Source organism: Phoenix dactylifera, unplaced genomic scaffold (assembly GCF_009389715.1).
Source record: "Phoenix dactylifera cultivar Barhee BC4 unplaced genomic scaffold, palm_55x_up_171113_PBpolish2nd_filt_p 000589F, whole genome shotgun sequence".
NCBI classification, from domain to species: domain Eukaryota; kingdom Viridiplantae; phylum Streptophyta; class Magnoliopsida; order Arecales; family Arecaceae; genus Phoenix; species Phoenix dactylifera.
This window is the reverse complement of record NW_024067988.1, coordinates 183,537-248,936: the sequence shown is the minus strand read 5'-3', so window position 1 is coordinate 248,936 and position 65,400 is coordinate 183,537. Positions and strand designations below refer to the sequence as shown.

General features: G+C 36.1%; 1 protein-coding gene across 3 annotated transcripts; it reads left to right on the top strand.

Moving 5' to 3' along the window:
- Nucleotides 1–21,512: 21,512 nt before the first annotated feature.
- LOC103707829 (protein FRA10AC1 homolog) lies at nt 21,513–62,167 on the top strand. Of its 3 annotated transcripts, XM_039119649.1 has the most exons (11): nt 21,513–21,715; nt 21,803–21,870; nt 28,532–28,613; nt 30,657–30,740; nt 33,185–33,224; nt 36,182–36,227; nt 43,452–43,510; nt 49,845–49,912; nt 58,765–58,848; nt 58,974–59,041; nt 61,895–62,167. In XM_039119649.1, exons 1-11 carry the CDS (start codon nt 21,660–21,662, stop codon nt 61,975–61,977), a joined length of 738 nt encoding a protein of 245 aa, XP_038975577.1. In that variant the 5' UTR covers nt 21,513–21,659; the 3' UTR covers nt 61,978–62,167. The 3 variants fall into 3 exon arrangements, with proteins under 3 accessions (XP_038975577.1, XP_038975579.1, XP_038975578.1); XM_039119651.1 differs by lacking the exon at nt 33,185–33,224 and having other exon boundaries at nt 21,535–21,715; nt 30,657–30,708; XM_039119650.1 differs by lacking the exon at nt 36,182–36,227 and having other exon boundaries at nt 21,535–21,715; nt 43,457–43,510.
- The last annotated feature ends 3,233 nt before the right edge of the window (nt 62,168–65,400 follow it).

The window sequence follows — 65,400 nt, the reverse complement described above, 5'->3', positions numbered from 1 at the left end:
ATCCTGACAATACTAAACCTCTGTTAGAAGAAGAAACTTGATCAATCAATTGAGACTTAATTCATCAAGTGAACTAAATCAACAATTAAGATCTAGAGTCCAACTCTATGTAGTACACTTTATTTCTACTAGAAAACTCGAATTTAAAATTTAAGACAATCTTAGAGCAAGTAGGAAAGTAGCTAAAATTTGAAATCAAAGTAAGACTTTGAAGCAAAGTAGAAGTTTGAAAAAGATTTCAGATTCCTATTTTATGAATGCATGCATCACAATCAAAGATTTAAAGAAAAAGTAGTAATAATAAGAAAAACTCCAAACCTAAGCAGCTCTGCTACTAAATCTAATGGAATTGGATTTGAAAATGGAGTTGAAGAAAACTTTTTTGGTTTTTTCTCTCTTTTTTTACTTCTTTAAATCTTAAATTGAAAGGAAAAGGAAAGAGCAAGCTTTGAGACCAAATCTGATAAGGAAACTTATAGGATTTCTTATCTCATGCGAGATTAAAGTGCTACAACATAAACTAGAACTAGAAGTAGAAAAATAAACTAGAAACAAACTTAAACTAATAACTAGAACTAAAGGAAGTAAATAAGGCTAATGGATTAAAAAATGGACCTAAGCTAAAGAAACTAGAAGACCTCATATCTTATCTCCCTACTAGATTATCAACCTCACACCTCTAAACTTCATGGGACCATGGCAAAAAAACTCTAGCATCCCACCAAGGCCTTCTTTCAAATCGTGCCTTTGTATTGTTGGGTCTCAAGTAGCCTCTCACCACTCAAGAATTTTAGAAGAATCTTAAGTAAAAATTGAGCAATGCTTCAATGATTGATAAGAATAAATAAAGGGTATTTATGGGTTCTAAGCCCCCTTTATCAAAGAAAACTCAGATGCTTCATGCAACTAGAACAAAACTCAACAATTAGAGTCTTAAAGCATCCAAATTAAGCAATCTCAGTTAAAAAAAATGCTTCTAAAAGAAATATCTTTAATTTCGATAGTGAGATGGCTGTCATCGGAAACTTCAAATGATAATTAGTTAACTGTCTGATAACTTTTGATAGTAAGCAGCCTATCATTAGATCTTTAGGTCTTCATCTTTGGCTCGGGCTCCATTCTAAGAGAATTCAAATAGTGATAAGTGCTCCATCCAATGATTTCAAATGGCATGGATATTCGAATTTGTGTTGGAGTCCATATAATATCCTTCTTGCTAAAAAGCCCTGTTCGTATTGGAAGCCAGGAGAGGACTTTTCTTGAAGAATATTTCTTGGATAGCTAGAAATACTGCGTCTGCTTTGCATCTTATTTTTAAAAAAAACTTTTGGACTCAGTCCACAGGAGCATTAGGCATCAATACGCACTCGATCTCTTTGCAAATGGATTACACTTTTGTCTGCCAACGGTCAAGAAACTTGGTTTAAATTTAGAGATAATTGAACCTTAGAAATGTCAAGATATAATATAATAATCTATCAACTTTTTTAGACAATAAATAATTAGACATATTGTGTATTAATCTAAGATTCCTTAGAGAGAAGAAAGTGTCGTCGGCTTCTTAGTCAAAGTCAATGGATTCTTAGGTTGGTTACCACCTCATGCACTACTCTTTGCAAATTGACATGAGAGGACAGCTTCTTGACCACGTAAAGGGTCCTCATTGGAGGTCGGCCAGGGACAGCCAACCGGAAGTCTTATGCACCGAATTCTAATACTTTAGGCTGGTGGGGACTTGCATGGAAGATGATATCGGGCCCCACGTACTAAGATTCGTGGTACCGAGACGGGGTCGGAAAGGATCAGATGTCGTGCCATGAATAGGATTCCTTCGGTGTATCTCATTTCATAGTGGGTCCCACGTACTTGATTGGGTATGCTTGGCGTCATAGGCCTCGTTCTTGATCGCAAGGAAGTCAAATCATAGTTGCTGTTCCGTGGGGACGGATATGGGTATCGTGTCAGCAGCACAGCTTGGGTACGGTACTGATTAGCTGTTCACAACGTCACAGCAAGTCACGTGAAAGCACTCTCAAGTACTGACAGGAATAAAAGAAAAAAAAAGCTGAGAGAAGTTAACCGCTCCAAAGTATTGCAATTGGCTGGGGATGGGCATTGGTACTTATTTTTTTACATAAGTAATTATTTTTATTTCAAAAGCTGAAAGGAACCAACAGCCTGGGCTTATCGGTCGGCTTGATTCGGATTGAAATACAAAAGAGTTTTTTACAACCATATGTATACATATATTTATAAAATTACTATTTACATCGACATCTTTATACATTATTCTTTTTAATATATATGCCATCATAAATATTTGAAATTGCATATATTGTATTATAAATTTATTATTTTACATGTATATCCTATAAGCTATATATATTTTTTTTTTACAAATATACCATCACAAATTTACCATTAGTATGTATAAATTTTTTAATTATTTTTTGTTGCATGTCTATTTTTATTGAGTTAAAATAAACATGCCCAGCTAGTGGACTAGATCTACTGCCCGACTGGTGGACCAATCTAACTGCGAAGCAACATGCACAATAATAGATGAAAAGAAAAAAAAGCGTGATACACGTGTATTTTTGTATGTTGCTTTATAATTAGTTTGATCCACCAACTTAGCAATGAATCTGGTCCAACTCAAAAATTGTATCAAAAACAAAAGCAAAATAAGCAAGTACAGCCTTCGTCCCAACAAATAGTGCCTACAGCTCAACAAAGACGAGGATAGTGGGGCATCAAGGGGCAAAGTAAAACGATTCTACAAGGGGAAGGAAGAAATTGCCTATAAGAATACTTTTATCCATTTGCGCTTTAACAAGTTTTATGACTTACGGAATAACCTAACCCTCATGCATTCTCCCTAACTTTTAGGTGTCAAATCACCCAACTCTTTCGTTGACTTAAGGCTAGTTCTGGCACAGGCTCCATGGCATCATAGGCGACAAGGCCACAAGCTCATCAGCTGCAAGCGTGCCTTCAAATCCAAGCCCCCATGACTATTGCATCTCATGTCATAAAGCCGCATGGATCATTAGGTGCAAGCATGACCCCAAATCTTGGAGGCCTTAGCACTACATCACGTACTAAAACGGAGACAGTCATAGATGAGTGCTACCGTTCCTCTCGAGCGACCTCCCAAATAGCCTAGTTGTTTCCCACTGGCTTTCTTGCTTCAACCATCTAGGGAGCTAGGGACCGGCATGCCAAAAAAAACTTGTTGACAGGCGAAGAGTGGTGACAAATCCTGTAGCCAGGCTAGGTAGATACACGGACATGCTATTGGCATTGAAGTAGCTAGAAAGGAAAGGAAGATGATTAGTTTTACTATAAAAAAAAAGAAAGATGATTCAAATAGTGTGGGTCCAAATGTTTTGGCGTTAAAGGATCTTCGTTGTGGTCACATCGTCCATTCAAAGGGATGGATAGGGTATAAACAAAGTTACGGTTAAAAAATTCTAAGTTACCACTATCCTAAAGTAGAGCCCTATGGGTAATCTAAGAGCAGAATGAAGGTAAAGTAAATATAATTAAATATGAATTATATTGATTTATATGTCGAAGGGTCTATTTCTCAATATTACAATATGATATTTATAAATAGATCCTCGTAACCGGTAAAATAGGTATCACTACTCATCTTAGATACTTGTCCTTGCCATTATTGTCACATGGCACATTATTGCTATACATGATAGGTAGTGCTACCCCTCCTCTCATGTTATAAGTAGTAAGATGATAGGTGTAACTAACCCACTCTTCCCATATTCATAACCCACTACTTCTCCCATATTATGAATATGGGAAGATAGATGTAATTACCATTCTTGGGTCATAAACCGTTAACTTACGCTCTATTGGGTCTGTACTATATTCATTCAGCTTGTATTCTTTGTGTTTCAACTTGCACCTCTCTTGTTGTATTATCCTTTAGCTCCTAATTGGTCTAGATATGGTGGAAACAATACCCTCCACGTCCCATCAGTCAGAAGGGTGATGAGATATATTTGATACTATATCCATCGGTCTAATTTTGGACTTGGATGTCATTCTTCTTGGCCAATTTGAAGATTATAGAGGTTTTGATAGTCGTGAGACTTAAACTCAAGCAACATGTAGAATCTATGGAGGATCTAGTAGAGATAAAACCCATCACCATATTTGCCTCCTATCCATGAGTATGGTGGATATGGCTGAACAAGTTGCTCCTTGACATATAGATCTAGCATGCATAGTTGCTAAGTGGTGGTATCCACCAGGGTGGTTGCCCTTTAGCCCTTAAGGTAGGGATAAGTTGCACTCTAGGCAGTTTGAACTTTGAACTATTGCCCCCTATCTGTTACCTCAAGAGAATGACTAGTTCTAATGATAAGGCCATGTCTCTGCATTATTCCATTAACATTTCTTTCCGCAATATCTGTATACAGGATAGTCAAAGCCCACCTTGAGCTTGAATTTCGGCATGATATTGACTGAAGCATTGTTGATTGTCTATTCGATTTGAATTGCTCTTATATTCGCATGTAGGACCTCTTCCTTATTGCCTCGGTCTATAGATTCCGAGGGCTCTATGAGATAGTTTTCAGTCACTTCTTGATGATAAATCGAAATTCCAAAATTGGTTTCCTTGAAGACCCCAATATTTTCACTACCATCACACTACCCATTTGAAGGTAAATAGATAGGTTGGATAGAATGTAGCTGGGGCAGCAGTGAAAGAAATCTACATTACCACTACACCTAAGGTAGAGTTCTACTAGTAATCTAAGAGCAGTATCAAGTAAGGGTAAAGCAAAAGTAATTAAAGATAAATTGGATTGATTGATGCATTGAAGGATCTCTTTCTTAATATTACAATCTAGTACTTATAAGTGGATCTTCGTAACTAGTAAGATGGGTACCACTACTTATCTTGGATCTTATCCTTGCCATTATTTGCCATATAGCCTATTATTGCCATACATGATAGGTAGTGCTACCTCTCCTATCACGTTATGAGTAATACAAATATAAGTGTAACTACCCCACTTCTCCCATATTATAAAATATTAGAAAGATGGGTGTAAATGTCATCCTTAGATTCTGCACTACTAAGGCCTCGTCATAGACTGATAACTCTCGCTCTAACGGGTCTATACCACATTCATTTAGTTTACACCCTTGGTGTTTTGACCTGCACCTCTCTCCTTGTATTGGTCTTTAGAGTATAATCAGTATGGATGTCATGTAAATACCAGTGTATAGCGACACAAATATGGTCCGTTGAATATTGAAATTGGTGAAAGATGTGAAATATTTTAATACCTTTAATTAGGAATTGATGTAAAATTTGTGAATGTTTTGGTATTTGTATGGAGGAAATGATGAAAACCCTGATGGCATTGGCGTATGCTTTGATGCATTTTTTGAGATGTGCATTTCGATGCCAAAATTTGAGCCGTTGCAATTTGACGTTTGGGCTTCATTTAGAGTCAATTTTCCTTCTTATAGATTGTCCTTCTTCTGTTAGAACTGTACTGAATTATGTGATCTTTGCCAACGGCTATATGTGCGAGTTGATTTCTATGGCCACTGATCTGAGAGTTTTCAAGCGTGCTTTGAGTTGGTCCTTTGAATGTGATCTACAATTGAAATGTTATCAGATATTTTTATATTGAGAAGGTATTCAATTCTTTACAAGTTGTCCAGAGAAGGGAGAGAGGAACCAACAAGGTTAGCCTTCTTTGATCAATTTCACGGTCAGGCTTTGTTTCCGCGATTACTTTCATTGATGGCACGGTGTTAAATTTTAGCAGGTGCTAGCCAAACATTATTTATGTGAAATCCTGTACTAGTCCTTTGCCAGATATGTACAAAGTAATGTTCCGGTTTGCATATAATATGTATGTAGTTTTAGCGTTCACAATAGGTTCTCAGTATGTATTATGGACAGAAGTTTTATCAAGGTAATGGCCTCTAAGGGACACTCTAGCACTCCAGCTCCACCATAGTGCCATGGCACCTCCTGTGATCACCCAAGCAACCACTAGATACCACATCAGTTAGCTTCTTCTAGCTCTGCAACTCTAGAGCTCAGTCTCAAGCATCCTGTTCCACCGGAGAAGTCGATTAACGAACCTTCTCCTCCTTGCACAGGCCGGAGGGTTTTTCCATGCAAAGTAGCTACGTTCCCTATTAGCCTACATTACTGAATGGAAGAAAAATTGGAGAAGGCAAATTGTGAGGGGACCAACCAACAAAGCTTCGACAAATCTCATACATGGAGCACCAAAGAAGTGCTGGCTAGGTTTCCAGTTGTCCATGAAGTCTGGACTGGAGCTCTTCTTCCATAGTGATATATAAGGATGAGATTGCTTGAGGACATGTTGGAGCTCTAAGTTCATGGCAATCTCGCTTGATTTTCCCCTATCTTCCTCTTTTACAACTCTCCTGATCAGAATGCTACGCTCCCTGGGGTTGTTTCCCCTAACTCTTTCCTTCCCTATGGATCCAAACACTGCAGTTCATAAACCCTTTAAGCCCTATTTGAAGGAGGGCAGAAGACAATCACATGCAACTCATGTGATTTAGTTTATCTTTTTGCCAAAATGGAGATCACATCCTCAATGGAAAACTTAGAACTTTCTTAATTAGTTTTAAAGCTAGTCTCACGCAATGGTCTAGTGAGCTTTTTTACCGAAGCCTGGTTCATGCTCGGTTCATGGAGATGGATGGAAGGATTACTGTGGATCAAAACAATATCTTCGTGGGGCCGGTCCGAAACTTTTTAAAGAAAAGGGGGGCTAAGGGTAACTCGTGAAATATAGAGGGGATGAACCGTATTCTCCCCACTTAATAACTTTGAGTATTTTTTATGATTAGGATGCGTTAGGATTAGCTAACACCAAATTCACTGTTAACAGGTTGTGCATGGGTTTGGTCCTCCAACATGATTGGGTCACCATGGGTTGAATAAAGCCTTAAAATCCATCATCAAATCTTTAGGATAGTGGCACTCATGTATATGCATGGATTGATTAAGGATAGGTTCAGATCGAGTTCGAATTAAGGTTGGGTAACTAATGGCAAGAATGAACAAAAAAAATATAGCACAAGAATGTGGAGGAGATGCCGTATTTAAGATTTATCATATTTTAATTACTTCAGTTGGATTTGTGACATTGCAGGTATATTTTGACCCAATTTTCTCTTCATTCTAAGATATGTGATTGGCAAAAGAAGCACTAATTGAGTTGGAAGGTTGGGTATAGTTCTCTATTAAATTAGTGTGTTAGAAATCTTTATTCTTCCTGGGATTGTAAATGGATTGGACGATTTTAAGAGTTTTTGACTTAATCCAAAATTGAGCTGTCTCGACTTATTGCGATGTCTCCTCCATGTCTGTGATCCCGATCGCATTGGGAGGTCCGAAGTCTGATTCCCTTTCATGCCAATTATTTATTAAATTATCTCAGCCATCTTCTCTTATTTCAGCCTCCATGTGGACGATTACAATCAAATTTGGGGCGGGGGTTGCTAAGCCTAATGTACCTTATTCACTCATTCCTTATCAACTGAAGCTTTAAATATCTGGTAGTAGGAGAAGTATGATATGCATGCATGCATACATACATACTCGAGTGAATTTCTATCTAGATCCAATCAATTGTCTACGTTGGATAATGAGAGTCCTACATCGTTAATCTAAGAGCTATTAGATATGATCTACTATCATTGAACTGCATATATACCAAAAATTATATGATTTGGAGACCTCTAACCTATGCATCAAATGATCAATATATATATATAATTTAATATTATTTAGACTACCCATTGCCGAGAGGCTATGGAGAAAGAACTTGAATTCCTTGAAATAAATAATACCATGATAATTACTATACCTCCAAAAAAACAACCAACTGGTTCCAAATGGATGTATAAGGTCAAACACAAATCAGATGGTACTATGGAGCAATATAAGCCCAGGCTTTTGGCCAAGAGGTTTACATAGCAGCAATGCATCGACTGCCACGAGATTTTTGCCCCAGTTACCAAACTTGCCACGGTTCTTTGCTAATTTGCCATTGTTGTTATTCATGGTTGGGATCTTCATCAATTTGATATTAATAATGCATTCTTATAAGGAGAACTTTGTGAAGAAGTATATATGAAAATTCCACTAGGTTATTCTCGCTAGGAGAAAATCAAGTTTATAAATTGACAAGTCATTTTATAGCCTCAAACAAGCTGACAAAAATTGGTTTCAGAAGTTCTCTCAAGCCTTACTTGATGTTGGCTTTACTCAGTCCTGTACTGATTACTCCCTTTTCTTTCGAATTCAAGGTACATCCCAAGTCTTCATCTTGGTTTTTGTTGATGACATCGTCCTAATTGGTAATAATATTATGGCTATTGATACACTTAAGTCCTATCTTCAGTCCAAATTTTACATTAAGGATTTGGGACCTTAAAATATTTTTTAACCTTTGAGATTGCTTGATCTTCCAAAGGCGTCTATCTTTCCTAACGAAAATATACTTTGGAAATTTTAGAAAATATGGGTCTTTTGGGAGCCAGAACTGTTAAAACTCCTAAGGAGCAATATCTGAAGCTCACAAACTTCGATGGTCAATTGATTGATAATCTTTTTTTATGTTGTTGTCTTGTTAGTTGACTCATCTACCTCATGGTCACTCAGCATGATATTATTTACTTAATCCATATTCTTAGTCAATTTATGCATTAAACCTATAAGCCTCACCTTGATGCTATCCTCTGCTTGCTTTGCTATCTTAAAGGCATCCCTGGCTGGCCAAGGTATTCTTCTTTCTTCCTCTAGTTCTCTTCATCTAATTGCACCATGACTCGGCACTCTACTGCTAGTTCTTGCATTTTTTTTTGGTTCTTTTTCTATTTTTTGGAAGACAAAGAAACAAGTTACTATCTCACACTCCTCTGTGGAAGACAAATATCGTGTCATGGCTACAGTAGCCTATGAGATGCAATGGTTAAAAAACATACTCCATGATCTAGGTGTCAATCATTTTGCACCTATGACATTGTGTTTTGATAATAAAGTTGCTCTTCATATTGCCGCCGATCCCGTATTCTAAGTACACGCACATCGAGTTGGATTTCCATTTCATTTGTGAGCAATTCAGTCTAGCCTACTCCATACGAAGTTTGTTTCTTCAACTCACTAGTTAGCAGATGTTTCCACCAAAGCGTTAAGCAGAGATGCATTCCATTTCATTGTTGGCTAGTTGGATGTTATAAACCTCCACGCGCCAACTTAAGGTTGAGTGATGGAAATCATTTCTTGATTTAATAAAAATTGTTAACCCCATAGTTTCAATGGTTTATTATTTGATTTTGATGATAACAAACAAATAAATTTAGTTCATTATTGTGATTATAGCAAACGAACGAAAATTAGAAATTGAGATTTCTTTTGAAGGCAAATGCTAGAATTCTGAACATGTATTAGTATTTTCAGCATAATTTTTTATTGAAATATAATATTAATACAGTTCTTGATGATTTAGAAAAAAGACTTATTTATCTAAAAATTTTATATTCAATATATTTTCAAATTTAAATGTTAGCTATGAGTAATAGGATCTGCAATCTATCTATCCGTAGCGTAATTCAAGCTGACATATATTTACTCTTTTAGCTGTACCTTTTTAACCAAATGTCCTTTTGAAATGATTTTTATCAGGTTGGAAAGATAACTTAAAGGGCTAATATTAAATATATTTTCAAATTTGAACGTTAGCTATGAGTAATAGCGTCTGAAATCTATCTATAGCTGTAATTCAGGCTGACATATGTTTACTCTTTTAGCTGTAACTTTTCAACCAAATGTCCTTTCAGGATGATTCTTATTAGGTTGGAAAGATAACTTAAAGGGCTACAACTTTGTCTCCAGCCACTAAGTCAAGTTCAGTCTTTTGATTGGTCAAAAAGGTGCTGCAAAGTAAAGAATCAAATCTGATCCGAATCTGCCTATATTAAATGTGTTGAAAAAGGGTTTCCAAGGCTTCAAATTGTTTCAAACGGAAAAATAACTTCACAAGTCTATAAAAGGAGGTTCATACCTCATATTACAGCAAAGAAAAGAAGAGAGTTCTATAGGATTAAAGAGAAATCAAGAGAGTACTGTGCTTCGAAGTAAAAAGTCTTCCTTGTTGAGAAATTGAGTATAGTGCTTTCATTTTTGTTATTTTGATTAAGTATTGTAAGAGAGTTGTTGAGCTCTTGTTAGTTTGAGTGATAAAAAGAGATTGCTTTGGAGAATTGTACTCTAGATAAATAAGAGAGTGTTTGAGGGAGTAGATTAATCAAGGGTTAGCTCGGATATCACCAAATGTAAAGGTTGCTTGCACTCGGAAGATAAGCGATTTGTAAAGCTTTGGATAAGCATAGTAGATTAATCTCAAGAAGAAGTTTTGGGGAGTGTATGTAGGCTCACAAGGAGACCGAACCACTATAAATTGTCGTGTATTATTTTTTTTCCTTCACTCTTTATTTTTCAATGCTTAGTTGCATATTTGTGATTATTATTTGCTATACTTATTGTATCTAGTTTATTTCATTAGATTTAAAAACTTGAGATGATTTGATTTTATTTTCGTAAAATTTTATAAAACCCAATTCATCCTCCCCCCTCTTCGGTTGCCTAGTTGGGCCAACAAAAATCATATCTTGATCCTCTTGGCAATAGATTAGGCAGATAGGGGCAGCTATACAATCCATATGATGGAAATCATTCCTTGATTTCCTCAGCCAACCATGCAACTGGATTTGGCACATATGACCAGCTATATAATCCCATGTGATAGAAATTATTTCTTAATTTTGCCAAGTATGGACATATTTGTAGAGATTTTCTTTATATGGATCATATCATTTCTTTAATGTAGTGATATTGATCTCTTTAATGTAAGGATATTGATCTCATACGAAGTGTATATAAGCATGTCATAATAGCTAATGAATATCAAGCCTTTTGGCTGCAAATTTCTTTCTTAACACTTTGCATGTGCCTTTTTATAAGCTTAATTGTTTAGGCTGCTAGCAAAATTCTTGAAGGCTCTCCAAACCCCTTGTTATTAGCTCCCTTCGAAATTATGCAGTGATATAGGTGCAGTAATAGCAACATCTGTAACATTTGAATGTGTTAACTTGGATAATTTTTCCTTGCCCTCTAATCGTGGGTAACTAAGTTCCGCACTAGTAGGTTGCTGGCCTTCTAGGGTCATGTTTAAGGGCAGGATGAATGGTTGCCTAATGCTAACTGCAGTTGACTACCATGCTAAGGCAGCTTCTCTTTATGTTTGCCATCATTTTTTGTTTTGCAGCAGTCAAGCAGTTCAATTGTTTTTCTTTACATCCTTAATCTAAATAATAATCAAAGTGGGATTAGTGGATGATTTATCATCATTTTGATCATAGTATTTACATCTTTTTTGATGGAAGATCATAGTAGTTACTTCTAAACTAACAAAGGATTAGCATGAAAATTATATGGAGAACTAAACTTTACTAAATGTGAACTAAGTTGCCCTTGCTGTTCAAACAAGAAAAATCTTCTACTTGATAGAATTACAGCTCTTTTTGTTCGGTTCGAGTTGTATCTTTCGCGGGAATGAATGATTTACCTTTTTTTTCGCAATGTCAATCGTCAGATCCCCACAATGACCATTTTGAGATATGTGTAGTAGATGGAAGAAAGAGGTCGGAGTGCTTTGAGAGCTGCGCAAGGTACGAGCTAATGGTGGACATCACGAAAGAAGTTCCATCATTCTTTTGCGCGAAAGATACAACCCAAACCCCTTTGTGTTAATTGGATTGCTACAGAATGCCAGACTCCATGTTGATACTCCTGTTCCAACTGTCAGGAAGAACAGTGCTGTGGGATCATCTTCTTGCCTAGGTTGGTTTATTCTGTCAGGAATTGATAGTGTGGTGGGTCTGGTCTCAAAAAGCTAGCAACTCAACACAAACACAATGATTCACATTGAATTAAAGGGCTACGTACAATTTCTCACGCTTGTGGAACTTTTTTTTAACCTGCGACTCATTGCAATCTCTATCCAATGAAGAGCGGATCGTGATGATTGAAACTTGCACAAGCCATAAGTGTGTACATCACCCACATCTTTGTGCTTCAAAGATCATGGAAGCTAATTAAATTTTAGAATGCGCAGCCCCACATCATCTCTTTTAAAAGCAAAAGAGGAAGAAGACATAAAAAAGGGAGAAGAATATGGAGAAGCTCCACTGTATTCACTGCCAAAAGGGGCTTTGAAAAGTGCCATTAATATTTAATGCTATCTCACCATCAACATTCTTTTCAAAATTTCATAGTCTCACAAAGCAATCCACTTCCATACTGCATATCATATAAGAAGGAAACAAAAAGATACACAACTAAGGCCCAAATAGGGCCCCAAACCAAATCATAACTCTTAAAGAAAAGAACAAAAATGAACAAAAAAAAAGGCCCTACTACTTTGCTGACATTCTCATTTGAAACTCACATTCTCACACCACACCCTAATCACCCACCTCATGAAAGATGGAAGGAAAGAAGGGTGATTCAATATATTCTACGAGCACAACAATCTCAGCCTTGAAGGCTAAAATGAAAAGGAAAATAAAACAAAAGAAGAGAAACACATGACATAGCTAGACCGAGATGCCATGGAGGGCAAATAAGAAGAAGAGCTCTATGTCGGGAGATGTGAAGAATGAGATGGAAGGTCTTTGCGAGGAGCAGTGGAAGGTCATCAGGCGCCGCTTCTTGGGCGCTGGAGGGCAGCGGAGGTGCTCCGGTATTCGGAACCTCCAGGCTTTTGGAGTGGAAAAGCCAGAGGTGGAGACATCATCGCCATTCTTAGCTTCCATTTCCAGCATTGCTGGTTTGGAGGGGCCATCAGCTGTGGACTGGAGCTCTGGGGCTGGTTCTGATGTCGTCTTTCGCCGAACAAGGCAGTGCTTGCAGTTAGTCTTTCTTCTTCCTCGTTTACAAGATGGAGCCATTTGAATGGTGGCAGAAGAGATCAACTTCCTAAAATCCAATAAGATTTCTTGGAACACAATTATTTTGTGTTACTAGGCTATATAATCTAATATGCCACAAAACACACTATGAGCTCTGTCCACAAAAATCTTAGAAGGAGAAACGTTGAGAGCTTAACATTCCTATGCTAAAATTAAAACAAAAACCACCCAAAACCAAAAGAAACAACTAGACAAGCACCCTTATTGACCTCAAAGAAGATGGCAGAAAGAGAGAAATTTTGCTAAGCTACTGCTAGTTTGTGAGCTAGAGAAAACCTTCAAATTTGGTCTTCGGGGAACTTTGGCGAGTCACTAAAACCTCTACCAAATGTGGCCAACCTAACAAGCCCCATTCTGGATTAAAAAGCTGCTATACTTGAGAGTTCACAAGAACTCTCAAAATAGCAAGATTCTTCAAATACTTCCATGATTATGACTCAAGAACTTTCCAACCAAAAAAACAGAGAGATCATGTCTCGAACTTAATAATTTGAGACAAAACCCATTGAACTACTTTGAGACATACCTCTGTGAAGGTTTGGCTAAAAACAGTAGAGCAACAGCAGAAAAAATCACTAAGCACTTGAGATCTCGAAAGGTTGAGCTAAAAAGCCATCCTAAACCCTATATAAACCAGCGCTGTAGTAAGCGATACTTTGAAGTCAAGGTCCCTCTTGGCACTTGAAAACCCTACTTAAAACCCTAGAGAAGCCCGAAACACTAGCAGCATCCAATGTGCTCTCCTGTTATAAACGTACTTGGTGGAGGGAGAGAAGTTAAAAAGTGCAGCAAGAATCCCGCCGCCTAAACTCCGTCTTATCGCTCTCCTACTTGCCCAACTTTATTGCCGCTTGGCCTTGCAAATACCTTGAGCACAATAGATCAACTTTGTTGAGAACTAGCCCTGATCATATTTATTGATTAGGATAGAGGGCCTATTTTGTATTATTTTTATTCGTTTATTTTTATATAAATTGTTTAAAATAAAATTATGGAAAAAAATAAAAGTAAAAAATTTTACTTTTATTATCTTCAAAAATGTAGAACTCGTATTTTTTTGCCACCATCAACAACAACACCCTCTCCGTTGTCACCACCTTCCCTACCACTGTTATTATTGGTACCTTCGCTTCCATCGCTACCACTACCACACTGCTGCAGCCATCACCACCGCTACCATCATCACCACCTCTACCAAATTACCGGCATCCTATTAACACTGTCACCACCACCACCACTTCGACTCAGCCACTTTCATCATACTATCACTACGATTATTATTGCCTCTATTGCACTGTCAATGCCCCTACTACCACTGCTACTGCCACCTTGCAGCCACAATATTGCTATATCACTATTGCCACCAACACTAACACTACTGCGACCTCTATTACGTCCATCACTACTACCACTAAGGATGAAAATCGAATTAGGTTGGATCATATACAAGTCGGGTTAGATACGGGTTTAGTCAGAAAATTTCAAATCTGAACCTAATCTATTATTTAATAGGTTAAAACCTGTCGTGTTTAATAAGCAGGTAATCTAACTTGACTGTTTAACCTATTTAATAAACAAGTCATGTCGGGTTAGGTTAACTGCTATTTAACAAACTAGAATATAGCTAACTATTAATAACTCAATCAGTTTAACATAAATACAAGATCAAGCAACTTGCTGACCCAATTACTTGATCCATTTGTAAACAAAGAAAACATTCAACTTTGATATAGTTCAACCCCCCCCCCCCCCCCCCCCCCCCCCCAAAAAAAAAAAAAAAAAAAAAGTTCATGATAATGACACCATTCATTTCTATAAAAATCGATAGATGTCCATTTTGGGAGCTCCATCATACCAAATCTATAAATTCTGAAAGGGATCAAAGCAGTTCATCAAGATTTGATATAATGCAGGACTAGACTCTTGTGTGTTGATAATCATGACCCTCTACCAAGATTATTTTCATCCATAATTAGAGCTTTTCACTTCATGGAAATGGGACCTTAAATTAGATCATACCAATTCCTTAAAAACACTTTCTTCAAAAAAATCCCACAACTAATTATTTATTATAACTCTACACAATGCCCCTTCCTAGACCATGAAATAAAACCATTTCAAACAAGAGAGAGAAAAAAAATTAAATATAGGAAAAAGAAGATGAGTTGATGAATCAAATAGCAAATAGGAACAACTTCCAAAAACAGGTCGTAATCGTAAATTTTTTTTAAAAAATATTTAAAAAATTTAAAAACTCTGTATACAAATATATACACCAAATACATACATAAGAGAAGTCATATAATAACACATGTCATATATAAAAATAGCAAATATTTATATTGTCAAATATGATTATATTTACATTATCAAATATGATTGAAAGTCCATTACAACTCAATATGATTGAGAAAACATAAAAATATACACACAAAAGTCCTAAAAAAATAGTCTAAGGGCTATCAGGGATCCATGGCAGCAACATCATCATTTCTACGACTGCTGGAAGTATCAGAAATCTATAAGAAAAAGATAGAAACTTTAGAAGTTGAGAATGCAAAAACTATAAAGTATTATAAATTATTATGATCATACAAAAATATACATGATAATTATTTAAAATATTCAAATAGATGTAGTTATTTACCTAAGGAGAGACAAACCTATACAATAAGGATGCAATATAGTCAAGTTGAGCCTTCAAAGATTGTATCTCTGTCTGATGGCTCTACCTCATCTTCTCCATCTATTCTCCAGCCTACAAATCTCTATAGTGCTACTACTATATCTAGCATTCTGGGATAACTCCAACACCAAAACCCCTCACTCGACCATAATACTCTAGTCCCATCAATTCGATGAACACCTGAGCTTCGACGTGACTTGTTTCCCCAAATGATGATGAGTCTATGAGATGCTCTATAATAAGGGATATAGCTCTTTCCTATATTTAAGAAAAAAAGTCACATATTAATGTTTGAAAAAATAAAGCTATAAATCGTTGCACAAATCAATTATCAATACATACGACTATCTCTCTTGACTTCTCCTGGATAAAGCTGCCATCTTAATGGGTATGAGTCATTTTATATAACTCCATCTCACCAGGTCCCCTTCCATGCTCTTCTATCTATAACAAAAAGTATATATTATATGATACATCATTCATGATATATAATATATGATAGAAGATACACAGTTCATGATACACATTATATGATTCATGATGCACATTATATGATACATGATGCATAGTTCAGTATAAAGATTAAAGTTGCAATTTGAAGTAAAAAAGTCAAAGAGTTTTAATAAGACTCATAAGTATCATGATACATGGTACACGATACACGATACATAGTTTCATTAAGAAGCATAAACATTTCAATATAAAACAAAAAGTAATCTTTTTGAGAAGAGTTCTAATATAAGTGTTTTATCGAGGAGTTTGAAATATAACGAAGAGTTTCAAAGAAACATAGCAATTCATCTCTATGCCTTGCATAACTCTTGGAGCCTGATATGTAAGGAACCGTCTGAGATGCTTGTGCAACTCTACCAGTATCGGAATATGTCTGTCAAAAAAAAGTAAACAATGTAATATATTCGATATGTATATTTACAATCTATATTAATAATAAAAAATATAAAGTATTAAGAGAGTAAACACTACCCGTCCTCTCTCGAAAAATCAATAGTGAACAAGCTTCCTCCACTGATGAGGTATACATCAGGAGAATAATTACGAGCAACCTCCTCCTTTGTCATATCCTCTTCTTTGTAGTCTATTTTCAACTTTTTCTTAAATTCTTTCCATTTGCTGTTGAGAGACTTTAGCGCCTAGTCATGGCTTTTTGAAGGGAGCACAAATTTACTCTATACCAAAGTAAAGAATGTTATAAATGTTAAATCAAATTTTGAGGCAATAGAGGTGCATAATATGTAAATTATATTATTGAGTTCACTTCATCCAACTTTGAAGCAAAGGAACTAGACCAAGCTTGCTGGACGTTGAAAATTTGCAATTTAGCATAGGAAAAATATCTTGACGCTCCCAAAATCTTCCCAAAACTTGTTCAAATCATGACTTTTCGAAACCATCAGGGGCAATGTTGATATCTTGGCTCTAAATAAATTGCCTGCCCACATATTTGATACCCAAAAATTGAGTTCACACCAATTCCAGAAGGTGATGTATTGAGAAAATATAGCAGCACCTTTTGATATAACATAAATAGATTAGAAGGGTTGCTGTATAATCTTGACATGTTGGGTATCAGTATACGCAGCTCAAAGGTGAAGAAAGATGTTTACATATGTTGATACGTTGTCAATGGGAGCAGTGTTTGTAGTGTCACTCGTCGTCGCATGGAAGCGAGCTTGATAAACATGCCATAACAAAAATATATGAAAAGAAAAAATTGAATACCAATATATTCATATTCATATATATAATTATTAAATAAAATAAATATAAATAAAAATATTATTTGGATATAAAATTTTTTAACAATATTTGTTTTAAATATAAAATTTGGATACTAAAAATATAGATATAAATATGTATGTAAGTCAGATAATTAAACTTTATGATCATAAAATCAAAGGTAATACTAAGTGAATGATAAATTTAGTTAATAACTTACTAATATGGTTATATATTTTTATTACAAATTTATTAATGTTATAAAAAATTAAAAAGGGTTACAAATACAATCAAATATTTGGATATGAATGAGGTAGTTGTCTATCAATATCCATATCTATTTTTCTTTAATGAATATGAATATAGATACGGATATTAGTTAGATATTCGAATTTCTATGTATATTCGGATAGACTCGGATATAAAACCTTCTAAATAATAAAATTCAGTGTGCTTGCTCTAGTGTTAGATACTCGAATTTCTATGTATACTCGAATTTTTAGAAATAAAATTCAGTGTGCTTGCATAACCTACATCCACTAAATAGTGTTATCATATATATGGAACATGAAACCTTGCTCCAGTTCATCTCCCAACAGTCTAGTACTGGATGTTGAATCTTCTTAATTACACGTAAAGAAAGCAAGTCAAAATCAAATGCAGCCATAATATTTTGAGATAAAGTTTTTTTTTTTTTTTGATTATGATATGGATCTTGGTTGTCTCTTGATATCTTTACGGGATATATGTTCTAATAACGGTACGAATGCAATTTTACAGCAACAACAACAAAAAAAAAAGATTGCCATAGTATATTAGAATTAAAAATTACTTTAAGTAAATAACTATCACAGAATATGAAAAAACTAAACTTGTTTTAAATTCTTGGAGAGGCAATAGTTGGTGGAACATGTTGCCTAAAAGTTGCATGATAGAATTCAAGGCTTGCCTAAAATATCAACTAATAGTTATACTTAAATACTGGAATTGCTCTTGCACACACGATTGCTTGCATTTCTTAATAGAGTGCATGAAAAGGATCAATCGAAACTCTCTAATTGTTTCAGCATACGAAGATCCCAAAATCAAATAGTTTCTCCTCCGAAAAATAACCTTCCCAGTCGGGTGGACATTGATGATGACACATCTAGCTAGTACGATAAAGAAAATATTTCTCCTTAAAGAAATATATTAGTGCTTGAAAAATATGAGTTCTACATGAGACTCTCTTTTGCTACAAGTCTTGTAGCCTTTATGAACCTTTTTCTGTACATAGCACCAGTTGAGATTGAAATTAATAAGCTCTGAGCTAGACTGGGAAGAATAACATGAATCACTTTGTCATCTACTTCATGTACTTCTCACTAGCAACTGATATCCATATTGTCTGTAGGAAACTTTTGCGGGAGGTAGAATTTGGTGAAATTTATTACCATAGAAGATGATATATTTGTGGAAGGAGATGATGCATATAAATAGATTTTCAAGCTTTTGCTTTAATTGTTAGTTTCAAATGGCTTTTTTACCCCCTCAACTTTGGTTGCTATGCTAGTTTTAATAGCTAGTTGTTGATGATTACTTTTTTCAATGGTTAATTACCAACAACTAGTTTTTTTAATGGCCAGTTATAATGACTAGTTATTAATAGTTAGTTACAACAGTTATTTTTTAGTGTCCAATTACCAATAGCTATTTTGATAATGGTTAATTAACAATAATTATTATAATGAATATACTTGAAATTTTCAATTTGTAATAGTTGAATTTGAATATAGAAATCAACATCTTAATTTCAGAAAATTTTAATCTTTAGAATTCCACTCTAGTATATTCAAACAAACCTTTAGAATTTTAATGTTACTTTTAGACTAGTCTAATTGTTTAGATTGGCCACCCCTTAAAATATTTCCATAAGTTGCTCTACGGGCCCAGAATCCGTTTACGGTGAAACCAAAATCCCAAACTCTTTGAGCCACCAATGGTAAAAAGAGTTTGACCAAGCTTGGAAGTTCAGAAGAAAGAACATGTAATAGATAACAAGGTAGTAGGAGTTGGTGAGGTTATCCATCCTACCAAACTCAACAAGCAAAGAACCATGTAGACCAAAGTGGAGGAAAACTATGGTCCACTTACAAATTTGAAATTCCATAAAAATCAAAACACTAATGTATTTTACAAGGAAAATTTTGATGCATCTACAAATTTGAATTTTAATACAACTTGTTCCACTACATATGCATTGCACTTGCAGTTCTCTTATTCGCTCTCAAATACAATGTTTTTTTAAAAAAATTAATCCAAGAAATACATTTATTATATAAATATAAATATCGATTTAGCATAAGAGATAAATAATCTAAGAATAATGTATTTACATTAATTTTTTGTAATAACATACTATACAATGGTCATATGAGTCTTACTTAATTTTATTTTGCAAGTAGATTATAACATTTTATACTAATATATCTGTATTATTACAATAACAGGTCTCTTTTTGAAACCATTACTTACTGTTATAACAAAACTGACGACCATTGTTTGCGAAATTCAATTAAAAACTATGCATGCATGGGAATAAAATAATAATTTTTATGGAACAAAAATGATTATTAAATCTTGGCTCACTCGATATGAGCAAAAAAGATATGGCTCCTATCCAGGTCTACGTGATGCTTTAGCACAAATAAATTTGTCCCATCTATTTTTCTATATTCAATGAATAAATGGTATATCAAGAACATAATATGCTTATTAAATTTTAAAACTACATTATTTTGAAACCATCGAATGTCATAAATATTTGAAAAAGGATTCCGTTAAACTACATTATGTAATAAGAGAACTCGACAAGGGTTATTTTTCAATTTAGCCTAGTGATCTGTAAAAGCAATAAATGGCTAAATAATCTAGATCGTATGGATTAAACAAATTGTATTATTCAAATCTTCGTACCAACTTAGAAAATAAAATATTATATTAAGAATGATATTATCCAAAAGTTTTATCATTATTTATAACTTTTGTATAATCGCTATTTCCAAAAATTAATCAATCCAAAAATCTAGGATGCTAATGGAGAACAAACGATGCTACTTGCTCAAATGACTACTCACCATCTACATAATAATAAAAAAATAAAAATACTTTTTATTTAGACATTATTTTAATATGCTATAATGTAAATGACATTTGCTATTTATTTATCATTTTTGTCAATTAACCGTAAAATGTATTTTCAAATTAATGTATCCTATTCTTTTATCGAAATGAAGACTATTTTATCCTGTTAGTTGAACCTCTTATTTAAATAATATAATAATTAAAATACATTACTAATTTTTATTGATGCAATGTGTAGCAAGGTGCGAGTTGGCCATGTGGATAAAATCAGGAAATTGCTCTAGTAAAACAGAGGGGGAGGCAAATTGATGAAGGCACTTCATGAGGGTCCAAGTAGAGCTGATCATGGGCTGAGTCTTGGGCCTAAACTATTTTTTTTTAGTTGAACTTGGGCTTGGCCTAATTAAAATTTAATATTTTTTACGTTCCAAGCAAAGCCTCCTCGCTGGTCAATATAAAGGCTGCTGATAAGCGAAGGCGGAGGGCCTACACACTAAGTCCAATGCTTCTTGGGGATGGTCGAAGACATGAGAAGCAAACTCCCTTTGATCATCCGCTTTTATATAATATAAGTTTATAGATGGAACTACTAACATATTTCAAAATAGAAAAAAAATTCGGATTAAGCATTGGCACTCGAATTTAGGATTAGGATGTATTGGCTGAGATATCGAAGTATATTGGAGTTTTTTAAAATTTTGCTCATCCTAATTTCAGGGTTTGGAGAATGCAGATCATATCGGTACGTCAGCTTTGAACACTTGATAAAAATGGGCTAGGTTTGCAACTTTCAAAGAACTAGTCTAACAAATAGAACTATGGCCCGGCCCATTTTCATCACGCGATAACTCATCATGGGCTTGCCCACTCGATAACCCCTGTTCACGGCCGCCAAAGGTTGGAAATTCTGAAAAAAAAAGGGGAAAAAGGTGTATAATAAATTAATAACCTATAACCGGAAGGAATCCTTCATCCCGAATTCCCATCCATATAAGCGAGAATTCGAGTTCTAGGGTTCCATAAAGAAGAAGAAGAAGGGGAAGGCTTAATGGCGTCGCTCGGGTCATTGAAGTCCGCAGTCTTTCATAGAGAGGAGAGGAAGATGTAAGTTTGATCCTTCCGATTAAATTCTTTTTCTGTTTCCGATCACTTGTGGGCAGACCGATTAATTCATGGATTTGATCCTTGCAGGCAATACCAATCTCACATTAGAGGGCTCAACGCCTACGACCGGCACAAAAAATTCATGAACGACTATGGTACCTTTTCCACGCAGTTACTTTTTCATCAAAAAACTTGAAATGACAAGACTATTTTAAGAGAACCACCACCACCACCTAAAAGAAATTAAACAGCAATGTTCTTGTAATTGATGCATGACATGGTGATCTTTGTTTTGTCATAAATTAGCTTCAATTATTGATGCTGCTTCTAAGTCTATTCCTTCTTCTATAACACAGCTGAGGGAAAAAAAGAGAATATCTTCTTACATGATTTGGTTAACCATTGATGGGTTTACCGAGAATTTTGTCAGATTTGTGATGAAGTGGAAGAGATTATGTACAGATAGCTCAGCTGGTTGAAACTCCTTTCCTCGGCAAAGAGGTCCTGAGTTCAACATCGGATGGTGGCACCTCACCATGTTTCTAAAAAAGAAAAAAAAGGAAGTAAAGAAACCTTAGCTTTAAATGATTTGAGCTCTTCTCCATTCATATTTTATATTTATTAGTTGTGTCTTAATAAAGGCTGGGCTAGATTCCTTAAGAGGGGGTAATTTTGGAAAGGCTGCATGCTTAGGGCCTACATGGAGTCTATCACTTGACAGTTGACTGGTCATCATGGAGAAGGAAACCCCTTCTTGAGAAGGAAAAAGAGGGCATAGAGGGGCATTCAAAATTCTCTGAATTGGAAGAAAAATGGAGTTGAACTCCAGGGCAGAGATGGACCCCTCGAGTTCATGTTATATATAGAGACTATATTTATATATTTTGGGTTCTGTTGTTTTAGAAATGGGTATTGCAAGTGTATCTTTTCTATGAGAAATAAGAAGGCAGGTAGTGCTTCCAGGTATAAATGGTAGTGCCAAGGCTCTGTAACTAATAGTGACCTTTGTAACATCATACTAGCTGTAGTTATGGTAGTTTTGATATATATCATTATTTTGTCAACATAAACAAAGACTTACAATAAGGGCTGTTATTTATTTGAGCTTGATAACAACCTTATTTGTTGGTTATAAGATCAATTATCTGAAAGCATCTTCTTTCAAAATTTAGTACTAATACTTTAAATAAATTTTCTTAAAAACATATTAATCATTGTTAGCATCCATGTCTTCCTGTTTTATATTGGGTTGGATTTAGAACACTGCCAAAAGTTGAGAAGGCTCCATAAAAAGATTGAGAGTCTTTTACAACTGGCGGTTGGAACTTGTCAATCCTCTAGAAATTGGTGCAAAGTTACTGGCCAACAAAAATTTAGGTGAGAGAGGGCCATGCATGAAACCTATATATCTAGTTGGTGTGTAGGAGAATCTACATTATTGGCCATAGTCATGAAACTGAGGGACTATCCTCCAAAGTTCCCTTCGACATGCCAATAATCTAGACAAAGAGGTAAAATGATCAAATTTAACATAGAGAGCTGAATATATCTCAATGATGCAATAAACCAAAGAGCCAAAAGAAACACATCTACTGCTCTAAATAGATCTACAATGCAACTGTTTGAAAAACCTTTATACCATTTTATCTGCACTTTTTTCGATGCTGTTATGTTGTAATAAGCCATTGTGTTCTGTTAGAGCTGCTAATGATGCCTCTGTTGCAACATGGCAGCAATATGTTAAAAAACAGAATTTAAAGATAATATTTTGCTTATCAACAGTTTGTTATGACATGAAGACTGGTCATGTGTTTTGTCCATAGAGCCATTAACTAAACAAATAGAGCATTATGTTAGTGTAGTATCAGTTATCATATTTTTGGTAGTTTGTGCTAATGTGTGCATTCTTTGATCAAATAGGAACCAAAGATCCATCCGAAGGGACTTCACTAGTTGATAATTCTAAGTTCATTTCTTATTCTTCGTTTCCTTTATGCACATATCAGCTTAGATACTGCCTAGATAAAGGGGATCTTATTGTATTATTTAAGGTGGTTCTCCATCCTTTTGCAGAAACTGCCTATTTCTTGAGAGAAAACCAATAATTTGGGTAAGTGAAGAGGTAGATTATTGTTGTAGTGTGCAGTAAGAAGATTAATACTAAGTGATTTTCAAGCCCTTCTTTTAGCTAGAACATGTGCCCTGCAATTTGAGGCCCCCTTCATGTGGAGGCATGATGAGATTATAACTAAATAAGTTGATGGAAATATGAAAATGAACTCATAAATGGGTAGACTAATGGTAGAATCCTTGACTAGATATAAAGCTAAAACCAGGTTTGTCAAAAATCCCCATAGAGGTGGGTGGGATTTTTTGCTACTTCTCAGAATCAATATAATAAAGATGTTTTACCAATTAAAAGTAAGGTTGCCTTAAAGGTAGATTAATGGTAAAATCCTTGACTAGATAGAAAGCTAAAACCTGGATTGTCAATAACCCCACAGAGTTGGGTGACATTTTGTGTTACTTTTTGGAATCAATATGGCACATATGTTTTATCAATTAAAAGGAAGATTGTTTTAATTTAAGGACTTTATACTTTTAAGGAGGACCTTTTTAATTGAAGCACAGAAGTGATGGTTGAAGGTTAAATAAAAGTCATATTGCTCACTCATTATGTCCTGTTTTGTTTCAAAATCTCTTCCTCTACTCCGAACCCTCACTCAGTTTTTCATGCCCATTCCTATTTAATTAGCTTCCACTAAATCCTATCTGTTATGAGCATATCCCTATAAAAGTTTTGATACAACTTTTATTTGGTGGGCTCCCTTCCTTTATTTGTGGTAGACAGCCAAGCTCTTCTTATTGCAATTCCAAGTTATTTTGGGCATTCACAAATGTATGTCCACATTTAAACCTGCCATGACATAGGTGTTGAATAAGAATTCTCTCCTACATTCTTGCTAAAGACATTGAAACACTCCCCATGGTCAATGCATATCCATAAATGCATTTAGATCATAAAGTTGTCTTTGTCTTCCCTCAAATAATTTTTGTAAACTAGCTGTTTCATGCTCTGGATATCTATTCTTATTCAAGCCGATATATCTCTTGACCCAACCTTTGTCTAGCAGCAAAACTATATCCTTTTTCTTGTCAAATAGTGCCTTTTAATGGCTACATAATTACAATTAAGTGCTTGTCATTTGAAAATCAATCTTTTTTTCTTCCTTTCTAAAGTTAACATATTCAAACTGATGCATACTTACTGCATGGTTCTAGCCAGCTGTTCTGAGTTAGAGAGGTATTCCTCTTAACTGAAGCAACCAGGTGGTGACAAAATTGAACTGAAATTCTATCCCTTTCCTTACACATATCTTTTGAAGCTGTTGATGCCTATACATGAATTCAAAAACTTATACTTGTGATCATTCTATCCCTTACATAAATTTTTGAGGCCATGATTAAGCTAAAAAATGGAAAAGAACATGATGTTGGCTCTAAATAAAAGTAAAATGGACTCTGGGAAGAATGCATAAAATAAGCTATTTATTTGCCGTCTCCTGTCTCCTAGAGCAAAAACAGATGATGAACAGTCCCTCCAAAGAAAGAGTTAGGGAGCTACATGCATTTCTACATCGGAGCACAATGTTTCGGTGAAACTATCTTCCCAATCTTAAGCTATGGCCATCTTATCATTCTCACGTGCTTCTTCAGCCATCCATAATCCATTTATACCAAAAAGATCAACCTTATGAATATGGTCCACTCTTTCACATGGGTCATGACAAACATGATTCCCATTTTTTGACTTATTTTTTAGTTGTATATTCTATGATCTAAATCAGCAAGAATAACTTAAACTTTTCTTTTGATTAGTATCAAGACATACACGTTTGCTTCAACACCATTGATGCAAGTTCCAAGCCTTAAGGGAAAAGGTGGAAGATTGACCTTCGGTTGGCAAGTAGTTAAAAAAAAACATGTTAGTGTGAAAGGATCCTAACTCAGTCTTTGTGACTTTGTGGGCAACCCTATTTGAACATTAGAGGGAGCCTTAAACTCAAAATGTCACATGATGATTCATAAAGCTGATCACAATTATTTGATCATGGCTGGATGCTTATGGTTATGGTTATGAGCTTTTCTAACCTTTTGTTAGGCCCAAAGTACGCTGTACCATCCCAAATCGGATGGTATAGGATGTACCGTATTGTGCCAGTTCGGTATCGATTTCCGGTACGGGTAGCGTATCGACATTTGGTACGCCAAAATAATTTCGTATCATACCGTACCGACATTGTGCTAGTGTGGCAGCGGTATGGGGTCCGGTATCGAGAGGACGAACCTTATTTTTCTAAATTTCAGACAACTAGCCTCCAATTGCTCCATCACTGTAATCTACATCCTTTAAATTGCACCTTCGCTGTATATTTGTAGCCTTCATATTGCACCGCCAAGTACGATGATGCAATGTTATGGCAAATAATGGTTGATGATTTTGATACTATTTACATGGCAGCTACATTTTCCTTCTTATTGTGCTTTATCAAATATTATTACTACTTCTGTTTCCATTGATTGTTTGCCCCCGATATAACAACAGTTTGGTTAAATGGATATAATAACCATTACTTTCCTACGTTTTCATCCATTTTGCTATGATTTTGTCCCATCCCATTTGCTCTATACATGTTTGTCTCTGTTACTTATCTAGTTGTTGTAGTTATTTTTTATTGTACAAAGAACTAATGTTCATCATTGGATATGTCTTTGCACTAGTTATGCACAAAGTTATTATTATGTATTTGTTTTCTCACAATATGTGCATGCTTGAGTATGTATGCACAAGGACATGAGTCTATACATGCATACATATATATACATGTGTATGCATATATGTATGTATGTATATGTATGCATCTATGTATCTATTTATATATTATATATGTATGAAACTTGTTATATTTGCATACATAAAAAAATGAGGTAGTATTCTTCTGATTAGTGAAAACATTAATCCTGCCTATGTATGATGAACTATGAAACATCTATAATTGTAAATCTACAAAATTAAATAGATCTACAACATTTAAAATGACTAGATACCAAAACTCAAAGTTTTGAAAATTTCCTAATAGTGCATCATATGGTCCTAAAGTAAATAAACATTTGATGCACATATGTTACACAAACATTGATAATGAAATGGGCTATGCTTGTTCTAAGATGGGAGGAAATCCCTCCTCTAAATCTCTCTGCCATATGATCAAATCCCGGATTGACGAGAGCTATTGGATCTCCAAGTAAACGGTAGTTTTTCTCCTTGTACACACCCCCTTAATCCTTTGTTTCTCTCTTGCCCTATTCAAATAAAACAGATCCCTAGCCTCTACTCAAGGTTGGTGAAATGTACTAGAAGACCAAGGATTGTAGGTAGGATGTTTAATGGTTGTGGATGAAGGGTGTAGTAGCGGTGGAGGGATGTGGTGGGATAAGCTAGGAACATTGGTACAGGGGAAGGATAATTGACAAGCGTAGGGGTGGTGGAGGCTAGGGATGGGTAGGAAGTATGGTATGCTATACCATACCGTACCGAATGGTATCAGGCATACTGTACCATATCGATCCGGTACCAGTGGCGTACCGCATACCGTATCGTACCAACACTATGATAGTGTGGCACCGGTACGGGGTCCAGTACCGGTATAGCAAATTTTGCTAAGAAGTGGTGTGGGAGGCATGGCACACCGTACCTGCCCGAACCGGGCGATATAGAGTATACCATACCGTACCAGCTCAGTACCAGTATCTGGTACGGGTGGCATACCGACACTCTATATGCCAAAAAATTTAGTATCGTACCATACTAATACCATGCTAGTGTGGCACCGGTACGGGGTTCGGTACCGAGATGGCGAACCTTGGTGAGAGGTGTGAGATAGGTGGAAAATAATGAAAAAAGAGGATAGGGGTAGTGGAGGAGCATGAGGAAGGAGATTAGCTGAGGGTGGGATGGGAATGGAAGGGTGGGAGGAGCATAGGGGTAAGGTCTGATTGATTTAGGAATAGAATGAGGAGGAACATGAAGAAAGTGGACTATAAACTTATCAATCCAAAGTCGGTGTTTTAAAATGTAAATGATGCTGCTGCATATGAACCCACGTATACATTTCCAGCCTGTTGACTGCACTATATTGAGGTTGGGCCATACAAAGATTAATCGGATGCTTACATAGGCCGAAATGGCTTAGGTATGCAGCCCCGACACATATAGATTGTGATGATAATGGATGATAAGTCACTTCTTAAAAAAGATGATTGACTTTTGAGTGGTCCTTTTGAAAATTAGAGTACATGAATTTTGAGCATTGTTTGTGGAGAAATATAATTATTATTAACTAACATTTCAAGCTACACTAAAAAGAGGGTCTCAAATGAGGATGAAAGTATATGTTTTAAATTCTTATTTTTTCAATATTTTTAAAAAATTGAATACATAAATTCCACTTAATTTTTAAATATATATAAAAACCACTCACATGAGAATCCACTTATGTGCCTGCATAATGCATTTATGCTATAAGGTATCTCAATTGTTTGAATATTCTGGCCGCTTTATAAAACCTTGATCTAAACTTTGATCATGCAATGGAGAAGTTAAGAAGAAAGTGTTTGCTCTTTTTTCTGAGTATAGTCTATCTCTTAGTACATAAATATGTATATTTATATCTATTTATTTGTATCATGTTTGCTCTAAATTTTTTTTGAATATGAAGATTTTCTTATTTTTGATAACTTATGTATTTTGCTCAGTTCAATTTTACGGGAATACAAAGAATGTGCATAATGATATGCCCATCAAAACTGATCAAGACACAATTAGAGAAGGCTACAGGTATGATGCATTATTTGGTGCTCGTAGACTAAATAAAAAATAAGAAATGTTATACTATCCTAGAATGCCTACCCTTCTAACCCTACATTAAGATTTTGTTTCTTCTCTTGTTTCTTTAATATAGTTGCATCATCATTAGCATTCTTTTTGTTGTGGTTTATTGAGGTTGTGTACTAGTTCACAAGTAGCAACATGTTTGAAAATTTTGCAAACCTGCAACTTGTAAATGGATGTACTTTAGTAAGAGCTCTTAGGAGATATAACATAAAAGATATGCATGTGATGATGATTTCACACCAGTTAGATTTTTTCATACATCATAGGTTCTGAAGCTAAGTCAAAATTGAGGATGCTCAGGAGCTGCACCATGCCATGGAAGGATCATCCCTTCACCAAAGTTGAAGGACGAGTATTTCCCCCTCCAATTAGGAGAGGGAAACGAATATTTATTTATTATTCATTCTTATAAAAAATATGCATGTTTGGTGTTCCATCACTATTAAGTCCATTCACGTAGTAGCTTTTTTATGTTTAATAGATACACAAATGAAGCCAAATGCAAATTTGCATTGAGTGTAGTCTACATCACTTTAGGCTTATTTTGCTAACCAAGCCTGAACAAATAGTTGGGCTTGGTTCACAAGCCTATCTAAGTGAAAGCTTGGTAAGTCGAGCTCGCTTAACCCATTCACACCCTTAATATTGCCAAACACACTTGAAATAAAATTTATATAAATAAAATCTAGAAAAACAAACAAGTTGATATATAAATATTTTGGTTGAATTTGCCTTTTAGGTGTTGTTATGATTTGTTTCAGTTATCTCCATAAAAAAATCAAAACATTTTTGAATGAAACTGTAAACTATGTACCAAATCATTTGGAATTGGCAATTAAATTTGAAAGAGGATAACCTCCAATGATGGATGAGGTTTAAGAAAAAGATGGATTGTTCAAGCCTCTGATGGGGTGGCTTTGATGGAGTCGATTTTTAGGGACAAAAGAAGCAAATATTCATGCCTAGGTACCTATTGGATGCGCATTAAAAATAATATTCAAGCATCGAAGCTTTTCTACAGGAGTACAACTATCAAAGTATTCTGTAACCTACCATCCGATAACTGCAACGGGATTAAACGGCCTGCTGTCATTGCAAATCTGAGAGAAGTTGAGTTGCCACCAAAACTGAGGTCCTGAGGATGATGGCAAACATGAGGTTCCTCTCAGACCATATTCAAAAATGTTTAACTAGCCTTTAAGGGGGCAACCTTAGATGTTGGATTATGTGTTCCACTTTCAACTTTGGTTATTCTGTCCAGTTATGTTTTTAGCTGATTTTTAGACAATGCAGTATGAGACCGTCACTTTTTCATGAATTAAATTTGTAGCTCTTACTAGAAAAATATGTAAGTACCTGTGGACCTCTAGGTCATAATACGTGGGTGTGTTCGGTTGGAAGTGGCATCCCTGAACTTGAATTCTGGCTGTCATTACTCTGCAAGTTTTGTTCATTGAAGGTGGGGTCAAGTTTGGATTCCAAAGTCTATTTCTGCAAAATGATGCCTCTTGATCTCAGCAGGAGTGGGCCAATATCAAGTTCTGGAAGGTGACTTTAGGCTTCTGCCAATTCCTCCCAACTAAACACACCTTATTTCATCTCATTTTGAATGGGTCATTCACTTTGTATTTGATGTGATAATTACTGTCATGCATATCTATCTTCCTGTCTCATGCTGTCTTAATATATCAACCTTCAGTTTCTTCTTTGTATGATCTCATTTTTGAGTTAGTTGTGCAAGTCCTGATCTTCAGATACATAATTATACTCACAAGGTATGACTGCTTAAGTCTGCCCTTGTTATAATGGAGCCAGCCTGAACTTGACTTTGAAACACTCTGCACTTCGTTTTATTTCTGATTTTCTTCTTGTTGTTTCCCTTTTTTCTTTTATGTTCATATTACCATGGACATAAGGGTTGTCTATTTGATCAGCAATCAACTGTTGTCAATTCCCATGAGAAGGTACAGCTACATTCTTATGCAGGTTCATTATTTCTGAAGACGATGACATGGATTCCACTTGGGAGAAGAGGCTGGTAAAGCGTTACTATGACAAGCTCTTTAAGGAGTATCCTTGTGTGAAAATGTTCTACCTGGGATTTTTTTTTCAAAATTATTTTATTAAGAAAAGATATTCTGGACTGTTCAATCATATGCTGTTTATTACATTTGTAACAAGAAGCTTGATGTCTTTTGATTGTGAATATTACATAACATGGTTCATAAGGCAGACCCAAAATGCTTGGTTACGTAGGAGAGGAGACTTATATATTCTGGGATAAGAAAAGTTGGATATAGGGAGATATTCATTTAATGTTAGCAGAAACAGTGTCAACCTGTGTGCATACCCATCACCTCCTGGTGCAGGTTGCTTATCTTTCATCAATTTTTTTCAGGTTATGCTCCCACCAAATGCCCGGTGAGTAGTATTGGCATGCACATTAGACCAAATTTTCATGCAACATTAAAGATCCAACTTCATACTTTCTGAAGAGATTAAAGGACCTTGCATCCTTTTAAACTGCATGTGGAAAGAGGTCTCATATTTGGGAGAGAATAATCAAAGGATTATGATGCTCAAGTTGTGAGATTGTAATGAAGATACAGGATTAAAAGTGCAGTTATCAACTTTCCATCTTTACTTAAATAGTCCATGTGGTGTCAACTGATGATGACAATGATTGCAGTGCTTGTGGTGGTGGTGGGTGCAGTGGCTGTCATGCTAGCTTTCCAAAAACAAAATTAAGAAAAATTTTGGAAGCATAAATTTTCTCCTACTGAAATTATTGAGCATTTTAAAAATTTTTGTTAGGAATATAAAATAAAACCGTTGGACAAGTTTAGGCTGTTGTTTTCTCTGTATTTTAAGAGAAACTAGAAAAGGGAGGTGTTACCAAGCAAGTTATATTTTTCTTTTTAGGCATGCCTCCAAAATAATATAGATTAAAAAACAGAAAATAATCATTTCTATTTTTAGCACTAAATTAATGGAAGAACGAAAGCTGATTTTTGCGTTGGGCATGTCTTTTGAGCATGAATTTGATTATCTTTTATATACTCCTGGCCTTTTTTGATACCTTTACTGCTAATCTAAATTCAAGAGAAGTAGAACCTTGCCTATCCTTTCTATTGAACCAAATACTTGTTTCCCTGGATTTCCAGTCATTTTCTATTTCACCGGAAACATTTTTTGTTTCTTTTTATTTATTCTTTTCATTTCTGATAATTAAACCAAATCATGATTTTGCTACAAGGTTGATATATGTAGATGCTTAAGCCTGCAGGCCAGGATTAAAGAAAAATCTGGTGTAGATTGTCTCACATCCTTGGTACCTAAATTGCAGTTGTAGCAGAAGCTGGCATGCATATTTCATGTCTTGTAGGCTTTCCAAATCAATTTATGTTCTTTACAGATGAATATGATCCCATATATCTAACCTTGCATTGTTCTCTCTTCATCTAGACTTTCGGGAAAATGTTGTAGACTTGCTCATGTTACATGTGCCCAAACTGTCAACCAAAATGGTAGGTACTTACATCCCCACTAGCCTTCCAGGTCTCTCTTGGAAAAAGTTGCTTCTTTCAGGAACCAATAAAGAGGATTCTTGTCTGCTGGAGAGCAGGGGGTAAAACATTGTCGAACTTTTAAGTATCATACTATTAATTCTTGGTCTGTCAAGTTGAAAAGACCTGTCTTATTAAGGTTAATGTTACAAGCTGTATTTCTTTATTTTAAGTAGTTTAAAGGATTTATTTGAATTAATTCCAAATAAATGAAGGGAAAATTAAACAAATTCCATGGCGACACACTTAGATTAGGATTATCATCAAAATTTGAAAAGTGAAAATATGACAATAGATGAATTGTAGCTTGACCAAATGTTCCAATGAAACCCAATCAACCTGAACAAATGAGGTTCACGAATTTCAACTGCTGAACTAGACTTGCTGTTTGCTAGTTCTCCACAGCTATAGCACTTTAATTCTGCACATACTCTTTATGAGAAGCTTCTGCATCTGAGTTTCCATTGTTTTCCCTTCCTCCTATTTGGGCTCTTTACTTCTGTTGTACTTGTTCAGTCTACTTAATTTTACTGGTCACACTGTAGCAATGCCTCCTGAACAGAACCATGTTGTTGCAAAGATCACATGAGCGCATCTTTACTCCATATAAGAATCACCAAGACAAATCAACATTTGACTACTTAGGGAACGAGCTTCATAAGAAATTTCTTTCTTGTAAGACATTAGTAAATGCTTTTGTCCATTTATATTCTACTTCACAAGTTACATTTTCATCTAATCACACTGCTTTATGCATTTTCATCTAGTCATAATGCTTATATGGCTTTAATTGTCTGTATATTTTTCAACTGTATCTCGATTTCATAGTTTGAACTTTGAAGTGTTTTTTACTTTTTTCCCTTTCCTTTCCTTTCCTGTTTTCTTTTTAGCTCTTTTAAATTGAAGCAAGAGTACTTTTTCCCATTTAGAAACCTTTACCTGTGAAAGATATTGCATTGCTGACATGTCACAGTACAAAATGGGCAAGGTAAGAATGAATACTTTGTGCTGAAAAAGTGTATCCCTTGATTCTATACCAAAGAATGTCTGCTAACATTCTTGCCATGTCCTTCAAATAATATCTTTTAATTTATTCTGTCTTAATTACTTTTCTCTTGTTTTGGTGGTGCTTTGCTTATATTCTCTAAGATAATGATGCTTAAAGTTCTAAGTATCTGAACATAGTGACTTGATACTTATGATAACAAAACACAACACATGAGAGCAAGTGAGAGAGAGAGAGTGTATGCAATATATGATCTAAATTCTAATGAATATAGCTGAAAATTTGGTACGAAATTCATGCTAAGTGCATGCTATAGATGTTGGTAAATGAGGATGATCACAATTCCGAATAGTAACCCAATTAGACTTGTGGAGGCAAGTAAATTGTGGTGAAGCTACATCAGTTTTGTTTACTTTTGTTTAGTGTTTGAGTCAATATTTGATTTATGTGATGATAAAGATCTGTGTAGAAGTGAGCCTTATGTTGGCTTGCTGTTATGCTCCCTATACCATGTTTCCTGGTACCACATTAATTTGATTACTGGCTAATTCTTGAACGTATTAATCATGCATTAAAATGGTTTTCAGAAAGCTGTTTACATAATAGAAGAGTGTACAGGACAGCAAGGGGATTTTCTAGTGGTGGTTCTTTAAAGGATAATTGGTGGGTGGAAATTGAAAGAACCTGTCTTGTTGTGCTATGGATCCAATGTCCAAGGTATTTTGTGAATGTGGGTAATTTTGTCAACAAAGATCTTTTAAACCATGCTGCTTTCCCAAATGAAATTCTGAAAAAAATATATTTGTCTTTTATTAGTAATTTGATTTCATATACTTTGAGCTGAAACATTTTTCCAGGTACTCAATCTCACACCAAGGAGTTGGGGAGTATTCATTGGTGGACCTGAGTTTAGGCCCTAATTATACCCAAGCCGGTTGAGACTAGTTCTAGGGTTTGCAATTTCGATTCACCTCTTTGCCCCGAAAAAAAAGATTCACCTCCAATCCTATCATTTGATGTGCTGGGTTCAGGGTGTATCTATGTTTAGACCAAATTTATCAATTAATTACTTTGATTGGGTACTTGTGGGTGTGTGTGGACGAATAGAACTGATCGATAACAAACCTGATTGGAGTTGTACACTCAGTCTGAGTCCAATCTGACCAATGGCTTCGCATTACATATATAGGCCAGATACAAGTCAAATTTAGATTTATCCGACCCACTTTCACCACATGTTCATTATGTTCAATTCAACTTTTCAAGTCATGACAAAGTTTATGAGATCAGATAATATGTTGATACCAAATTACATTATGTGGATCTGAGTAAGAACGGTCTGGCAAAAGATCTTTAAATGGTCTGTCTTGCCTTCATAGCATATGCCTTTCTCAAGATATTAAAAAGCAAAAGAAATTTATCGCCATTTGCTAAATGATATGATGAACATATTGGCATTAACTGAAGTGAACATCATCTAGGGCTTGAAAATGAGTTTGAAGAGGATGAGAGCAATGATGTAGTTGGCTGGAAATCAAGCCTTAGATTAGCAAGCTTGATTTGTAAAGTTTCAAAAGAAAAGTTCAATACTGGAAGTTAGGTGGAACTGTTATGAACCACTGGGAGCAAAGATATGCTTCTGGACCAACAACATTTGTTTGAGGAAGTTTAATCCATCTTCATTGGAGGATAGAAATAGATTTTAAACAGTAGGTGAGAGTTAGTGCATGTAAGCCATCTTTTGATGGTAAGGAAACTCACTGAAGCCAATATACAGTAAGGCATGTGTGACTATTGTGGAACAGTTACAGTATCTGTCTTGTGTTCTCAGTTTCCATTCTTTCATTTCAGAAAATATGAATTCCATATGAGTTCTACACATAGGTTTGCAAATGAACCAAGTTGTTTATGGATAATTTAGGCTTGGTTCATTAGCAGGCTTGTTTAGACTTGTTTGACTAGGAAACAAGTTGAGCTCATGCTGCAGCTTAAATCCCGGACTATAAACAAGCCAATTCCAAACAATGTATCCTACTAATTTATCGTGCTTGTCCATGCCATATGTGATGCACCACAGTAGTGAGGTTCAGATGCAAAACAAGGTGTAAATTCTTCAGATTCATGCCTATTGATCTGTTCCAGTTTGTATATCTTCATGCCAATGCGTGGCAGTGGGTGTAGACTGGAACTAACTGGTCTGACATGACCTCATTCTTAGGCATGTTGTCGGGCATGTGGCTAGCACATGTATGCTACATTACCATACCTTCCCAACCTGTGATTTGAAAAGCATTAGTATTTTTGTACTTGGCCAGAAGATTCCTTGGTTTGCAAAATTAAGTGGAATAGTGGATACTAGGGCTTGGCTTGGGCTCAGCACGTGATCCATACAAATGAACTGATGCTTAACTGGATTAAATTAAGTAGAACTCGAGCATGGTACATCCATTTTAATTGCTTCTATAGTTTTCATAACATTTTAATTGTTTACTCGTAATTAGAAAAGGACTTTAGAGAAATGCTAAAAGGAAACAATGAAAACTGCTTAAATTTATTAAATCTTGTAATTTTTTTGTCATAAGTATGGGTGATTATAGATCATCATTTTGGATCCCCAGCCATACCATTGCTGAAATGTGGATTATTATTTTTTTAATCAGCTTATTCACTGTTGTAAATTGTACTGATTTTTCATACATGGTCTTATCTGAATTTCTCAGAATATTCTGCACTTCACATTGATTTATGTGCTTCATTAGTTGTTAATTGATTCCTTGGTTTTGGTGTGGTATAGATAAAATTGTTGTTTTAACTGCAATTTATACTTGTTCTGACCTTTCATCATATTCTTTCGATTTGACGTTTTGCTCGGTAGCATTGTGCATATTACCAGAAAATCAAAAAAGATTCTTTCTAAGAATTGGATTTCTGCTGCTCAGATTGGCCTAAGATGGAGAACAGAAAAAGAAGTCATATCTGGAAAAGGTTCCCACATGACCATGCCATAACCTTCCTCCTTAAGAACAACTTTCGGCTCCTTCTGTTTACATCTATATTTTATTAAATAATTTATAAATCTTGTTCTATGGTTTTGGAAAAATCTTTTCTGAAAACTGCCATGTTTGATACATACTCTTAGAACAATGTTATCTTGAAAGTACTGCTAGAAATGTTTGAATTATTGACTCTTTAAATGGTCAGGCACTTTCCTCGTTTATGCTAAAACAACTGATGCATTATTATTGGCACCAGCAGTGACCATATCACAAATAGCATGACTTAGTTCTAGTACTTGAAGCTGTATCTAAATTATGGGAACTTATTGCATTATCATACCTATCCAAATACTTTGCACATTTATTTCTCTTAAATTTCACAAGCATCAAGTTGATGCTAGATCAAGATATGCTGAATCGGCCCGTACTGGCTGGTTCCGCACGTACCGAACCGGTACCGGCGCTGATCGGTTCAGTTCAGCTATACAAAATGGTCCGGCCCTATGGGGTCGGAACTACAGTGTTACCGGGCCGGAATCGGTCCGGTTCCGTCCGGTTCAGCTAGAAATCGGTGCGAACCGGCCGGTTTGTACCAATTTTGTTTGTTGTTGGGCTTTTGGCGGCCCAAAGCCACAGCGCGCGGGCGTTGTGGCTTTCTGAAAAGGCCGCGCACTTTGGCTTTCTGATGTTTCTGTAGCCGAATGGTGGATTCATTTTGGGCTGTTCGCGAAAAACCTTAAGCGGCTAGCTATTCGGATTCTTTTCCAGACGGTCTCCTCGAGTGGCTGTGAGCGCAATCGGTTCACCTTCGCCCTCATCTACAGTAAGCAGAGGAACCGTTTGATACAAAAGCGCTTCAATGACTTTGTATATGTCTACTACAATCTGCGGTTGAGGCTAAAATACATTCAGGAGAAAGTGGAGCTCAAGTATGCAGATCTGATCCATAGGGCTTTCGTCGATGATGACGATGATCCTATGATCGGTTGTTTTGTGGGCTAGCAGTAAGAGCCAGAGCTTGACGAGCTAGGATCGCCTCCACGACCGGCTAGCTTCATAGCCAGAGAGGCTAGAGTCAATGCAGAGCAATGGGCTGAGAGCAATATTCTACACCTTTCCATGATTGATCAGCCACAGCCACAGGGAAGCTCGTCACCTACTTTTTTCTCGTTCGAGACATTCTCTCAGAGAAATGATCGAGAGAGGCTTACACGAGGACACTACAGTATCCGGTCAACTCGGTCAGGAGGGCGACATAGCTAGGCAGAGAGGGGCACGAAGGGTAAGAAAGCAGCGCCCAACAAACCAAAAAGGAAAAACAAAATGCCCCAATGGAGAGTGTCGAGGAGTCCGAAGAAGCAGTAATGATGGTTTTGGTGGATCTGCTAGCCATGAAAAGAGTGGAGGACAAGAGACCACTGTTTATGAGACACAGCCGGAGGCTGGTGTTAGATACACTGGTGAGTCCTAGTTTACGCATGCTACACAAGATAAGAACCATAGTAGACGATCTGGTAGAGCCCGTGAGGATACGATTGTATATAGAAGACGGACTCTTCAACGTCATTCAGGAGGACACGATGCAGCTGCAGAAGATCTCGCACGTGGAGTAGGATCTATAGACGTATCAGTTTCCGAATCGTATACTGGATCATATTATCCGCAGCCACAGAATCCATACGAATACATATGGATATGGTGCATCTGAGACATCTTCTGGTGGCTACTATCCTATGCAGCTCGGACATCTCTCGGGTCGGATTTTGCTGCCGGCATATTCGGATGGATCCCTCCACAGTCATATTATCAGCCAGAGGACACTTCTCAGCGCCAAAACTTCAGCGAGAGATTCGAGAGTTTTTATAACTCGGCACGCGTTCCTTAGGGATTGAGCATACAAGACTACAACGTCGCTTGATTAGAGGGGTAGGTTAATCTGCCCTCTTATTATACTGATGATCTGGATATCTATAAAAAACATCACCACTCGATCCGATTTTAGATATCCGAGAGCACTTTAAAAGTATGTAATTGATTGTATCTTGATTTGAAGATATTTTATGTTGTTCATTTTATGATTTGTATTATTTTAAAATATGAAGATGCATCATCTAGCTTAAATTGGGATCATAAAAACATCAAAAAATATCCAAAAAAATCAAAAAAATATTAAAAAAAATCAAATTATACTTAAATTTATAGAAAAAGTTTAAAAAGAGAGAATACTCCCAAATAATTATAAAATAGGGGGCCAATAATTGCAAAATTAAAAAAACGGTCGGACCCCTGTTTTGAATGAAACAGGGGAACGATTGCAGGTTCCCCTTGCTGCCCTGGCTTCGGCCTTCGCCATCCTTCGCCGGCCTCCCTCCCTCCCCCGCTCTCTCTTTTTCTCTCTCGTTCTCCTTCCTTCCTGCCTCTTCTACTATGTCGGCGGTCCAGCACGGCACGACATGGCATGAACCCGTACCGACTCATCTCACCGGGGAGGGATAGGCTACATTACCTTCTTCGACTTTTGTCATCCTCCTCTTACTCTTAGCTCTATTGTTTTTGCCTTCATTTCATAGATCGACACAGGCTATATTATCTTGATATATAGGTGGACATATTCCCAAAGATCTAGTTGTTGTCTTGCTCTTGGGCTTATGGTTGCACCTCTCTATATGTCTCTCTAATCTCCATGCTTGATTTACAATCGGCATCCACAGTAGAGGCATTGGTCTAGCTAAACCAGAGGATTCGTGATGAAGACTTCAACAAGTGAATATCTGATTTTATTTCCATCCTATGAGCAAGCATGCAAGCGATTAGGGTTCAAAGGTTTTGCTGGATTTTCCTATAAATTTTCCATAGAAGATTGTTTAGCCGACTTTTTGTATTTGTAGTTGAATAATTCTAGCATGTTTTATGATTTTGTACTGGGCTTAATGCTTGAATTAGGGATCATGTTCTATATGTGCACTCTAAGTTACAAAATATCTAAAAAAATAATTTTAATTCAGATTACTGTAGAATCCTACCAAGGGTATAACAACATTTCAGCATGATTTCTCCTGATTTTACTGATTTTCGACCTATTTTAGATATAAAAATAAAAAAAATGAGAGGAATGAAGAGAAGGGTGTGGATTATACCAAATTTGGCTTGGATTTAGGCTCAAAATCGGTAAGTTTTTACCTTTTTCCTGAATTTTCCTCACAATATCCGCTTCAATTTTGAAGAGAAGAGATGAGGAGGCCACGGGATGCCTGCTCCTCTATTATCTGGGTGGTAAAGGGCTAAACCACCTCAACTTGCCTTTTGGACTTGATACCACATTGGTCCCAGTCGGTAAACCCCAAATCGGATGGTTTTGTGGTTCAGGTCCATTTGCATACCACGATGGGATAATACATCGAACCGTTGGTAGCAACCTAGTATGGATCTTCTACCTAGGGTGTTGCACACTTCTGAATCTGTCAAAAAAATTGCTATAGAATCTGCTTCCTTAGCGCATCTTATATAAATACATACTACACATACATATATGATGTGTGTGTATGTGTATTTATTTATTTATTTGTGACCTTATATATTGTGACTGGTGGTATGCAATTGTACCTTTATGGTTGTACCTATCTCTTTACCTTGTTAGCCATGACATTATAGTTAGGGTAACTTTTAAATCAAAATCTGATAGTTGATGTATATCCTTAATTAAAAAGCATTGTTGTTTAATAGTATTAAAAATATTATCTTGAATAATAATTTATTGCATAATGTATTTTATATGAATTACTTATTTTTATTTCAAGCTATATTGAGCCACACATGAGCAACTTAGACTTAGCTAGGCTTGTTTATTTTTGAAATTAAAATCCCAACTTGGGTTCGGCTTAATTAGTTATCAAGTGAGCGGTGAACCAATGCTGAACTGAATATTGTGCTAAATATGACCTATTTATATCTTTTGGGAATCCTAATGATATCTCTTATGATCCCAACATTACTGAATTTTTATACAAAGATCTATAATAATTACCCATTTTTTACAATTTTCTAAACTTAAAGCAATGTTTTAAAACTTGGTTTCACAACCAATTTGGTGCCGAGGTAAGAAATAACCAGCAACACCAAAAGATGCAGTCAATATAGCTAAAACCACAAATGCAACCCAAGTTAATTCATGGGGTTTTTTAAATCCACCTGTGAGATATACATGAAATATGTGCAAGATCTTCATTTGAACCATCATACTTGCTGACTTTGATGAACTAATCGAATTAGGCAACCAAACTTGGCTTGGGGGTACCACCACGACTCCTCTCTTTTCTAGAATCTATACATCTTATCAGTGTATAGACAACTATCTCTCGAGCATAGGTTTAGGTTCGGCCTTAATGAAAAAATGGAGCACCTAACAACGCATCCTCACAGACCAAGAACTATGAGATCACTTTTTCATCCTGAGGTGATGGAGGGATCGTACTATTCCAGCCTTTTTTTCATGCTTTCCTCGGAGGTCTAGAGAAAGCATCAACCAATAGGATTTCCCTAATCCTTCCTTCCCAAAAGAAAGAACGTAAAATTCTTTTTCCTTCCATGCCTTGGAGAGAGTTTTAGTTTCAGAAATTTTGATAGTTTTGTTTTGTTTGGAGGTTAGGCAAAAAAATCAGAAAAATATGAAAATAGAAAAATTAAGGAAGAAATAGAATTCATGACAAGTTATTAAGGAAAAAATAGACCATGATTTGTGTAATTTGAGTAACGTTAGGTTGAAATTGAACTGCATTAAAGCCTAATGCATTAAGTAGGTCACAGACTCACAGTAATATCATTTATTACATGTAGGTACCAAATATCACTGAATTAAGCATACGCTAGCATGGCAAATAGTATAAAATTGATTACATATACCTATGCAATATGACATGATTATAAAATTAATAACCCAACTAAGCAAGGGAAAGTCATCTAATTATGTCTCATTCTCTTAATCATAATCATCCTCACAGTCATCAAGCCTTTTCCCGACTAACTATATTCCATTCTATTTCATTTATTACACATCTAAGCAAGAAAGAACAATCTAAGCATATATCATTTTAATAACTCATCTAAGCTTGAAAAAAAAACCTTATAAACAAAAGATCATCTTATTTTATTACTTCATTTTAAATACTACTTTTGTTTCTAATTAGTCAAGAAATCTAAAAGAAATGAATAATCAAAGGAAAAAATTAAACTCGTTTACTTGTTAAACAAAAAAATAGTTTTCGGTCAGTTTTGTTTGAGATCGCTGAAGTTGGCCAGAATTAGCCAAAAGTATTGTAACTGGCCAAAACTAGTCAAAACCAGCCAAAACCAACTGAAGCCAATTGAAACTGACCAAAAGACGGAAATTTTGATTAATATCAAACTGGTCAGTTTTGGCTTGCTAAGTGTGTACCATCCAAGATAATGTATCAATAGTTGATTTTTATAAAACAAAACTGATATTTTGCTTTTGTACAGACCGTACATATGCAATATTTTTCCTAAAAAAGAAGACTCCAAATAAGTTTATAGGATTGGTAGATTAGCCATTAAGTAGTCACATGGAAAATTAATGTGCCTTCAAGAGGCTTTCATTGATATTTTTGTACTTGTGATGTGATTATTTTAAAAAAATCATTTTTATTTAATTCAAGTAGAATTTGGGTTGCCTAGGAAATAAATCCCTGGAGTTAAGATTGATAAATGGTTGGGCCTAGGCCGACACCTCTTAAGCCATGCCTAGCTCAAAACTATTTGCAATATGTCCAGGCCTGGCCCGTTTTCAATCAGAAAACTTAGGCCCAAGCATAGCCCAACCATAGTCTCATAGTCTCGAGCGCAGCTGGAGTTCAGTCCAAGACCCAAAATCACCCTAGGATTGAGAAAACAAAGTGACTCACAACATCGGAGTGGATGTCGTTGAGAAAACTATGCTTCGGACTTTGGAGATAGCACCATGGGAGGAGGAGACGGAGGTTCAGTAATGGTGGCCCCGGCATGGTAAGAGGAGAGGTGAGCATTTGGCAGCTGCATGGAAGAAGGTAACTGGAGATTTGGTAACCATGTTGCAAATGCAATCTGCTTCAACTGACAATTTATTAGATCAAACAATTAATAACAAAGAAAATAGTTTCAAATTTTGTTTAAGAGCTTTAATATATGTGAAACTTCTCTAGAGATAATAATTATTGATAACGGAATAATCAACAAGCATAAATGTTTTTTTTTCATTTTTTTACATATATGTACCTATATTGTTACTTAATAACCCATACTGCTATGTATTGCATCAATGATATTGTGATAGAAGCTAAAATCATTGATGTCCAAATATATATCTTCCATATTGTACTGGGCTACTTAAAAATTATTGTACCAGGCTCCTGGCTCTCCATCAGAGCTGTGTGGCATTTAGTATGGTATACATGAAAATTTCAATCCTTTGAGCAATAGTAGTGGTGGAGGGATCATGCTGTCAAGGTGGACAGACCATGCTGTCAGACATCATAGTGATTGTAGTTCTGGTAGTTGTTTGTTAGAGGTCGTAAGTCGTAACAAATGTTGCTGGGGTATCAAATCTGTAGTGGGATGATGATGTTGTGATGGTGCCTATAGTGGTGGCACTGATTGTTCTGTATTTTGGTAGCTCGTTGGTGGTAATGAAAATGTTGGAGTGCTCTTTGAGATGGTAACAAGATGGTGATAGTTGGTGGTAACAAGAAGGTGCAGCAAACAAACTGCATCTTGTGATATAGTAAAAGTAGATAATTGTCCAAGAATAGAGGACCTTGATCTGAAGAAATGTGGCTCATATCATCAATCGCAAAAAAAGCATCTTAGGCTCCTCTCATTCAGTGAATATTTAACGCCTTGGATGCATTGAATTTATTCAAAAGCTATGAATATATCTTGCCTTTATGTAAACCACATTACAAATTCAAATTCGTATAACATCTTCTAGCTTTTCCTTTTGAGTAGCTACTAGTCTATACATGTTTTTGAAACATCTGTTTTCCTCTGTTTATTATGTTAATTGTTATAACATAGCGTTATGTTATTTTCTACATGTCTAATTTATTGAAGACATACATGTTTCCCTATCATCATTATACTTTTAATTAATGTTCATTTCAAAGCTTGAAGAATGTTTTCATACATCAAAATTTCAGCATTAACTCATTATCTTGTGTGACAGGACAGTTCATCTGTGGTAACAGGGCATGCAACGAAAAGGAATCCTTGGGAAGTTATGAGGCATGATTATTTTTTCTTATCTTATCTTCCCATATATTTAATGACTAAACTAGCTAGAGGATGTATATGTTTCTCTTTACCAGAGAATTGTCATGACTTGCCAACTATCTGACAATATTTTTTATTGTTATTGGACTAGGATTTTTGCACTAAATTTCTATAATAGATGCTTTTTGAACCAACTGCACTACATATTTTGCTGGGAAGAATGAAGTCTTTATAATGCCACTATATTAAAAAGAAAGGGAAGATACTACGCTGCATCTTCATATATTCATTAGCAAGTAACCCACGCCATGCAGCTGGATGTAATTAAATAGCAGAAAAAAATAGTAAATCATAAGTTGATAAATTTCTTACCAGCATCTAGCAAACGAATACATAAAAGATTAAAAGCAACAACAAACTAATACATCATTGTTAGCCCCTCCATAATTAAATGATGGTGATGATGATAACTATGCCTGCTCAACTCCACAACTGCGAATAGCGATCCCGATTTCATCATGATATCATATTCTTTGTCAGTCAACCAAAAATATTTACCCAACTACATCAGAAAGGAAAGAAAGAAAGAAGAGAAGAGAAAATAAAAAAAAAGAGTGAACAAATCTCTCAAAAGAAAAGGGTGAACAAATCCATATCAAGAAACCATGTCTAGTGACATTAATGACATAGAGGATACACCATCCCATCTACAATCTCATGACAGTCAAGTTTTCATTCTTGGGATATCTCCCCATAGAGTTGCTGAACGACAAAAAGTAACATGTTCAAACTGACAGCTGACACCAAAAATCTTTGTCCAAGGGCTGTAAAGAGAAAAAATTATGGGAAAAGTTAATTTGGAGGCTACCTTTACCATATTGTTTTGAAATAACTTCACAGTGAAACACCCTTTGATGATTTAATAAATATTTAGAAAAAACAAATTGAACAACATTTTCTGGTATTATATAATGCATGTACATGTAGACTCCTTGAAGAGCACTCACTCTGGACCATGATTAATATTAATGCTATTAACTGAAAATAATGAAGTATTGAATCCTGCAAGAATTTCTCATATATTAAAGTCGATGATGCCCTCGTATGGTCAAACAGTCTATTTGGGTGGGTAAATACCAAGCTTGGCATGCTATATAAATAATGCTCTTACAGCTCGATGCAACTTTGCTTTTTTCTTGAATTTATGTACTAAATAGAAATTTTAAAAAGACAAAAACAAAGAGAGAGGCTCACAGCTCTTCCAGCATGGGATGATTGACTCACTGAACACCAAAGGAAATATGGGATGGAAAAATGAAAAAGAAAACCGTCACAGAAAACCTTGAAAAATTTAAAAAAGTTAAGAAGAAAGTGAAAAAAGAAAAAACCTGGCTCATCTGTTTTAAAACCAGACTTTCACGTGCCGGGGTTGAAGATTTAGTTGTTTAGCCAAAACAAGCTTTTGCTCCTGAAAGATGAGAAAAAACAGAAATTTAATAGGGTTTTTGGAAAAAGTTTAGATTTCTATCAAAGATTCAGGTATTTTTCAATATTTTTTGTCTTTTTCTTTTGATAATATTTATAAGGTGTGGCGATGAGATCAACCGGGTTGAGTTTGTTGCGTTCGTTAAAGCTTTCTTCAAGAAAGGCGGACTGCTCCTTGAAGAGGGGAGCTTCTTCCTTACAATCTTGTTCTCCTCCTCGTTGCTGGCTCTTGGGGAGGCCCTCTCCACCTCCACGTCACTCTAGGCAACAACCACTACTCCCCTCGTCGCTGCCGGTGCTGTCCTTGGTGTTGTGCGGCAACGACTATGCCACCACCCCTTCTTCCACCTCGGGCGATGACAGTGCCAAAAATAGTGGAATTAGAAGTTGGGCTGGGTAGGACGGACCTTTTTGTACCAAAAGGCCCTCTCCATTGTATAGAGGCTACTCTCCCCATAGAGAGAGACAACGGTGCTGTCAAGCCTGATATCGTGGAATTAGTAATCCAAAAGGTCCATCCTACCCATTTTCCTCTTCTTAATCTCTCATATTCTTCTTTAAATCATCTTAAACTACCCAGGCTTCGTTGGGTTTAAGCTGCTCTTAGGAGAGAAAGGGGAGTAGGGGTTTTGGTGGTGGTGTTCGGTCAACCATGGAAAGAAGAAAAGTGGGAGATAGACTAGCTGCTGCTCTGGCATGGTCAGGTGGCCGACAGACTAGGTGGTGATGCCTGGCACAGCCACCGGCAAAGAAAGATGGGGAGAGGGAGGTCAAAGGTCAAGCAGATGAGGGGGGACATATGACCGGAGGAGGGGGAGAAATAGGGAAGAGAGGTGGCAACATCCCTTGCCTTGCCCATGCCGACCTGACTGCGGCATACCCAGTCTCCTCACCTTCCGATTGACATTGAGAGAGTGAGATATAGGGGAATGGTGGGGGTGTTCATCTACCCTCTTCCTAGCAGCGTGCGATGCGGTGAGGGATGGTGTACAGATATTCTTCCGCTTTGACGTGCTGTGCACATCGTGTAAAAGGGAAAAAAATGCTGGGAAGGGGGAAGAATGGAGTACGAGCTATGGTGGAGGTGTTGATCTCCGTCCCCTCCCTCTCCACTTTGCCAAAAGAGGGCGGCGTATGTGGCAGAAGAGGCATCCCCTCTTCGTGATGGCATGCAGGACAGGGCAAGTGCCCTTCTTCCCTCTCCATGTTGCTAACCAAAAAAAATGACATGGCACGTCTAGTGCTTGACATGTGGCATGCTAGAAGAGCTCTGATCTGCCCTTTAAGTGGGCATATTTGATGTGCTTGCATCAATTCTAAGTGGGCTCCTGCAACCGTGTGCTTGTTGCAGTGCCAAGGTGTTTAAAAGATACTGATATTTTAACTTAAGAAAACCTCGACATGTTCTTGCCCGTGTCGTGTATTGAGTAGTCGGTTGGGCTAGTGCACCGTAGTGCTATGTAATTAAGTTGCTTGTTGTAGCATTAGACATGTTTTTTGATAAAGGTGTCGACTACTGGCATAATAAATATCCAGTCAGATCTATGCACCATAGCATAATAACTATATCATGACTTATAGTGTTATATGATGCCTTTTGCTTAAGGTGTCAACCGCTGGAATGGTATGGTCACACAGTAATAGTTAATAAATATATTAGTATCGAGGATGTTGTGAAGTGCTTGATGGGTTCAAAATATGTCCATCTGTATTTTGCTTGCTTTGAGCATGAACACTTCATTGGCAGCTTTAGTCATGTTGGTATTCCCTAAATGAAGAGTGGTTGGATGAGATTAAAACATGAAGTTACAAATAAAAAATGAATCCAACTTTAGCATTGTGCTGAAGCCCAACCAATGCATAATAACAAAAGTCAAGATAGCTCGGGTAGTGTTAAAAAAAGCAAGTCCCTGTTAAGTCCCATCGAGACTTTCATGACTAGGTTGAATCAGTGAGACAAAGAAAATGGCCGAGTCATGTTTTTAGTTTTTGTTTATTCAAGACTTTAACATGATAGGCCGAGTCATTGCCAAGTTAGACCGAGTTGTCGCCAAAAAGTTATACCGAGCCATTGCCGAGTTTATGAGAGTTAAGGATCAAGAAAGTGATCTGGAAGCAGGATCTTGTTCTTCTGCCAGTAATGGCTAGAGTTGGATGTGATCCCTTTGTATGCGTATAAATTACTAGTTAATCACAAGTAATAAGCAAGAAGATTAAAAAAGCTTTAGTGTTTCTCTTTTTTGTGTTAGTATAGAATTTATATAATTTTTGGATGAAATAGCTTGGACATTATTGATTTTGACAACTTGGAATATTAGATGACCATTTTAATAATCCTATTAGTCTTGCATATAGTGGCCAATATTAAGACTATGACATCTTCTAGTCTTCATTGTTGTTAGAAGGTTTGAGCACACAGAATGTTATACCATCTCGAACTATCTGGCTCAGAGTGTATAGAGTCGTACCGGGGGCGGACTGGCATGGTTCCAGACCTGGATTCAAGAAATCCAGCAAAACAGGGGAGAGGGAGAGAGAGGAAGAGAGAGAGAGAGAAAGGGAGAGGGAGAGGAAGGGAGGGAGAGGGAGAGAGGGAGAGAGAGAGAGAGGTGGAGAGGGAGGGCCTTTCCTCCCTGTTTCAAACGAAATAAGGCCCCTTCCTCCGGCCCTCCTCTCGACCTCTCTCTCTCTCCCCCCTCCCTCTCCTTCTCTCCCCCCGTTCCTCTCTCTCCCTCTCCCTCTCCCTCTCCCTCTCTCTCTCTTTTTCTCTCTCTAGTTTTCCTTTGTTGGTACATGCTAGAATGGCATGGCACGGTATGGTACCATACCGCTAGCTAACCATTATGGATGTCGGTACCGGTATCGCATACCTTGTTTCAGCATATTGAATTCAAATTTTTTATAGATATTTAGAACAATAAAATATTTTTTAATAATGTATAGATTCATGAATTCCATATATATATATATATATATATATATATATAGGATACATGACTCATCCAAGTCGCCAAGTTGACTTGTGCAAGTCAAAAAATTAGTATAAGGCAAGTTGAGAGCGTGTCACAAGTTTTTGGACCTTGTTACTAGCTAGGATGGCCCAGTCATACATGTACTAATGTCCTGAACCCATCCGAGGCCCTAGTGTCCCATTGCTCCAATCCAGGATGGTTGGAATGGACCAATACAATTTGTACAAAGTTAATAGCCCTTTAAACTCCATCATGGTATATACTCTCTTCATCTATTTTGTTACCGAAGCACTTTTGACCTTCACAATTTGCTCAAGAAAGGTTGATTTCCTTCTGACAGTATGAAGCATGGATAACCTTTATAAGCACTACTCTTAGTACTCTTCACCATCAAATCATTCCCCATCAACAAATCAGATTTCTTTCCAATTCCCTCTCCTTCTCTGAAGACTTTAATTCTAAACTGCTAAAATTTTATTGCTTAACTCCTCTTGGCCCTTTTGCCAGTCTGTCTCTTGACCCACTTCGAAAGGCTTATCAAGGTTTATAGGTTAAATTATCGAGTTGAATATTTGAAAAGTGTAAAGATAACACTTGAAAAATTAAATCTGACTGTTTCAGCATTTTCTTTCCTTTTGAATTTATACCTAAACCTACCATAGTGGATATAAATATATTCTTGCATCTATGTTTGGTATTGGCAGATTTAATTTGATTCTTTCTTTTTGTAGTTGGTTTCTGCCTTGTTTACATGGCAGCAGTAGAAACCTTTAATGGCATAGTCCAAAAATGAGTTGCTTTGGAGAATCACATGAGATTCAGGTTAGACATAGTGATGAAAACATGAGCCCAAAAAGATTGTCTACTTGTTGGGTGACAATAGATGACACTGCTTCTTAATAAAAAAAGGGGCCAGTCACTTTGCATCCTGCAAGTCCCTTCCTGTAGAATTTATTATTGTCTACATGAATCTTCATGAAACAACTCACAACTGTAATAAATGCACCAAACTTCTTGTGAGCCTCTGGAGTCTCATCTCTATAATCTACTCTAGGACCAGTGCAAAATGAGAACAGATCTGTTCTAATTCAAGGGTGTCCTAGGATGCCTGAATGTCATATAGTTCTGCTTCTTGGGATCATCATATGTAAACTTAATCATGATTTGCCTCTTTAGTGCAGTTTCTGTTGAATACATTTTTTTTCCTACTTAATAATCTCTTATCACTGCTACAAAAGTTGATGCTTCCCCTAATCTGAACACTACTCATGCATCATTGCATTGGATGATGTTAAGATTGTTCCTATATTATAAATGGCACCTCGCAGACTGCTGCATGTTTCTTCTTCCTTCTACTGTTTTTCCACCTAAAATCATCTCTGTCTGCACTTTGTAGGACAAGTTGATGAAAAATGAGTCCAATCAATGGTTTAATATCCTACTTGTTCATTTAGAAAAATCTATAATGGATATGCTTCCAGTTTCAGTAGCTCCTACAAAAGGGAGATAAACAGGAAAATCATTTAAGAGGGCTATTAGTGCAGGGACAGTGGAAAGTACTTCAAACTGAATCCTTCATAGTTTTTTCCTTTTTCAGCCTTCTTTATTTTGATTCTGCATTTAAAATTAAGTTCTGCTTCTTCATTATTAGTGTATTACCAAAACATAGAGCTACAAAAAACTCACTCTTTACTTTTCTCCCATGTGAAGGAACCCTGTATACTTGCATATCAGAAAAAAGAGGATGATAAAGAGTAAAAATTAATTTAATCAGTATTCGATAAAAATCATGTGTGAAGAATACTCAACTTATTATTGGTTTATTGTGTTATTTTACTTTGAGATGCACTCATTTTTGTTGTATTACACTTAAAATGGTTTCTCTGCAGGTGAATTTTTCTTACACGGAAGCAGGAGAAAGTAAACAGGCTCTCGTGAAATTGGTAGCTTGCAAGAGGTTTGTTGTTTTATTGCATCTTCTATGCGTTGGGTGTTTTAGAGAAATCATGTCATGCTGTGGCCTTAGCTTCCTGTTGTTAATAGATAAATCAAAATGGCATCACCCTCATGTAACTTTTTCTAGTAATCTTCGCTATATCTGCAACATGAGACTTGGCTGGACAGTATTAAACTTCTGACATTTCTTCTCTAATTTAGAGGTAAAGATATATGAAATTATACAAGTGCTGGATGTACATCTATGTTAGATGGATTTGGACAAGTGTGAAGTGTGCAGTGCATGTCTAAGCATCGGATACTTCCAATAAGAACTCATTCTTATGGAGCCATGTCCAAGTGTCATACACTCATACCAGTATTTGTGTTTTAGTGTTGGGTGTGGCCATGTGGGTTCATTGGACTTAATTGAAGGATCTGAGTAACATAGATGTGCATATGTTTTGTAGTTTACAAAATTAAGTTTACATTAAAAAACATGCCTTTCTTTGGACTTTGGATTGCTAACTGAGAGACTTTTTTTGATTAATCATGTTGCCAACTGTCCATACCCTTCCATTTGGCAGATCATTGAAAAATGGCGATCAAAATATGTTTAAAAGATGGAATTTAGGAGAATTTGAGGAAGAGTTATGTACCCTTGTTGGTAGAAATTACAAAATTGCATGATATCGCGTGTGGAAGAAACAAAGAAGCTTACATGTTTATGGAGTCTTGATCAATGAACAGGTGCTATTAATTTCTATAGTAACTTTACCAGTAAGTCATGATAAAACAGGTGGAACATGCTCAGGTGATATTTCAGAAAAACAATCTATTTTTTAAATAATTTGGATTAAAGGCTGCCCATATGTGGCTTGGTGATGTCTTCTGTGCGTTCGTCATCTAAAATTGAGGTCATACATGCACTAATAAAACCTTTGTTCAATAATAAGAAAAGAATGCAAAGACATGGGGATTATGCTCTCTGGCTGGTTGGCGCAGTGGCAGAGGCATGCTCTTCCACAGTAGAGGGCCCAATTTGAATTGCACCATTGGCAAACAAGTGAATGAGGTGTTTGTGCAAAAGTGAAAAATATAAAGAAGGTTGTGTGAACAAGAAGTACTTTTCCACATTATCCAGTTATATTTTCTTCCTTTCTATTCTCTGGTACATAGATGGTACTTCAATACCTTGTTTCAGTCAATTCAATCATGCAAGCTTTTAATGTATAAACAATATGACAGGGGTTGGAGCAAACCTTGGAGCTTTTAATGTATAAACAATGGACATCAAAGTGGAGGTTGGAGTGGTCGTGATGAGCAATTGGGTGTGGCAACAACATGCTTGCCAGGGGAGAGATGAGAGTAATGTCATCATTGGAATTGGATAGGTCTTAGGGAGTTGGAGCAAACCTTGGTGATGATAGGAAATGGCCATCAACAATAGTGGAGCCAAGGAAGACTAATCGTACTTGTGCATTAATGAACGAAAGGTAGTTTGGGGAGTTAGAGAGGTACTCAGTGATAGCAACAAGGCAAGGCAACACTTTCAATGTAGGCTAGGAAGAAGCTTTACTTGGCTTCCATGGTCTTTGAGGAATGTCGGAATTGAGAGGAGAACTTTTAAGTTATAGTTAAATTTATGACCATCTTTGATATGGGTCATCCATCTTTTGTGGATATTCCATTTCATTTAAACATTTAGGAGTCACATGAGTGATATATTTGTATGTGTATATGTATATATATATGTATATGTATGTGTTTATATTGCTTTGAGCTAGGCCAAGTTTATCCAAAACTTGGCCAAAAGCAAAAGTGCTTTAGGCTAGGCCCAAGCCTAGGTTGAACCAAGCTTTGAATAGTTCCAATCCAAAATCATTTCGATCCTAAATTTGAGATTCATCTCAAGCACATAGCCTATTTCTTTCTAGCTTGATCTAACATGATCGACCACAGGTTGACCCTAGCCCATTAGGAGCTCTAGGCGCTTGATTATGAATTCAATGATTTTACGACATTATCTTGTCTCTAACTTGAGATTCTAGAATGCCCTGATGTACCACCGGTATTTAAAACCTTTGTATTCAATATTGGATTTCTAATGTGCCAATAAACTTCAACTTTAGTGTTGGCTGAACCATGCCGAATTGGCCAGATTTGGGAGAGCGGAGTTGGCCAAGTTAAGGCGAACTGATCTGGATCGGTCGGTTATCGGCACGATTTATCACATCGAGGCGGTTCATCAGTCTCCCATTCCAAAACCCTCAACTCTGAAATGAAGGCTCAAAGGCAAAGCTCCTTTGGCTCTCTCGATACCATTCGAAGCCCTCCTAGCCAGGTGAGTCCCCCTCCCCCCCCTCACTCTCTCTCTCTTCCCAATTCTTCTGCCGTCGTTTGAAACCCCTTTAGCTCTCTCGACATCGTTTGAAGCCCTTCTAGCTCTCATGCCATCGTTTGAAGCTCCCACTCCCCTCCCCTCTCTCTCTCTCTCTGGTTCTTCTGATGCCATTCGAAGCCCCTTCGGCTCTGCCGACTCCATTCAAAGCCCTCCCGGCCAGGTGAGTCCCCCTCTCCCACCCTCCCTCTCTCTCCGCCTGCCTCTTATTCTCTCTCCCCTTCTCCCGCTCTCCCCCTCTCCTCCTCTCCAGCCCTCTCCCTCTGCCTCCTTGTGGTTTCGGTATGCTGCGATTCTATATGGTATGACTAGTATCATATCATACTGGTCGTTGGCTAGCATGCCTGTTGCTATCGATTCTACCAACCTTAACTAGTTCAATTAGAATCATTAGTTGAATATTAATAATGGATCTACTAGCCTTACTTGGCAATCTACATTGAACATACTTGTGCAACACCATTTCTTCCAATCCTTATCAGCAATTCATGCAGGACAACCTAGAGATGGCCTATGATACATGTTGGGACAAATGCAGCTGTGTTGCTTCTTTCTAAGATCTGTTAATGAGACAGTGACATATAATAGTGAAACTGAAAATCAACGGCAGTAGATAATCCAGAAATATCTGTTTTAGGGTTTCTCTAGGAGAGAGTAGACACAATAACCAAAAGAGATCAAAGCTTAATTAGGGGATCTGTGATGATCTTATAATCAAAACAAAGCAGATTAGAAGTGCAGTGAGTGACACAAGAATAGATCTTAGCGAAGTAACAATAATTGACACAAAATTTTCTGCTCTTCAAGTAAATTATTGGTTCAGCATAAATTAATATTAACAGATATAAATATAATCATCAATGAAGTATCTCAACAACAATCAAAGAGGAAGGAAATTTGGTGGTATATTAGATTATAAGCAGTAGTAAAGAAGAACTAAAAGAAGATAAGAAGGGACAGAGAGAAGCTAATAAAAAGACACAAAAAGGAAAGTGGAGGACCAGCAGCCCAAACCTGGCACCTCTTTTCATTATAAAGGAAAACCAATGTAGATCACTGCTTATGGACACCCAAAGAGGCCATTATATAAGCCAATCAGCTCACTAACCTTTCCTAGTTTAAATCCAATTAGGGCCTGAATAACAGCAGCTAATAACTTACACCTAACTGACATAAAGTTGGACAACAATAATAAGCAAAAAAGAAAGAGTTTACGGCACACCACTCTCCCCAGTACTGTAGCATGAACATTGTTGAACAGGAAATTCCTTTTTGATTAAAAAACACTTCTTAAGTTACTCCTAGGCTCAAATAAAGACAAAAATCAAGTTAAGAGAAACTAAATCTGGGAACCATCTATTGACTTTATGCCTCATTTTGCTCCACAATTAGATCATTTGAATAGACATGGCACCTTCATATATTGATGACATGTGATTCCAGCCCTCCATTGCTTCAAGCATTGATCAAGAAGCCTATGAGTTGGTTTCTTCATTGATTACATCCTCCCTTCATCTGTAACAGGCGATCTTCAATTGTTGCTGAATTACATCAAAATCTTTATGTTGTCAATTCTCATAATCTTTTGTGACGGGCTCTGTTTATCACGACCGAAGCCTTTCATATCGGCTTTTTTATCGGCCGGATTCCCGATTTGCCTATTCGGGAATTTGATGTGGGCTCAAATAGCCAGGATTCATCAAATGCAAAACAAAAGGATACTTAAATTTCCAAAGTTGTTGTGATATCTTCTGTCATCATTTCATAACAAGATTTCCAATAACAAGTGAAATGTTATTGCTCCATGATAAAGTACTCTTCCAGGTTTATCTTCTTTCTTTTTTTTCCTTTGTGCTTTTGATAATAAAAGAGTATTCATATGAGCCAATCTTTTGGTCACTTCTTTTTGATTATTACTTGTCAGAAGCTGCTTGATTGACCTTGTTGTCTTGTAGTTGTTAATAAGTCCTACTTTCATGGTTTGAGCATGCTGACATTATACTTAGAATTCATGACTAATATATTTTGAAGCATGGTTGCCTTACTTTTTTTTTTAAAAAAAAAAAAATCAAGATTAACTTGCATGCAACATTTGCATGTAATTTCTGCTTTAACTTTCTTCACCATATTTTATAAGAAAACTTAAAAGCAATAAAAGGAGAATAGAAAAGATAATAAAGGATTTGTATCTGTTTGGACACCCTCAATGCAATAATGCAAAAAAACTACTAGAGGTCTTTCCATTTATGCCAATTTCACTTTTCATTTTTCAAAGAGAAAGCTGAATTTCTGACATTTAAATGAGAAGATATAAAAGATTTTCTCACCAGCTTTTTCTCTTGATCAAGTTCTTTGCCCTCTTTTTGAAAGCGTAAGAGAGAGGAAGTGGCATATATGAAACATTTTGTTAGTGAAAGTAAATAAAATTTGAAAAGGGCTGAAAAGTTAATCAATTGACTCATTTTCTTTGCCGTACTGGTTGGTACCATACCAAACCGATACGCAGTCTCGTATTGTATCGACACTCAGTATGCCTCACTATCTCGTACCGTATCGCATACCGATAAGGTAATAGGATGATACTGTTACCGGGTTTGGTACCGAGATGGCGAACCTTGGTTGTAAAAATCAATTGACTATTCGTATACAATATTTACCAATTTTTTACCTTTATGTATTGCACCATACTAGTTGAAGATGTCTTGATCCAGGTTGATATATGTTAATCAAAGACTACCATATCTTGCTGGAATGTAGTATAGCAAGGTAGTCAGATATTTACTCCATATGGATCAATATATGTTTATTAATGAAATATTAATGGTCATTTTCCAACTAGGGCATGTTATAGTATACATAAGATATGGTGTGTTGATAACTAGTGCTTTCATCCTTTCATTCAAAACTCACATAGTGTAATGAAGAAAGTTCAACAACAGAAAACTAATATTAATTCAATTCTCCTTCCAAATTTTTTCTGTAGAAATTACAACAATCAGAAAAACATATTCACACTCTTAAGAGTCATGCTTTCTCATTTAGATTCCTGGAGTAGCTCAGGTGAGATGAGGTGCATCGATTGAGTTTGTTTCCATCAAATGCCATTCTTCATTGAAACTAATATTGTTTTCTCAAACTCAATGAAAACATTTGACTAGAGTAAGTTTTTTATAAGAATTTGATGAATAATCAGGGTCCCACTGTCTAAATTTTAGCTCTGTTTAATGTTTGACTCCCTACAAGGTCTCATTACCACACCCATGCTTAAAGAATTGGAAAAGGTTATTCAAGGTTACCAAATCTGGCAACAAAAATAACTAAAAAAGGAAGAGAAGCTTGAGAAAGATGACAAAAAGTATGCAAGAGGGAAGATGATGATATTGCCTTTTAAGTTTACACCCTAGCAATTTGGTTGGACTTTGTTCAGAGCATCTTGGATAGAATCAATCTGCTATTGAATCTCTACATTTTCTTGACTGTACTTTAAAATAGGTGGCACAAATTGCTGTCTATCTACATCTTCTGTCTCATCCCTCTTTTCTGCTCAGACCAAAAGAGAAAAGTAAGGTTGACTGTTTTGAATAAGCTACTTCTGTATTGGCTTAAGGCCTTCTTTTAGGTCTTACTGTTGTTTCTACTTGTTTAAATGAAGGAAACAACATCTCTTGGACCAGATCTGGCTATCTCTTCCCCCCTTTATGTTTCGTGTCTTCTTCTTCCCCTCAAACCTTTTCCCTTTTTTTAACCTAATCTTTCTTGTATTTCCCTTCCGTCTTCTTTTCTTCTTTCTCCATTATACTTCAGAAGAGTTTTCAAAGCATAAACTTGTGCTCATATTTCCTGCGAACCAAGAAATGTGAGATCAGATTTATATGTCATATATTGCTTTGTCTTCAAATTATAAAGTGATCTATTTCACTATAAATGTAATTTTTAAACTTTTATTTTTTAAAATAAATTTTTGATTGTTTCAATGTTAAACCATTGAAAGGATACATCCGAAGTACTTCAACAATTTAAGATATGTAAAAAAATGATGTCAAATTAACTTTTTTGATTTATTATATATTCATTATTGTTTTATAATTTTTTCTAATCTTCATTAAGAAGTTTCTTTTTTTTCATACTTAGAAACCAAATCTGCTGAAATTAAAATCAGATTTGTTAAAACTGCAGAAGTGCTGCAATAGAAAGACATAATGTCTGACCAAACAAGATATGAAGTTTCTGCACCTTGTTTTCTGCCACCCACTGCCCTAACCATTCTGCATGGACAGCATCTGTCAATGGGATTTGGGTGTCCAATAATCCCATCAGTCTTAGGTCTGATACTAGTATTGCAAACTGATTAAGGAGGCTATTTGGAGGGACTGTGTTGCATTTTTCTAGATCTTGGTTCAAGTAGCATGATAACTAACTTAAATAAATCCTACTAATTGATCTATAATTGGTTTGAAGTACTGAGTTTCCTTTTAGCATCGCAAGCTCAGATTTATATAATGCCAGTATGTTCAACATAAAAATTAACTAAAAAATTTCTATTTACGTCATCAAGTATTGATTCCTAAAGGATTTTCCAGAATTAGATAAGGAACCTGTGACCAATATGACTAGAACCAAAACTACTACTCAACATACCTCTATATAGAAACTGTTAGTGCTGATGTTTATTGCCACTTAGCCACAATTTAAATACAGGATAATGGTCAGTAAACAAGAAAAGATGACACAGCATGTGAATCTAATTTTATATTTTGGAGGTCATCGACTGTCATCGAGGTATCTTTTAGATATTTCATTCTATTAATTATTCTTTAGCTACTTATTCACTTTAGAAACATTAATTATGAAGTGCTTCAGAGGTATTAATCCTTAGATTCTAGTGTGCAGTGCCTGTTTCTGATCAGTGTCTAGTCACGCTCTTGCTCCCTTTGATTGATTTAGCTGCATGCCTATAAGCATCACAAACGAAAAATGGAGAAAGATAAAACAAATACTTATATGTAGTTGAGTGTTGGTGAAAATCACATACATATTTTATGCGCCTAAAATATTCTCAATTATCATGATCGGGAGAACAATATTTGATGAACCAAAGTTGCTGTATTTTCAGCAGTAACTTAAAATTGATGTCAGATTAACACAAGGAAAGAAGTTGCATCTCACTGCAATATAATTTACACTTTCTGAAAATTAAAAGCATGAAGAAAATGGAAAAGCAAAAAAGGGGAAAAGGGAAAAAGGAAAGAAAGATCAGCATGCATAGGATTTACCAAAGACCCAGGTTACTGGCTCTAATAATGGAGAGATCTGGTCCTGCTATTCAGAGTTTGATAGAGATCAATGCTCAATTTGAGTTTTGTAATTATAGTGATGTCAGCTATAGAATAGAAAATAAAGAAACTGTAAATTAAGTCAAGAGAATAATTTTAATATTGTTTTGGTACTATTGTAGTATTGTTTCATTTGGAACTATAGATAAACAATTTAAATACTTTAGAAATATAAAAATGTTAAACAAATTGTATCTGACTTACATGTAATTTTATTGTTTGATGACAGTATAACAACAGGATAAAGTTTGAGCTCAAAATATTCAAATATGTCAAGAAAATAATTTCCTGTGATTTTTTATTTACTAAAACAAACATCAAAATGTTTCCAAATCATCTCAAAATTTTGAACTATGTCATCTTATAAAATTGCATTTCAGAATTCTAGAAATGCACAAATAACCAAAAAATGTTGCAGTATCTATATACAATGAACTTAGACACGGCTCCATAAGAAACTTTTAAACATTGAATAGATCGAACCATACCTGATGGAGGTATCAGTGTCCATGTAACATAGTTATGATCACAGATTATCACTTGTTCTTCTTGCATCTAATAGTCACCAGAGTATAATTTTTAGATTTTTCCGTCTTGATAATGAGTTGTTTCTAGAAAATGGTGCCACGAAAAAAGTGTCATTTCATAGATTGTGAATATCAAAGAATTCCTTGACCTAGGTCTCATTTACTAGATGTCAGCCATCAAAAGTACACTTATTCCTGAGCTCCATGTCCTTGTTCAACAAACCTAAGTTGGTATACTTTTATGTGGTTATTACTCTATCATAAACAACTAAAGATGCAGGAAGAAATATTTGTGGAGGTATGTGTCCTAATTAAGTGCTTACCAGTTTAGTTAGTGTGGTTTGACTTTTCTTTTTCTTTGTTTTATTTTATTCCTACAAGTTCGTTTCTTTGGGATTTGCATTTTTGTTTGTCTTCCAATAATGCTACAAGAAAGAATTTGGTTTTATGTTTCTGATGTTCCTTGTTTTTGTTATCATTATTATGTTGGTGGAAGTTAGAACCTAGGAGTTTACTATCTCTGATTTTAACCTTCATCACATGATTTGAGCAATTTAGTTTACATGGAGATGCACTAATTCAATATTTGTCTTGATGAACTTCTATCTTAAAGATGTTCAGAAAAGCTCGTGTATAAGAGGAAGAAAGAGAAGGAGCACTCCCCAGTTAGAGAGAAAGAGAAGTACAAAAGAAAGAGGTGAGACTTGAAGCATCTTTCCTAGTTTTTTCCCCCTTGATTCCTTTTTGATACCAAGAGCAAGGTGTTTTGGATTATCAGCTTTTGTTAGAGTCTGATATTTAGCTCTGTTTCCTTTAATGCAGAGAAAGAAGCAGGGATGGTGATAGCACAGATGATGAATATGACAAGAGTACCAACAGAAGCAGAAAAGGTTTGCCTCTATTTGCTTCTTTTGTAACTCATTGCTATTGATTGGTAAATATCTTAAGGTTTTTTGTCTTAATAGAAATTTTTGGTATAATTATCTAGATTATTCTTCTCATTGTTCTTTTCCTATTGAAGCTGAGATTTTAGTTTTGGGAAACATTTTGCCCAGCCCTAGGAACCAAGACATCATGGATGAAATCAACAGCACCTGATGACTTGTAGAAAATGGAACTCAAAACAATTTTTAATTGGAATAAGAAAAGGATTAAGCATAAAAGTTTAAAATTTATTTGATCACTATTCTGGCTACTGTTGCATGTATCATCATTTCTGCATGTTCATGTGACCATGGAACCTAATAATAGATTTAGTATATAGAATTTTATATTGCAAGGATCTCCTCCTTCAAGGTTCAACTTTATAGCTATTTTTCACTTACTAAACTAGATAAAATGAAATTCCAATTTGTCACCATGGCTCTATAAATCAATGGACAATTAGTTTGTGGTAGGTAAAAGCATGCCATATAGTGTATCCTAAACTTGTTCCACTTATAACTAAGCTGACTGGTCCATTCTTTTAACACACTTGTACCATGCCATCCATATTATCACAGGTATACACGGTACTAGTAAAGCGCCCAAAAAAACACACATGCTGCCTGCAATCACTAAATTCCAAAATCTTGGGAACACCTTTTATGGGATTCAAATACCATGACCTCCTAGGGGCCATTGCTTGGTACAATGGTAAAGGCTTGGGTTGACAAACGTAGTGGTGTGGGTTCAGGTCCTAGAGCAGCCACTTTGTGAAAAAAATGCCAAAGGTTAGGTCTTTCTCTAGTCTGCCCATCTCAGGACCCTGGATTGTTTGGACCATAACTGGGTATTGGCTTTTTCTTTGAAGTTCCATGATCTCCCCTAGTGTGCCAACCAAGAGTCATGCCCCTTTGGTTATCTTTTTTAGGTACTACTGACATTGTGGTGGACATTTTTCAACAATACTGCTATGATGTTTAACAGAGTACCCATAAATTAACTATAGAATGATGATGCCATTATTGTGCAGTTACCTTTGGTCAATCAAGGTTTATGCAATGACGCAATCCATGTGCCTTAACTAATAAAATTTCTAGTCCACAAACTTAGAATGAAAGTTCTCAACCTATAGTCATAATTCTTTTTACGCTGCTATGTCTGATTAATGAGCTCATATATTTCTCTATGGTTCCTCCAAATGCTTCAGTGACCATAGTTGTACACTGTTCTGTGCTTTGCCTCCCCAATGTCAATGTATTTGCAGATCATATTTACCTAAGGTTGGCATACCCCTACTAATGAATGTGTAGAAAGGCAAGACAGTTAACGAATAGAAGGACTTTTGTTTAGTCAAGCTAGTATTTCTTTTTGTATAAAATCACATAAAGTTGGCAGGTGCTATCCCTGCAGCAGAAGTCTATGTCCATCTTCATAACAATGCATGTGTTGGTGGCAGCATATCAATGGCAGATGGATTAAAAATTAGAATCATTAACTTCCTGAACTCAAAGGTGTATTTAGCAGACAAAGCAAAAGATTTTGAGAGTGCCTGTGGTAGTTTTCATATTCATCCATTGAGCTTCTTTTCATTGAGCTCAAGGACAGTTGACCATTCCCATTTCTATATTACAAACTTTCCTTTTTATTGTTGTAGACATTTAGTCTTGAAGCATTTAAGGTATTTTCTCTATAATTTCTGTGCTTCTCGCCTTTTTTTTTTTCTATAACTCTCAAGTCACTAGAGAATCATATGCATGGAAAGATATGAATCTTGTTACAGAATAGAAAGGGGACTATTGAACTTCCTTTTGTACTTCTTATGCCCTGAGGGAGGAGCTTGGTCACCCCTTTCCGAGCATAAGGGCATATGCTGTAACATCTTGTGACTTCATTAATACTGACAGGTTGTTTTGAGTGGGCACCCCTTTATTTGTCTTAAAGCAGGATACAACACATGGTTTTTCATAAGAAGCTAAGGTTTCGTACAGCACCAAAGTGTTTCTCTATTGTTCCCTGATGACCAACTCCACACATTGGCACACTCCAAGCATTTATTATTTTATAAGCGTGCCCCTTGTTCTGTTCAGAGGGAAACAAGTAAACCAGCCAAAATGTGTTTGTATTTATTAAATTACATAAACAATAAAATATTTAATCAGATGGAGATTCACACCCATCAATTCTTCCTCCCATTATAAGCAAACTCTGTTGTGATATAGTTATAGGAAGCAGAAGGTGAAACATTTGTCCTATTTTTTTTTTTTGTTTCCTGTTTTATTGATAGGAGCAATTGATTTCTTGCATCAAAAAGAGCAAAATTCTTCAATTTTCTAACTTATATCCTTCCAGATCTTGATACTGCAAATTGATTGTTAATGCTGGGGCCTGCTGTTAATATGAAGCAATTCCCTTTAACAAAAGGAAATTACTAGTTTTCTTTGCATTAAGATGGTTAAAGTATTTAAAAGAGATGTTCTTCAATGCCATCTTGGACGATGCGAAGATTATATGTCGAACACTTATCAAAAGCTGAGTTCAGAGGTTTAGAGCCATCACCATAAGTCTCAATTTTATATCATTTTATAATGGTATCAATAACAGGTTATCCAACAATTGGTCTTTGGGATAATTTAGTATTAAGGATACCATCTCTCTTGTATTAGGATATCAGCCAAATGAGACCAATGAAGCAGCCTTGATTGAGCCTCAATGAGAAGTTTCAGAGTGATCTTCTCTTCATGGTTACTTTACTAAGAGCTGCCAGGCCTATTTCTCCACTCTATGAAGTAAAAAAGATTCTAACTTCTAGATGTGTGCAGGTCAGAAGACTTCATCTTCAGCAAATGATGGGAGGACTGATGAAGATAATTTTGAAGAGTTTCTTGAGGGGATGTTCCCTTGATTGGGTCAATCTACTGTCCCGGTAGAAGAGTGGCTTGTACTATATCCTTAACATTTAAAAGTCTGATTTTAACTAATCAATGAGTCTTGTATTATATACTCCAGTATGTGTCCAACAATACCCCAAGCATAGAATCTTTTCTAATTTGTTGTAAAATTTGGGTGCAGCAATGTTACTTACAGTTTCAGCATGTCTTTGTGTAGTCTGTGCTATTTGGCTTTGATTATGAAAAAACAGAAGCGAGGATGAGGTTAGCTTCGGAATTTCAGGGAGCAAATAGTTTACAAATACAAAAGAAATGTGAAAAATTTGGAAATAACGTTAACATACTCATCAATTAAAACATGTCAAAATGATATCATCAAATTCAGGTCCATGAAGGGATTCTAAAGTGCTGTTGTAAACTGTGACATGAAATTAGCTTTCGTATTGAAACGATTTTTAATAAATAATTTATTAATTTAATGGTTTTAATGCACTATTTAAGTTAATGTAATGGAAGTTATGGCTAAGGGTTTGGAAGACTTTCATGAATATCAGGAGACAACTAACAAGCAAGGATTTATAAAACGTTCCTCCAATGGTTGGTACAGTTTTCGTGGTTTTTGTTATGGATGTGTTCTAATCCACGATCCAAGGAAATGTGTGCTGTGTTTCCATGTTAGAGGGGCAATGAAACTTGTTTGAGGGTTATGGTGGGGACGGTCTTGTTCTCTTTTTGATACTTTAAGAGGGACGAATGCAGAGCTTCACCAACTCTTATTGCAGACTTGAAACTAAGCTACTGGTACCAGCCACTGGTGGCTTTGTACCATCATTGTTGTCAGGACCCTAAATAATCTAACCAGCCAAACTAGTACTTTGTTTTTTAAATATAATGCCCCTCACGTTTAAGGGACGCTGAAAATGTCAAATGACATCCATTATTCTCAAGTTCCATAATCTCATTATATGATCCACATAACTGGTTTTTGCATTAAAAAAAATGAAGTAATTATTCTTTGAAATAAAAGATCAGATTTTCTTTTGCATGGATACACATTTAGCGGTCTTGCAATGGTTTTGTCCTAGATAATTATAATGTGTGCATTGGATGTACAAGGTATTTAGTAAATCAGGAGTTTTGTGCATTGGTTGCCTTGGAGTTAAATTCAGGGGAGAAATCATCAAGAAACTCCTAAATGTGTATCATTCTGTAAAAACTAAAGGCATGTTTGGTTGGAGAAAGTTTCATTTCCATTTTGATTTCAAAAAAGAATGGAAATGCTTCAATCCTCCAAAACCTAATCATTGCTCTTCCCTAGTATTCAAATTTCATTCCCATTCTAATTCTAACCACGAACCAAATACAACAAAAGATATAGCCATTCCGATTTTCATTCCAATTCATTCTGATTTCAATTTCCATCGCGAACTAAATGTACCCTAATACGTTTGCTTTGCGACTGGAATTGAAATTGGAATGGATTGTAATGGGAATTGAAATGACGATATCTCTTGATGTGTTTAGTTCGTGATCGAAATTTGGAATCGGAATGAAATTTGAATACTAGAGGAGAATAGGAATTAGATTTTGGGGATTGAGGGACTCCCATTCTCCTTAGAATGGAATGAGAATAGGATTTCTTATCGTTGGGAACTGGCCCAACTCAGACAGAGAGTTAACAGGTTCACTGGAGATCTCAGCTCATCTGTCATTCGAATAAGAGAGATCGAATGGAGTCACTGCACGCCTCCATGGCGATGGTCCAGTGGTCGCTGCGCTTGATTGGAGATAACCCTGATTTTGAGCACCCATCAATTGGCGTTGGATGGTGAAGGAACATCTTTGACCGATGCTCCAATGTTGGCTTCGACATGAAACAATAAAAACTAAGAAGTCCATCCATTGGAGCGTGTTCGAAGGATCCTTTGATGCCTAAGTCCAACATAACTCTCAAAAAATAGGAGAAAGCCTGAAAGGGGCAAAGAGGTAGCATAAGAGGGTCGAAAGAAAACTTACCCGGAGCACCCTCGAGAATGCAATATGTAAGCGAGGGCCGGATCCTGCCACCAAGTAGTCGAGGCTATACGCTAGTTGATAACAAACTGTATATCTAGCCCATCCTTCTTGATCATAGGGATTTGCTCGGGTGTTGCTTTGTAAAGGAAAAAGTTAGCGAGCATGGTCGAGTTGTTGCTAGCTGGGGAGAGAGTTTGAAATGCAAAAAACTCTCACATGAATTTTGGGTCGGCCATGTGGCAAATTTTGAATAGTTAACTTGTAGTTAGGTGGTGAGCCTTCATTGGTCGATTTGCTATGTCTGGAGAGGTATGTTCCAAGGTATATCAAGACTACTCCTACCAAATGGATGGAATGGGAGTCACTCATTCCCATTTTGATTCTAGAGCCCAACTCCACCCCAGCCAAACATGCCCTAAAAAAATCTTGCAAAATCAATAATGAAATGAACTCCTTCATGAAAAACTTATAGAGCATTATAGGTAGATAATGAGAAAATGATGGTTTTTTAATAAAGCCTATGATAGGATGTGTATTAGGTCAGTGTGATGAGGCTGGAAACAAAGAAATAGATTATTTATTATCTGAGTAAGGAGGTGAAAATCTATGAGACTAGGTAATATAAGATCAGCACTACGAGACTAGGTATGAGAAAGACAAAACAGAACCTCTTTTATAGCCCATCCGTTGGAGCTCTACAACCTTCAACTTTTCCATTTATTAACTAAAAGTTGCTTGAGTAGGTAGCCTGGAAAGAGGCCCACATGAGCAAAAACTGGTAACTATTAACAGATCATAGCAAGGAATTATAGTTTGAAAACCTCTCGATTATTGCAAGAAGTCAAGCAATATTTGTCTTGGGGCAAATTATACCCTATTCTATGTGCACCAATGTAGCTGTGCACCATGCCAATAATCGAGACGAGCACATGATGAATGGAGCTTATAAAAAAGAGATGAGTTGATTGGTGTGGTGCATGGCCACATGGTGCATACGATGTAATGTATAATTTCTCCTATCTCAAGGTCGTGCATTTGAGATCAGGTGGAAGTGGCTTGTCTGAAATGGGTCGTACCATTGAACAAAAGAGGAGGGTGGAGCCTCAGATCTTGCTAGTAGATAATGTTTGACAATTGTGTTATGCTCTATTGAAGAGTTAACATTTCGCCGTGTTACCTTAGGTTGCTTTTATAGACAAACCATCTGGTTTTGAACATTTAGCATGGAGGTCTTAATGGCAAAGCTTTGACTCAATCAACAACCCTTTGCTCAATGGTGATGTCATATCGTTATCTCACCGAGGGTCCACTTCGGTCCAATTCACTTTGAGTTGCATTGGTGGCCATACCATTACTAACAAAAAGGACACACTTAGCCAATTATTACACTGCTTTAAGCATCCACTTTGTTGAGATTCATT

Bases quoted from the DNA above. Each gene is read 5' to 3' on its own strand.
- LOC103707829 (XM_039119649.1), top strand. From the start codon at position 21,660: ATGGCGTCGCTCGGGTCATTGAAGTCCGCAGTCTTTCATAGAGAGGAG. The intron at 21,716-21,802 runs GTAAGTTTGATC...TGATCCTTGCAG, and splicing joins CATAGAGAGGAGAGGAAGAT to GCAATACCAATCTCACATTA. The intron at 58,849-58,973 runs GTGAGACTTGAA...CCTTTAATGCAG, and splicing joins GAGAAGTACAAAAGAAAGAG to AGAAAGAAGCAGGGATGGTG.